The sequence below is a fragment of the Dicentrarchus labrax genome, unplaced genomic scaffold (genome assembly GCF_905237075.1).
Source record: "Dicentrarchus labrax unplaced genomic scaffold, dlabrax2021, whole genome shotgun sequence".
Taxonomy (NCBI): Eukaryota; Metazoa; Chordata; class Actinopteri; family Moronidae; genus Dicentrarchus; species Dicentrarchus labrax.
The window spans coordinates 11,869,979-11,942,067 of record NW_026136721.1 but is presented as its reverse complement, the minus strand read 5'-3'; the positions used below and the strand labels follow the sequence as shown (position 1 = coordinate 11,942,067).

At 41.4% G+C, this 72,089-nt stretch overlaps 1 protein-coding gene across 3 annotated transcripts; it reads left to right on the top strand.

The window, feature by feature from the left end:
- Positions 1 to 28,561: 28,561 nt before the first annotated feature.
- Positions 28,562 to 48,942, top strand: pcdh10a (protocadherin 10a). 3 transcript variants are annotated; one of them, XM_051385437.1, is made up of 5 exons: positions 28,562 to 31,710; positions 32,973 to 33,031; positions 33,591 to 33,697; positions 44,793 to 44,953; positions 47,208 to 48,942. In XM_051385437.1, the coding sequence occupies exons 1-5, from the start codon at positions 29,164 to 29,166 to the stop codon at positions 47,259 to 47,261; spliced, it is 2,928 nt and encodes a 975-aa protein (XP_051241397.1). In that variant the 5' UTR covers positions 28,562 to 29,163; the 3' UTR covers positions 47,262 to 48,942. The 3 variants fall into 3 exon arrangements, with proteins under 3 accessions (XP_051241397.1, XP_051241396.1, XP_051241395.1); XM_051385436.1 differs by having other exon boundaries at positions 44,793 to 45,176; XM_051385435.1 differs by lacking the exon at positions 47,208 to 48,942 and having other exon boundaries at positions 44,793 to 45,551.
- The last annotated feature ends 23,147 nt before the right edge of the window (positions 48,943 to 72,089 follow it).

The window sequence follows — 72,089 nt, the reverse complement described above, 5'->3', positions numbered from 1 at the left end:
CACATGCATATGTATGAATACACACATATGCATAATCTCAGAAAGGAAATGGAAGAAATACACACACATGGCCTGCGCACAAACACTAAGCCATTGCAGAGCATAAGGTGCACACACATCTAAGAGAAGGGATAAAGAATGTCAGCACTGACGTGTGTGCTCCATCAGTCACTATTTCCGCAAAAAATTATGGAGGAAATGTGAGTCTGTGTGAGATTATGTTAGTGTGTGTGATTGTGTGTTTCTTCATAAATGGTGTATGCATTTGTGTGAGTCAGTTTGTGTCTTTTCATTTGTGTGCAGGTGTGCATAGCAATGAGCCATCTCATCAGTTAAAGACAGGAGGCCAAGGGTGGCATTAACAGCCTCTCTGCCCCATATTCTTAGATAACTGTGATTCACAGCAGCTTAGGTTCCAGTCTCATATGACTGGAGAGCTGGTCAGATTAATCTCTCCATTTACAAAGGAGAAGGTATTTACACAGGGGATGAGCCTCAGATTTCAACACAGATGACTCATAAATATGTTAACTCAAATACAGTGTGATTGATTGATCTGCTTTTGAGTGAGTTATGAGGTGATCTCCATGATAGGGGGAGGCAGTAAGAGAGAAGCAAAGAAAGAAATAATAGTTCTTACATGTAATTCCCAAAGACAAGCTGCTTATTCTCCTTAAATATTTAATACAATGCACTTACTTGGCAGTTACACTGACTCACTCAAGTTACTTTGTAGAAAAAAAGTTTTTACATGTAAAGCATGACCAGCTTCTAAAATCTAACTAAAAAGGCCCACCGCTCTTAAAGGGGTCATCCGGCTTAATGATTTCCCTTTTGGATCGGATTTCGGAGTGTTTTTACATTTAAACTGTATTCATATTTTTTTTGGTCACTTAGGGATAGCAACAAGCTGTAAACACAACACTGACGTTATCACCTGACAAATATATTGATAACTTGTTAGCAAACAGTGGCTTAACAGAACAGACATGGAGTAACATTAGCCTTTATTTGGGGTCCTTTTTTTGTCCACCTGAGAAATGTCCAATGTCTACACAAATTCTAACTCCACTCTAGATCGACTGGCTGTTTAGCTAATTAATACTCCACCAGTATGCTGTTTGGCAGGTAGGGTCAAATTAGTTTTTAGAGCTTCTTCATAAAACAACATTGATGAGAATGGTGAAACCCTTATTTTTTTTGCCAACAATGAGCTGAAAAATGCTAATATGTTCTGTAGATGAAGAGATTTAGCTAATTCTCTCTCGATCTGTCACTATGAGTGACCCCATTCATATAAAATGTAGTCAGGCTATTTGATCTATTGTTAATATGCAAATATTGACGCAGGTTAAAGGTCCAGTCTGTGCATTTCACGGCCACCGTAGTTTCTTCGTGCTTGGAAGGGTGAAGTGAGGGAGTTGCAATCTGTAACTACACTGCTAGATGCCACTAAATTCTACACACTGGACTTTCAAGTACGGTATTTCCCACCACTGGTGCTCAGGTAGACAATACACTTCCTCTTCTCTTCCTCATCTGTGGCATTTTTACTTTAAATAAGTTATTTTTGTAGTTCAGGATAACAGCTTCACAAATATAAGTCTGAGGTTTTAAACAGATTTGCCAAAAGTGCTTACGTTTTTTTTCTGTATTTCATTTGTATCTCTTTGGATTTTAGTCATCACATGCTCCACCAAGTTTTGCTTCCCTCACCAGTGGGAATACTTTAAGGCCCAGGCATCCCCATATTACAACATTTGGTACAAATCATTTCATTCTTACTAGGTTTGATAGAGAATGATCTCCAGTGATGAATCCAGCTCAGTGTAGTGTGACAGTATCACAGAAGCTCCTACTACATAGAAAGGGCTGCCAGGGCCTTCGTTGCACCACCAGTGGGAAACACTGAGCTCAAGATGTTTTGACAATATTTGTACATTTTACACTGTTATGTCCTTGTATCCATTTGATTCTCACTACCTAGGGGAATGCCAGTGACATGCGTTACAAATTAATTTTACACTATCATTACATATTTACAGTCAGCAAAAAAAATGGAACTGAGCGTGACAAAAAAGTAAAGTGACAAGTATAGAGAATGTGACACACAATGTTAAGGAGAGCTCCTTTTTCCACTTCTAATGTCACACCAGGGCCAGGAACTGTGCGTGTTATCACAGTCTTGGTGTTATGATATAGTGAGGGTGGTAATTTTCCAGTGAAAAGATAAGGTCTAGGAGCAGGTGTGTATTTCAGTGTAACACCATGTACTTGCAAGAGTTGCAAGTCTTTGTGCCAGCTCCCAGGTCCTGTATGAAACCTGGAATTCAATAACACCCCGATTCCTTGTCCTTACATTTCACTTGTGTTTGATAAGCATGATTGCTTCTTTTTTTTTTAAGCATAGGCCTACTTCAAATCAACATGGTTTCACACATTAACACCGGCAATCAGTCACTCTGGTTAACTGCTGGCTAATGCCCCACGAGTTCCCCACTGCCGCTGACCCTCCCACCTCCAGGAACTTTGACATTAATTACCATTTAAAACAAATGTAAGAAGCACACCTCCTCCTTTTTCCTCCTCAGAACCAGGTTCATTAAAGCACATCGCCCACTGCACTAACGCAGCACAACTGCTGTGACATATGGCTATAGCCCACCCATTCAGGCTGAGAGAAGGAGTGAGAGAGAGACATAAGAGAGACCCAAACCAGATATGTGTTGCATTTCTAGAGACGTGTGTGTGTGTGTGTGTGTGTGTGTGTGTGTGTGTGTGTGTGTGTGTGTGTGTGTGTGTTTGTGAGTGAGACAGACTCAAGCCAACCTCTAATTACCTAGCTACTCATTAGTGCCCAGGTGCCAACTCGCTATTGGCAGAGGCTAACTCCATGCAGGCAGCCAGGGTGACATGTTAATGGTGTAATTGTGCTGACCTATGTACCTTGATGGTTGATAATTACCTTCTCCATGTATTTATAACGTGAGGGATTAAAACAAGAAGGGATGGTAAAAAAAAGGGGGGTAGGAAGGGTCCTGAGACCCCGTGGAGACCCTCTGGGAGGTGCAGATGCTGCAGCTTAATGGCTACAACCAAATAAAAGTACAAAGGAAAAGCCTGATGCGTGCGGCTGGGGTGGTGCGAGAAATGTCAGGGTTTTTTCTCAACAATCAGAGAGCAAGGCCTGGTGGGAGACTATGCTAATGCCGGTTTCACTGCTTATCCTATCTAGAGTAGGAAGAGAAAGTAGTGCAGTGTTTACAAGTATTAGATTTATAGATACACTGAATGTGATCTGGGAGATGTTTAGGCTCTGTAGCATAAACATACAGCTCATACATACAAACATACATAACAGGCAGATAAATTGACTGGGGAAGGCTGAAAAGAAAGGCCAGCAGGATCATCAGAGACCTCAGGCTCCCGCACCACCAGGATCAGGGACAGCGTAATCCGGCAGACTCTTGAGCTCACCACTTTGTCATTTTACTAACAATTTTACACTATTGTTATACTTGTAGTCTACTTACTGGTACTGCACGTACATATTCTACTGCACTGGCTGCACCTGCTTACTTTCTGTTTATAATCTGTTTACGTCTGAGTATATATATTTATATGCATACCTGTCTACGACCTGTTTTCATTCTATTACTACGATTACTGCACACCCTGTTTTCTTTACAGTTGTACTATTCTCGCCAGGCTACCACAGCTTTCACTTGTCTACCAATTTATTATATTTGATATTATATTATATTCCAGTATTTTAGCCAGCATATATTTTATGTCTTGGATTCTATTTCGATTGTGTTCCACTTGCATGATTTATCTTTATACATACTTTTCACATTTTTTTCTTTATACATAAGAGCACTGTTGGAAGGAGCCTGAGATCTAAGCATTTCATCGCCAACGACTGCTCCACTGTAATTGCTGTGCATATGACAATTAAGACCTTGAACTTAACCCAGCCAACAGCTAAAAGTAGTTCATTCCATCCACTGAATTCATTCACTTGCGCTGTTGGTTGTGTGGAAGCACATTGGGATAGTTCATGTCTACCTCCAGCAGGTGAGAGATCCCTAACCCTGACACTGCACTGGTTTGCTACAGTAAGTAACAATGATTAGGTATTATAATTCTACTTGTATGAATATAGGCAAAGCCCTCTAACAGGGCTTTATGGGTTTTAACTCTCAGCCTTGCAGATTCACACATTGGAAATTTGAATAATGCACACTAAGCCAGCCAACCCATGATAAGCCCCTAAATTTGAGCCCCATACAACTAAACATGGCATCCACTGAAGTTCAGAGAGCCTTATGGGATTAGGGATGAAATTTGATACCTGAACACCCTGTTGTGTCACTGACAGGCACAGACATGGGTCATTATAAACTATAATATATAGCAATGGTGGAACATCAAGCCAACCATCTGCAGGTTTTCATTCCAACCAAAGAGGGGAAGAACTCATGTGAGATATGCTGCTGAGGGGCTCAGTTGGAATAAAAGTTGGCTCTTGGTTGGTCACCCCTGCTATATATGGTTCATAGGAACCTATGCAATTGGTCCGTATGCTAGGTATATAGTATAAGGCTTGACTATGGAGCTAATAGACAATAACTGTGCTGTCATAGTGATGAATGTCAGTCACCTTGCAACCTTGATAGGCAAACAACTGAAATTACAGATCTCTGCAGGCCCACTGAGGCACTAGTAAAATCACCACCTTGGTCCAGGCCCATACTTGCCCAAGTCTCTTGAGAATGCTGTGCATGAGCCTGACTATGGGTATTGCAGGTGGTCTCTCATCACTGCAAGTCCTTTTAGAGGTAGCATAACAGAGGAAGAGCTCCTTGCAGTGTAGTACAGCTGTGCATTCAATGTAGCATGAGATGGCATGGTAAGTGATGCAGTTTCTCTTCCTGTTGCTATCTTAAGCAGCACTAATAATTCTCACTGAAGGGTGGCTGCATGTGTCATTGGTTGTAACCACCTGCCTGGGCCGTGCAACTTCTGCACCATTGTCCTGTGATATTGTTCTCCTCAAGGAGGGGTTTGGCCAGGGTGAGAGTGCAAGCCTTTCTATAAAAACATAACCTGCGTCAGTGCTATGTATGTTTGGTCCTCTCAGTTGCCAAAATGTGACATTCAAACAGTGTGACCAATAGGGGGCCAAGACACATGGGGCTGTTTGGACAGGATGACCAATTAATGGTTATCCCTGGTTGCCTATCAGTCTTTATTTTTAGATACACTGCCTGCTTCAAAGAAACAGAACTGAGTGGCTTCATGCAACTGTCCTCAGTTATATTCCTTCTTGGAACGGGTCACTCCATCACATCTTTTATGTGTTACAGGTTGTCAAAACTGCCAGGTGAGAGGCCTTAGTATTCCAACTATCTCTGCTAATGGGTAGCTCTGGCAAAGCAAACAGCCTACAGAAAGGAGTCTTAGCTAAGTGCTTCAGCAGGACAGTTGGGTATGGGATAATAAGACAGAGCGTGTCAGCGCTCATTCACAGATGCCCCTTAAATGATCAGTCAGCACCCTACACCCAAACCATCTGTCTAAAGCAGTAGTAGAGGTGAAGCAGTTCTGCTGTAACACTGATGTCAGGCCTGAGAACACATGCAGTGTTTTCCCTTACAGGGCTTGGTAGAAGGCAGTCCCCCAGCCATGTGGGCCTGGGGAGGGCTGCTAGCTTCACTTGGGTCAGATACTTTCTGAGGCTGACATGGTGGCAGATAGTTATAACACAAAAAGAATAGAATAATACATGTAAATAAAAAAAGATGAGAAAAAGGTGAGAAAGCAAGTAGATGCAAAGAGTCATTTGGAAAGCAGATTCAAAAGAGAAATTAAATATGCTGGATTGCAAAAGTTATATGGGAATAGTTATATGTGAGGAAAAGAATGAGGTCTTGCCCTACATACAGCATGAGTCAGCCTCAGTGCACGATATGTGTGCTTGGGTATGTGTGTGTGAGTGTATGCGCATTATTCCCTGGGGTGTCTTCGACCATGGCTACAGCCACTCCAACAGGCCATAGAATCAGGTTGCACCAGGTACTAGCAGGCTTTTACAGCTATAACCCCACTCCTTCTCTTCCAGTTCGGAGTGTAATAGAGAGTACTGATATGGCTGGCCAGGGGGTAACACCCCTGCCTCAACACTCGTAAAGGAAACAGATGAGTACCATTCAAAACTCAGGCACACTCATTTCGACCTGAGAAATAGTTGTGGGATTCTGTTGCTGCTTTCTTGAGCAGCAGTTGGAGAAACAGCAGGGATACACATATGCACCAACAGGCATGTGTGAACTGTGTCCAAGAATGCTCTCGTTCACACAACACTGCATTCCCGCACAAGTTCCAATTTTCTTGTCATTTGCAATATTTCATAGACATATTGAAAAAAATGATTTATACAAAAAAAAGTTATTTCAAAGTAAATGACATCACACGCTCCTCAACTTTTATGTGCACTGCTTCTAGGACATTTTTCTACATGTACATTGCAGCGTCTGTCACATGTGCGATGTCTCACTTAGCAATAAAACTCCACACTTGGTATTTTGGTATACTATGCACACTGTTTTAGACTCATTTAATAAAGCCTATTGTTCCAACAAATCCCTGCTTTATATTCCTGAATAACCTTGACTGCCTTGGCATTGAATGCACCACTTGGGGATCCAGGGACTCTTTGTCATTAGGAGCTGTTACACAGTAAATCTGGAAACTAGATTGCGGGGCAGTGAGCTGTGGCAGGGTTCAGGAAGGTAGCAGCAAAAGCGGGATTGACAGCATTGGCAGTTAAATCAAACAGACGAGGGGGAAATACAAATATTTGACTGGGATTCAATTGGCTTTTGATCAGACTCAATAAGAGGTGTTATAAACCAAGTAAGTTTGGACGGGCAGCGCCCCTCTGTATCACCACAGTGACAAACAAATTTCAGCTTATTAACAGATAATGCAGTGGGTGGTAGAGGAGAAAGGGGAGAGTGAAGGAGATTATTCAGAGAAAATAAAGAGTGAGGGAGTAAGTAAATGAATATATGCAGATACAGAATACCAGTGGGAATGAGTGCTGGTTTGAGGAGACAGGAAGACAGGGAAGCAAGGTGAAAGCTGATTGGATCAAGGATGGCGTAGGTGACAGTTTTGATGCAGCCTCTAATCAGTTGACTTTGTTTTGATCTGACTTCGATTTTGACCCAACAGAAAGTGATGAGGGAAAATTGCCAACACTTACTTCAGAGATGAGCTTGAAACAGCTGCATGAAAAGGTGAACAAAATTAGGGAGGCAGGGACAAACAGTGTGAAAGAGTTTATTGCTTGCCAGCCTGAGATCACAGGGAAGTGCTGATTGATTTAACATGACAAACTTTCATGATTAACATGTTTTTCATTTCATTTGAGCAGCAACAAAGGCAGTCTGATCACTGCGCACTGGAAGAGAAGTTTCCATTGCCCCGGCCTCTGAACAATGAGCCCAAGCCCTACATCTATCAGGCTGCTGATCATCGACAAAAGCCCTTTACAAAGAGGGAGAGTGATCAGTCCACTTGGGAGTCCCAAGACAATGATTAGTTTCATCTGCTTTGTTTTGTGTAAGTGACAGTGCCCTAAATGATAAATGTAAACTGGTTTAGGGAAGAAAATCCAAATTTGATAAAGAATTATATTTATTTGGTAAAGGAAGCAAACTAACAAACTAAATACATGATTTAATATTTGAATTATATCCCTGGCATTGAGTGAAAGGCTTTGAAGCAGCATTTGGAATTGTTTGGAAATAAACATTTAATAAAAAAAAGACATTTTAATTGAACTCTTATCTGATTCAATAAAACATGAAAAAAATTCTAGGAGTACAGATGGGTGTATTGGGAGCACTTAAACCAAGGAACTCAGTATTTCTAAAATCCTGGCTGTGGCCATGCACAGAATGCAACACAAAGAAGATAATTCTGTAATTGAACTTTGTCACTGATGCAAGATAAGCAGCCCTTTTTTAAAAGATAAAAATGACCATCTTTCACTTCTTTTGTTGAAAAATCCACATCACATCACATTTTTTACTGTCCCCCCCCACTCACCAAAACCAGAAAAACAAACAACAAACAATTATTTCCTTCAGTAAAGCAGGGAAGAAAACACACACAGAGCAAACTGTATTTTACTAGGGAGCAGCCGTGTTTATATGGAATGTGATCTTTATTCTGATAACACTGGCTGTAACAGTACGGCTGAGACACAAGCTACCACTGCCCCTACCATTATCTTTACTTTATAGTTATTTTATGAGGGCATCATAATCACTGATGAGAATGACAAAAAAACCTGCATTTGTAATTGTTTCATGTTCACACTTGTTGTTAAAGCCAGTCTTAAACTGTTGGTAATATCTGTTTGTTTGTTTATGAGATTCAGAATTATCCCCTGCATGTGAATGGGGCTCATATTGCAATATAAATTAGTAAAAACTCCTTCACTGCAGCTCTGATTGGCCGATTAAAACAAGCAAACCTGCTGCTGTGATGTCGCCGTTGTCACTGGTTTATCTAAATAAAACCCTCACACTCAGGGAAAAGCACTCACAACCGGTGCTGGCATTCCAGTGCAATACAATTAGGCTTAGGTCATGTGATTTCACATCATGAGCAACACATGATGAGGATGTAAGCCCCACTAACAATCAGCGTATAATTGAGCTATAGATGATTGAGAAGATTTGCCCTTAAGAGAGCTAAAAACTAAACGAGAATGAGTCTGTGCATGATTTAAATTGCAATCACGTTAATGTTGGCTTGGCTCTAATCATGATTGCTCTTTCTTCCACATCTGTTTATAACATGCATTTTCATTAAACATAAATAGCCTCGTTTCGTTAAAGACACAATGCGTGATCCAAATGTTGACAAAAGGGTCAAGGTACCGCCGGAATTTCAAAACACAACATTTGGAACCTCCCGTCACTTTCAGATTGATTTGAGGTTCAGAACAGATGAGAAGTAAATGGAAGTAGTGTTTTATGTGGTTAAAGGTTTGTTTATGTCAGTGAGGTTTGTAAGCACAGGAGTTTAAGAGCCATATATTTTCAATTATAAACAGCTTGTAAACAGAAATACCTATTTTTTCATCTAGAAGTCATGCTACCTATATACCCAGATTTACACAGGCAAACAAAGCTTTTTTTTTACTATAACAAAAGCTACACAATCTTTTATATCCTATGTTACGAAGCTTTGTTTATGGATGATATGTGGCTTAACTGACACCTGTTATTAACCCATAATGACAGACTATCTCTATTCTATAAGCCACATGTACCATCAGCAGATCCAGTCACTTTGATGCTCGGTCACACAGATCTTCACTTCATCACACATTCACATGGCAGTTTCTCAAATCTGTCTGAGCAATTAACCCCACAATGTGTGTGTGGCAGCCTGCAGCTGCTAGTTTCCAGGAACACAGATCAGAGGGCCAAGGCAATGTGTTTTTGGTATGTGTATGAGCTTGCGATATCAAACTGCAAACAAACCCAGCAAGCAAACAGCAACGTATCTATGAACCAACAGACAATTGTTGTGACTGGATGGCCTCTGGGTCACATTAATGGCCAATTGCATGCACCCACGATGTTCAAACAGGCAAACAAACTGCTGTGGCACTGGTGTACATATATAAGGGGCAAATTTGACAAAACATTTCTTCAGTGCATTGGCAAAAATAAATTGTGTACATTTGATATTGTTTGTGCAAGAAGAGAAAGACGTGGCGAAAACTTGAAAGTCACAATTTCATTATAGTTTACTTTGGGGACAATGATTGGATAGCTACAAATAAAAGGCAACAGTCTTGGATCATCAATTATGGCTCTGTGTCTGAGCCTTCCACACCCCATAAAAATAAATATTTTAACTGAAAGTGACAGCTATAAGAAAATAGAACAGAAAATAGAACAGTTTTCTAATTCAAAAAAGAATAGTTAATATTGGCCCCTTTCCTTACAAAAATTGCTCTTGGAATCAACTAAATGTATCAGATGTGTACACCAATAACGATATAGACAGACATTAAATGCTGCTAATATAACGTAGATTATATCTTAATGTTAAGAAGATATAACTGACTTCGATCAGTGTTGAATCACAGAAAACCTACTACAGTATATTTTGGCAAGGGATCAATGAGCCTGCATCTTCCCGATCGACAGACAGCGTGGTCCCTATCTGTTCTCTATCCCCAGCACACTTTGCATAATTTATACAAGTTCATAGCAGACTTTGACCATTATTTATGAGTGCGGGGCTCACTGATCAATACTAGTAATCCCTCTGTTACCTCAATGAAGGCTGAGATTTCAGGATTTCTAATCGGGCAGGACCAGAGCAGTTCTGTTTCTAATGTGAATACTCTAATCTGAGTATCTCTGAACTAGCTACCATATGCTACTTAATTTGTTTATCCATGATCTGACTGTACAAACAGTAGGCGTTCCACTGAAAAGGTAGAGGAAGCTTTGCAGTTGGCTTTTCATTTATTGGACTTCTAAGTAACTAGTGATAAAGGCCTGCATTGTAAAAATCTTGCCACAATATTATAGGCGCTAATTTAAAAGCATCCAGCAGTATTGTGCCTTGTCTTGCTACCTGTTTATTAGAAATATGTAAATTAAACTCTAGATGTAAGTAGGCCTGGGTTACAATGGCTGGTTCCATTTGCCATCTGGTTCGTGGTTGACCAAATACCCTGGGGGCCGTTTCACAAAAGTGATTTGCGAGCACTGCTTACACACAGATTGCAAATGGTGCCAGGGTCCTGATCCTGCAGTGCTTTGCATGCTCATGCATGGGTCACAAATATGGTTAATGAAATATGTCAAAATTAACACAAGAGGAAATTATGTAATGTTGCGAATCACAGCTTGCATGTTGCAGATTTGATGAAATGGCCCCTCGATTCATAAATTTCAGAACATTAAAAATATCTAGGCAAAATAAGCAGAATTCTCTATTTGAAATGATGCTGAACATTACGTTCAACAGTTAAACAGATTACTGTATATTAGCTGTAGCTAATTAGTGTTAATTCTGTAGACTATAATGGAACTTGGCTGCTGTTTAGTTACTGTGCTCTCTGTTAGATAAAGACTGTGTGTCAGAGTAAGGAGTCTTCCTCAGGTAATTTAGCTGATCATGTCACAACAACTGCAGGAATGAGAATCACAGAAAACTGCTCATCCAGTGGCTAAAGAAGTAATCAGATATTTTACTTAAGTAAACGTACCCACAGTGTTAAAATACACTGTTACAAGTAAAAGTCCTGCAATCAAAAATGTACTTAAAAGTCTAATGTGTAGGATTTAGGGACATATAGGGGTACAGCGATTGGCAGCTACCTTCTTCATTAATTACACATTATTTATATGTTTTGTCAAGTTGGGTGAATACACTGGACATTTTTATGGTATGCAACCTCAGGTTATATCAGTACAGTTTTAGTTCAATTACAGGTGGTACAATTGGAATTTTGATGTAGTAATTGTTAATTTCTGCCTTCCTTTTCAGATAGTAACCCTGAAGCTGATTTTAGGCAATAAAGCAGAGCACACAGCCAACCAATCCAACTGCGTTGTTAACATCTGGCTTAGCCAAAAGTGGCCTGCTCTCTTCAATGACTGAAGGCCTCATTCAACATTCATATCCCCAGATGGATCATGTTGTAATGACTTATTGGCATAATGATGTATGCGAGCAATGTGCATTTTACAAATAAGGACATGCTGTGCTTATTTTCAAACAAATCTCAGTTTTAAAGCCATCAGTTACTGTAAAAAGTTTGTTTCTAATTTCAGTTCAGAATAATGTAACTTTGATTCAAGATCTCGCCACTGCATATTACTACATCAGCTTATCTTCCTTGATTCATTTTCTTTCACACATTCACTCCTAGCTAGCATCACAAGGAGTTGGTGTGTGAATTTATCAAAAATCATATCACATATCAGGAGATATCAGGAGATAACTAGTTCACTTCCTACTCTGAGTTGGTTTCTTAAGTTTCTAGCTAACATGTAAGAACCAACCAAGGCTGTCGTCTTTAATAGGCTCTGCTGAAAAGACAACTGTGTTCTGCCAGTGACAGTCGGGATAAAGCACAATAATGAACATTCACAGTGACAGTGAAGGGGCTGCTTTAGACTCTTCACAGCCTCAATGAGAGATGCTGTTTATCTGTCAAGTGGACCTCAACATCTGCTCCTGATGAAAGGAGAGATGAGATGAGATGGGAAAGAAAGGAAAGAGAAGGGGTGCGAAGTGGCAACAACAGTAATTCATCTCGATGTGCTGGTTAATTCAATGGAGCAACGCGGCAAACATGGTTGCTGTTTGTGAGGTTTTTAGATAAAGAAATTAAAAGGAAGTGGTTCATTTCACACCAGGCATTTGAGGGAATTGTTTCAACCTTGTTTGTTTCTAATTAATGTATGTGTGTAGTCACATAAAATACATATCAAATGGCGGCAATGTGCCGATAGAAAGTGACACAAGTGGGTCTATTACATAGATATACTTGTTGGGCTGGTCTCTTTTGTTTCTCTGAGATAGAGAGTGTTTTTCTTTTTATTTCTAATGGTGTATGTTCAGTTCTTTTGATTGTGTTATCCTAGTCCTCCTGGACTTCAGCGCTGCCTTTTAGCAAGCGTGTCAGGCCATGCTGATTTACAGCGCTGGTGTTGCAGACATTGCCTTGGACTGATGTGCCTCTATTCTCAGCAACAGTAGTCACTCAGCCAACTAACTAACAAACCAATCAAATACAATCAGTCAGAGTGGTCTATTCCACTGTGTCAAAGACGTTGACATGATGTATTTTATCTGTATCACTTTTAATTCATTTGGAAGGCATGAAACTTTTGATACTTTTGATATTTAGCTATGAGCTGAACAGTGCCCCCAGTGCAGAGGATACAAAGCAGTGCAGATTAATTGAGGTTAAAAGGAACAAAGAGCTGGCCATGAAAAAGATAATCATCGCCTCTGTCAGTTAACACTTTCTTCTCAGTTACACTTTAGCCATGGCTCATGCTTTGGCCAATCTGAACTCATCAATTTCAGTCACTGTGATTTCAACACAGCTTCTGTTTTTGCCAGTGGTGTTTTGATTAAAATTAGTTATTTTATTTGGCTGTGATACAAAGAAGAATTATCATTAGAGTGGAAGAAAAGATTGGGAAACCATTTTTTTGTGTGACCAAGCAATCCAACTCAAAGCTGGAGAGTTTTGACAAGCCATAATGACGGTCAGTCCATCCTGCACATAATCTCTATAAACAGTTATCTGTATATGAATGTGGAATCTGAAGGCAAGGGACCAAGATTTTGGCATCCAAAGCGTTGTGGTTTCTGTTTGTAGTCTGAGTAGTATTGACTAATCATGTTTGAGCGGGCTTTGGTTGCATGCAGATAAACAGTCCGGGTGGAGAGCAAAAGAGATGGAAAGCATTGGGCCAAATGCAATCTCAGAATCCATCGGCTATCATCTGATGATGGTTTAGCTTTTTATTAGCTTCAATTTAAAATTTATTTACAAAATATGCAGATATCTGTTTAGAGAGTCAAAATGTGTCTTTCTCATCATTCTCGAGTATCAAGTTGCTGATTGGACTGCAGAGGAAGTCTGTTTTCTGGATATCCGCTGGCTACGACAGCTACGCCATTGCCCCGAGAGGCTAAATCTTCATCGCCCTGCACATACATCTCATTTTTTCAACAAGTTCTTCAAACTTTATGTCAAAATACTGCATTTTCATTGCACTTACATAAATTTGTCTTTTATTTTCTGATCTAATGCTTCTATTGGCAGGGGTATAATGGCCATGCTACACACAGACATATGTATATATCAATGACAAAGCCCTCTGTGACTGTGACTGCCACAACAAAGTTGGCAAAGGAAGGCAAAGGTCAGCATGGATGGGTGAGTCAACAAAACATCAGACTCAAGAGGCCACTGTTTATTTCCTGTTTCCTGCATGTCGGTTTCTGTTAAAGCTGCAGTAGGTAGATTTTATCACAAGAACTTTTTGTCATTTTTCTGATACCTCTCATTCCAAGCTTGTCAAACACTGACGCTCAACTATCTTCAAACCTCCAACTCAAAGCTTTGGTATTTGATTGCCTGGGAACGAGACTCAGCAATCAAATATCTTTCTTAGCTATGATTGGTTGTTTTCATTCAGGCACGGTCAATTCTTGCAAATGCCATTAGGAGCACTAAGACATCATTTCTGTCTCATGAACTACAGTCAGAATATAAGTTTCAGCAAATATGACAAAAAGTTATTTTTGTAATAGTTTCCTGACCTTAACCAAGTGGTTATTATTGTATCCATGTTGTACTGCTGACAGGGCCATGAGATCAGAAAAGGCCTCTATGTGTCATTCTAAAGGGCAGTTACAAACGAGGTATTGTGTCACTTTATTTCAAGGTCATGTTGTAAAAGAGTCATAATTGACACAGCTGCTAGAATTCGTTGTCATGGAAAATTAACATTCCTATTAAGAATGTGAAGAAGTAACAAATATTGATGTGCTTCTTATGAAGACACTCTCTATTCTTGCTCACCCCTTTCCAAGCTCTCTCTCATGCAGTTCGAACTGACATTTAGTCTAGAGCGACGGCTCATTGTCTTCAATACTTCTGAGAACAGGAGAAAGTGAAAAATCCTGTTAACAATCTCACAGTTGGTGAGAGGAAAAAAGACCAGGAGTTATCAAAACCATTGAAGTGTGTCTTTAACCAGTGAGATTACCAGGCTGAAATTACCTTTGTATAATACCTGATAACACCAGGTTCTCTCGTGTACCGCTGACCCACATACATACACATCTAACCTTTTGGGGCAGCAGATGATAGCACCGCAGTGTAACAAACCTCTCATTTTGCCAATTTCAGTCTTTTCACTGAGATTGCAGCCGACTGCTACATTCAGCTGAGACTGGATCATTCTTAAACTGTAAAGAAGAAGCTGGTGTTGTCTTTAATCATGTTCTTGGGATTGATTGCTTATCTGATGGAGCTTGTGTCAGTGTTGTAATAAGCAGCTTGTTTTCGGGTTTCAAAGTCTCTACCTGTATTTCAGCTGTGTCTGAACTGCTTTGTGGCTTTGCACTCACCAAATCTGAGACCTTCACCTTTTCCATTCCACTTCACTCAAATCTTTTGATTTTCAGCTCCATCTATTCAGACTACAAATCACGAGCCCTGTTCTAAGCACCAACTTGATATATCCACAGCCCATCATTCATTCCTCCAGTGTCATTTACTCTCCACCTACAACTTCACCTTTTACGCCACTTTCAGAAGTCATTGCCACCCAGAGAATTACACCCACCTGAGGATGAACCCACAGAAGAATCAAAAGAAGCCCATTGCTTTTTCATCGATTGCCTCAGGCCATGTTGGGTAACCACTGGAAAAAAGTGATATTGGAATCAGAGTTAAGTGTGTTTCGTTGTGGAAGGGTTAAGCCTTGTTTCGTGAAAGCCTTGGGGCTATGTAAAGGAAAGAGGAGTATTTCTCCACCGCAGGCCTTAAGGGGTTAAAAAATTCCCTCCACAAAGGTTGAGATGCAGGTTTGATTCGCCTCAGCAAGCTGGTGTGAGTGTATGACTGGTGATGAGTGTGTGTGCCCGCTTTATGTGTGTGTGTTTTCGCAGGAAAGAGATGAAGTGTATCTGTGTGTGTGTTTCTGTCTGCAATAAATAGACAGACACTTGAGCATCGCCCCCTGGCTCTTCTCGCTTTAGTGCATCTCAGACTAGCTAAGCCCCCCGGAGCCAAACATCTAACTGGATCTGTCAATATTGGCACAGACGAAACACACTTTCTCCATAACCGTCTTTACAGAATATAATCCTTCATGTTCAAAAACTTCATGTTGGAATAAACCGCTTAAACTGACATGCATTTCTATTCCCCACTACAGAGAAATCCTTGACCTAACCAAAACTGTCCGAGGTGTTCTCTCATACAGTAGAAGCATATAGAAGTACAATACTCACTTCTGCCACAACAATGCTTTGAATTATTGGCTTTCTTTCCATCTAAAACAGGAGTTTTCAAACTGAGAGCTCGCACAGGAGAGTTGCAGGGGGGCGTACGGAGGGAGAGACATAATGCAAAGCAAACTGCATGAGGTGAAAGGGACAGTTGCATGTCAGGAAGTTAGTTATTGTAGTTTGGACTGTTGATTTGCTCACAGCTCACCAACATATTCAGCAGTTGTGGAAGTGGGTGTGGCAACTCACTGATGCAATTACAGTAGTTCAAAACCCTTCATTTCACCTGAACACACAGACATGAGACACATTTTCAGATTTAGTGTGACTTATAGTTTTCCAGGATATCAATATCCATAAATCCACTTCTTCTAATGCCAGAACTTGCCTGAGAATCATCACATTTTTAAGTTTTCTTCAATATTAAAGTAATCCAGTGATATTTGTCTGTACGTCCATGGGTACATTGCAAACAGGAACTGTTAAAAGTGAATTACTTTTAATGATGCAAGTTTACACTTCCTGTTTACATCCCCCAAACCATCATTGGAACTGTAATTTGACAATCTACCAAATACCTTATCCCACAAAATATTACAGCTTTCTTCACAGTGCATTATCATTATATTTTTTTGAGACTCCACCTGGATGGGACGGGGATAATGAGCGAGGGGGGCACGGTTGTCTCCATTTTGTCTGAGACTTTGAAAACCCCTGATCTAAAACAAGTTTCATACTTATGTTACTCATTCGCATAGAAATGTCAGATTGAAGGCCCTTCAAGACAGCCCAGGTGGCTTCTTTCACAACTGCACTCATGCAAAACAGACAGACTGGATATTGGTTTAAATCATACCAATTGGAGCTGTCAGTGCACAGTATGTGTGATTTTGTAACACCTACACTTACACAGTGAATAATGGCTGAAATTTAAAGAAATGATTGACTATAGAATAAAGGAAACCTAAGTTCTCATGTGGAAAATCAATAGCTCTGCATATATGTGTGTGTATTTCATATATATCATTATAAAAAGGGATTAAAATGCACATTGTGTGTTATAGAAATATCAGGTATGTGCTGTGTATAATTGTATATTTTATTACTGCAATGCTGTGCATAAAAAGAGGTGAAGTTAAACATGAACCCTCAGGAGTAAGTGCTCATGAAGTAGACTTTACAATAAAAAGGTAGCTATCCTGTTCCAGGCCAGGACCATATACACCAGGATGACATTTACTGTCTCTGCCTGTCGGTCAGAGCATTATCCAATCAGACAGTGACATATGGTGAGAAATAAGGCCTTTGTCTTGAGAGATCTAAAGATAAGAATCGTATTTCCATTAAATCAATGAGCTGTGTGCTTAACTGCAATGAATAATGCATCGCCCCTTCAAACCTGCTTCCCTCACTCCCGTCCTTTCTCACTCTCCCTTCTCGCCCGGTGTTTGCGGTGCTCGACGCCGTACAGTGTCTCAAGTGTTTTCATACCTTTGCTCTTCATAATAAAGTGCGGTTCTTAATCCCTCTCCGCGAGTGCTTCATTTTCACTTAACGATCCTCCCGGGTTGACTGATGAGGACGGCAGGGCCGCGCACCACAGTTGTCAGCCAGACCGTTTGTTGCACAGTTATATGCCCTTTGAAATGATGCACAACCTGGGAACAAATGCTAAACAACTATTTATTCTAAAATGTCTCGTGGATGTGGTATAGAATGAAAAAAACACACTTGCATACTGGCCCCCGAACAAACCCCCTCTCTGCGCGTGCCACACTACATTAGCCCATTTCTGGTCCCTCTCCCTCTCTTGTCTGTCTCCTCTTCAACACTCTTCCCAGATCCATTAGCTCCATTAGGTCCTATTCACTATCTCCCCTACTGTGAACTTAAACCAAGCCGACATCCTTTACGCCCGTTCACTCTGACAAGGCTGGTGGAGACACAATAGGCCCGGCCCCACTTCCTTAATAACTCTCTGTATAGAAGTCTACAGGCGTGTGTAAAGCCCTATTGATCCCCTGTAGAGAGCCAAGGCTAGCAGTCCACTGTGGTGTGCAGCGCTGACCTTGTCTCCCTCCATGTAATTAATTAAAACTTCACAGCAGGACTGACAGCTGATGGATCGGCCTCTTGTTGATTGTTGCTGTTGTGGTAATCACACACACATACGCGCTCAGGCACGCTGAGGTGTGTCCACTCACACCACATTGAGAAAGAGTAAGGAGCACTGAGGGGAACAAAAAGGGATTGTTGCGGTCTGTTAATGGTGACACCAGCAGTGCAGAATGCTGTGGGTTATGTGCAAGTGTGTGAGTGTGTGTGGTATTGTAATTCTAAGTTTTACTGAAGAAAATGCCTACTTGCTGTCCTAATGCCATCCCTACCACTGAGTTGTTATTAACTATAGTCACTGAATATGTGTTTGTTTTTGTGTTCACTTCCTTACCCTTCCCACACATAACAGCCCTCTGTCTACCTGTGTCTTTGTACTCTATCCCTTACCCTCCCTTCATCCCACTCAGCCAACCAAAACTACAGTGTGTCAGCCCCATTTCATCATTTTCTGTTCACTCTTTCAAAGTAAGGTTTTTTTATTCTCGCTTCCCTCTCTGAGCCACACTGAGGCCATTTGCACGAGCACAGATCTGATATCAGCCAACAGAAGATTTGAGCCGTCAGATTAATATTGCAGGCAACACATTTAGCATTAGTCTTCAGCAATCCTATGTAGCTACTTGTGTGAAAATAATCACTTTCAATATCAACTCACAAATCCGTCCCTGTATTTTGTGCTTTTCTTTCTGGCTCTCTTTATCAGATGTACCGAGAGAGAAGACTGGAGCTTCCTTCAATCATAATTTCTCCTGCAGTGTTGTTTTGATAAGCAGAGAGGGTATCAAGATACAAAAGAAGTGGCTGGCAGTAAACAGGATGACTTGGAATCCAGCAGTCGTCTCTTGGCTTTATTCTTAATCAAAGTTTATTCACTGCCACCAATCTATACTAATTGACTGTCTCTAATACAGACATGAACAGAGAGATTATGAGGAAGACTGCTGCCAATCTATACAGATTTATTGACTATTAATGGCACAAACTGAGAGACCATGAGGAAGACTACCAACAATCTACCACTAGACCAGATTTATTGTCATCCAATCTAACTATCCCTTGGGCTAGTTGTAAGTGTTTTACAACCTGGCCTGATTATAAGGTGAAAAGCAGTGTAACATTGCAATCTAATTGTCAAACAAGGTGTTGATTATGTTAAATTACATTTTTATTAGCAATGCTCGTGGCATGGCTGTATGGATGGCGATGTCTGTCTGTTGGTTGATTTGTCAGTTGGTCCACCACTTTGGTCCAGACCGAAACATCTGAACAAGTATTGGATGGTTTGTCACAGAATTTGTGGTCCCCTGAAGTAGAATACTATTGACTTTGTTGATCCCTGGACTTTTCCCTCATGCTGTTGACATTTGTGGCCTCGAGAAAAATGTCTCCACAACTATTGGATGTATTGCCATGAAATTACATGTCCTCCTTCAGGATGAATGTTATAACCCTGCCCTTTTCAGCTATTATCAAGTCAAAATTTTGATTGGTCCAATTCTTTGTTTTATTACCAAACAGCTGCAAAACTAAAGACATTCCCATCAGCCATCAAACCTGTGAATTGTCAGCATATTAGCATTGTCATTGTGACCATTTAGCGCAAAACACTGCTGTGTCTAAGTACAGCCTCACAGAGCTGCTAGTATAGCTGACAGTCATGGCTGACTATTAGTCTTGTTGAATGGCCACTACCAGTGTTTTCCAATTAATTATAGCACTAAAACTACAGTCTACTAAAGATGCTTGGTTAAGGTTGTGGAAAAATGGCCATAATGGTTAGATTTACTAAAAGCCAATACTGACCACAATGAGAAGAGACATAAATCTCAACCTCTGGCTCCAAAGGTGCCAATCCACAACCCCAATCTCCACTCCCTTCCCTGTGGCTGTGCAATATAAACTGTTGGCAGGGCATGGGAGGTAAATCAAGATTTCTTCACTACACCATAATTTATTTTTGAAACCAACATTGGCACATTTCAGATACATTAAAAGGTCAATTAAAATAAGAAACCCATTTAGTGATGTGTGACACTGCAGCTTGGAGAGATTCCTGTTGGTGGGAGTGTTTGGGCTGAGAGTTCAGAGATGACAGGTTTTGTCTCAGTTTTTCCTCATTACGGATTCCTCACTGTTTGCGTACGACTTGGCTGGGGAACATGTCAACATATTTATTTTAGGTTCAGATGACATAAGATTATTTTTGCATGCAAGGAGGACAGACTGCTACAACCAGACAGCAAATCTCTCCTTTCATTCCACAACAGTGGTGTGCCAGCGATACTTTCCCTGTCCTGGCTGCACATTCCCACATTTAAAATCCCGCTCCCGAGAATACTGGTCTAGTGTATACATGAGCAATAAATCAGTTTGGGTTTTTTCCCAGCATAAATGTGTTGAAATGGTTTCTTTTGAGGAAAGTTTCAAATTGACATCACATCTAAGAAATCAGTTTCCTGTATATCAGACAAAAATCAGGATAATTCAACGCACTGAGTTTATGAAGTAGTCTCGGGCAACGGAGAGACCTTTTAATAAACCCATGACAGCTCCAGAAAATTCAGTGCTAAATTCTGCTTTTCTGTATTTAGTGTTTCTTACAAATCCAGGAACAGATAAACTATGCAGGGGGAACTATTGAATTCCAATCATCTTAGCTTGCCTCTTTCTCCAAAAGACATCCAACTCTCAACTGTACAAACGATCTCCACTTTTTCATTTGAAGAAATGTTGAGGAGAGGATTATGCAGGAACGCCACTGAAACCACAACAATACCTCGGTGTCTCCCTCTCCGTCTTGGGGGAGCTGAGTTGAGCTAATTAGCCATAATATCAGCAAGCAAACTCTCCTCGCTTCGTTGACACACAACGGTCCCTAATTGACTGCCAGGAGTTTTGAGGCTTTAATACAGTGAAGAAGCAAGCTGTACCTTGGTGATTATGAGGTTTGGGGATATACTGGCTTACATACTGCACATTCTTGCAGAACCAATCCAATGTCACGAACTTCGAATGCAACACTGCTTGAATAAACAAAGATGTGCTCAAACATTCAAAAAAGCCCAAAGGAAAGTGAAAACATTCATAGCAGTTTGAAGCTAAAGGCATTTGTATTTTGGCTGCTGCTCTGAATACCAAAAACACACACAGAAACCCTCTGCTAACTTAAATGCTCTATCACTGTGGTTTGCACAACCATTAGACCATGAATCCTTCAATTATCACAGCGGCAATAGTATCAGGTTATATTTATTGTTCTATCTCCTTGTCTTTCAGCTAAGATTGAGTGCTTAGCAGATATTATATAGACAGCTTCGAGATGAAGGCCTCCTAGCCATGCAAACACACACACACACACACACACACACACACACACACACACAAGAGATCGATCATAACTTATTATGCCAACCACATAACAAAACAATTTCAGAATTGAATGAGGCTGAGGTGGGGGATGAGTAGAGTTGGAGTGGGGAAAAAAGTAAGGATATTGAACATAAACATCTATTTTCTGATGGGGGGTTTGTGGTGGGGCCATTGGCCTCTTGAGTCATTTAGACGAATCATCCATTTTTAAAAGGGATTTGATAGAAACCAATTCCCCTGTCTGAATCTTTCAAGGATTTTCCCCCTGACTATGACAATGAAGGGGGACCACCCTGTCTTACTGTCAATCATTCCAGAGCAGCGCGCACGTGTCCCTTTAACCCCGCAGGTGCAGCATGCACATGTACAGTATACCCGCACGAATATTGACCGTTATATTTGTTTGAGTGTCTGCGCCGTCTTCACTGGATTAAATCTTTCATTTTCTCAGAGGGTGCGAGAAAGAGAGAGACAGAGAGAAAGAGAGAGTGGGAGGAATATGATGGGGGCCTCACCTAACCTCTGGGGAAAGGCCAGTGCATTAGACAGAGAACAGATCAGTTCCAGCTAAGATGAATATGAGCACATAGATTGGTCTACTGTCTGGGGAGACTCAGAAATGCAGTTTTGTGTACGCCGAAGCTGCGAAGCTCGGAGGCTGTGAGTGAGTAGGGCAGGGAAGGAGGCAATCACTGCATAACCAAACAGACCCCGAGCGGAGCACATCAGAGCCAAGGGCCAAGCAGAGACAGATACAGATTGCTTATTGAGCTGTTTTTAGAGTGACGGTATTAACAGCATATGGCTGAGAAGAAGTGTTTTACTCAGAATAGCTCATGCTTTGTGGCTTTGAGGGTCTATGGAGTTTGTGGATGGTATGTCATGGGGAAATGGTGATTGTATACAAATACATTTTCCTGCAGTTATATAATGGCGATGATAGCATAATCAAATATTTCTCCTTGATTACTTTGGTGATAATCTTTTCTTTCCATCTTCTCTGTTGTCATCATTAGCGCGGCACATGAGGTGTTTGTGTGTTTATCCGTGTCATCAGTCGCTAATTCATCATCATCATCATCATCATCAGGATTACCATCACTTATTCTTGGTGTTTTATTGCTTCATTGTCAGAGATCAGCTGCTCTGTTTTGTGTGGAATTTTTTATTTTTTGCATCACAAATAAATAGCTAAATCTATTCTGAAGCAAACTGTATTAACAATTGATTAAAGGTGGTGCGTAATGTGAAAGAGGTTGCTTGTAGTGATAAACGTACAGATAATTATCACCCAACTCTGCACCTCTTCTTGGCTCTAGGGAGCGTTTTAGCCTCTTTCAGGTCATTGTTTTGGTTTTACGGCCTGCCACTTTAACATTTTGGTTCAGTCTCACTGCTCTCATCAACTTTTTTCTAGTCCCAACAGTCCCACTTTTTTCAGTGGAAAAGCTCTGATAAACCCACTGCAGCAAACAGCAGACAGACTAAGTTAGTGACTTGCCAGTGAATGTAACGGAGCATTTAGCAAATAAAGATTTCCCTCAAGAACGTCTAAAAGAGAGCAAAAATTCATTCACCAGGTGGCTAGAAACACGTCAGGAATGAACACTAATGTAGTTCCATATCTGCTGGGTGTGTAAAAAAAAAGCAAATGTTCGCTAACACATTTACCATATTAACTTTATAAGGCCATAATGTGTCAATGTTGTGTTTACAGCTCATTCTACAAACCACAAGTGGCCAAGAAATAAATCATTGCTGCTTGACCTTCCCCCAGTTACTTCAAAAAGGTTTGCACCACGAAAGGCCGGCATGATTCCCTACATTTGAGAAGATCCATTCTGATATTGCGAAGTCCCAATATATGGGGTTTTCTGGGCTGTATCAAAGAGTGCTGGTTGCTGTGAGACGTAGCCTGAAAAAAAGTGGATAAGCAATTGTTGTTGCATTGCCACGTAGCTGATGCTATGTGTGTTGTGGCTTGCTGTGATCTTATCACAAGTGAAAGAATGAAATAAATTCAGCTGAATTCTGCTTTATGTATATTGTTTCATTTAGTTATGTTTTTTTTATAATATAAGTCTTAATGGTCTGCTTGCACTAGCTGTGTTTTATGCTTGCTTATACATTATAAAGTTTCTGTTCTTCATTGCATCTTCTCATCTTCTTTAAATGATGCCAGTTTTCTTTATGGTTTGTTTTTTTTTAATGTCTTTTAGCATCGTGCCAAAATGCAAGGGTTGAAAATGATCTCACTGACAGTTACTGATATATTTACAGAAATGGTGATGGATTCTCTGTGTGAAAATAAACCAATTACCTAAAGTAGCATCAGCTTCATCTTCTCTTCACCCTCTTCCATTCCTTATCAGCACCATTCACCGCTGTCATGCCCAGATCCCAGATCACCATCTCTCCACTCTCCACCCATTCCTTCACCTCCCCTCATCTCACTTTAACACCTCAACCTCCTGAGGCCCCTGCTCCTCCATCCATACCGCCGTTGCCTCACGCTCTCTCGCTCATCCTGCCCTAATCTACTGTCCGCTGCTTCCTTTGAGCCCCATCTCTCCCTCCTTACTTCTTACCACCCCTTGCTTTTTCTCCCCACCACTCCTTCCGCTATCCCTCCATCCATCAGACTGAGTAATGGCCATCAGGGCAGGGAGTCACCCTGCAGCTGTCTGGGACAGACACTGATCACACACACAGTCACTTTGGGCTGAGGGCACAGCCATCCATTTTGTACACGGCCTCGTCCGGCTCACAGCCCACTGTACTTTGGAGGCTGAAGCAATTACAGGAGCCCAAATGGTAAGAATGAGGCTGATCACACTCATTGGGGTTAAGGGTGAATATATTTTGCTTTTAATACACAACTGTAACCCCGCTGTTTGTATATTTTGCCCTATGAGATGGCTGAGTCAAGTAGGAGTTGGACAGTTATTAACAGCAAATTGTATCTGCAGAGTATTGATCAGTTTTCTTCTGAGCCTTGATTATTGCAACAATGAGAGGGACTGACTCTAGTGTCCACATTTGTATTGTTTGTTTATTGACCTATTCTGTTCTCTTTTACAGTTTCCCTGGCGTTTACGACCCTGGGGCTCCAGTAAGCCAATGAGTTACCATCACAGAAATTAACAAGGTTCTTTTCTTTACTGAACAACAAGAGTGCACTTAAACCAGGCATGGACTAATTTTCCTGAGTAGTGATTGTGTGCTTAAATCCAAACAACACAGACCCCTGTTTACATCTTGAAAGGGACAATACCTTCCATTTACTAGTTTGTCATTGGATCACAACTCAGTTCTATTGCGGTCTCTGAAGTGCAGTTTTTAAGCAGCGGCTGGGTACAGGCCTATCGAAGGGCACTGTAATAGGCTTGAGGTATATCCTTTGGGTACTAACCCCCTTAATGATATCTTAATTGCCTTTTTGTTCATATTATGAAATTTTAATGGCCTGTTGAGCTTTTACCTACAGACCAGGCCTTAGTCTGTTAGCCCCTCACATCATGGCCAGTTATGATATCATTTGTCAAAAATTATGTCCCATTTGTCATTTTGGAGCCACTAAATTATAAATGCGCCAACAGTGAAAGGAGACTGACCACTGATGTTGTTCTTGCTCTTGAGAAAACAGCCAGGAATGAAGTGGAGCCAAATGCAGTTAACCAAAATGTTTATATTTATTGTGCTAACCTGGATTTATAGAGTGCATATTCATCATGGGGTGTATTACACTAATGTAAAAGCCCTTAAATAGTTCAACCTTTTCCTGTTTAATATGAAGCTACAGCTAATAGACTGGAACCAGGGGGGAACACCCAGTCTGGCTCCATCCAAAGATAAAACAATCTGCCTACCAGCACCTGTCAAGTTCACTAACAGACCTTTTTCACGACAGACATTTTGGCTTGTCATAGCAGCAAAAGCTCAGGTGTTATTAATAATATTGGAAACAACTGTATTCCATTTAGCTGAGTTAGTAACAGGGTCTTGGTACTGTGCATGCCGGCTCACTGTCAAGGCTTACTGACAGACTTGATGGAACAGAGCCATCATTATTGAAAGTCAAAATATCTGCAGTAAAAATGGTCTATTAACATGTGCCTGTAGGCAGAATTGTTTTTACCTTAGGACAGAGCCAGGCTCGCTGTTTCCCTCTGCTTCCTTTATGCTAATTAACCAGCTAGGCTAACCAGCTTCTGGCAGTAGCTTCATTTTTAACCGACAGATGTGAGAGTGGTATCAACCTTCTCTGAGCAGGTAAGTGGGTATTTCTCAAAATGTCAGACTATTTCTTTCAGCTTGGTTCAAGTATACATTAATAATATGATATGACTAGTTGGTTATTTGCTTATGTTAGTGTCCGTTTCAGGGATAGTCTGACTATTTTTACACAACTGAAGGTCTTAAAAGCCCTGCACACCCATGGCACACCCACACAGATGTTTGTTTATTTATTTAAGTTGATTCGATGTCCTCTCAGGACTGTTTAAAAACTGTTGTTGATTGACGGGTCCTACACTCTACTTGGGTAATTTTAAACCTTCATTATCCTTACAGGCCTTTTTCCACGGAAGCCATTTTGACAAGTTACAGCAAGAAAAGCACAGGTGTAGCTATAATAGAATTAATGGTTTTCACAGAGCTGGCTCCCTGTCACACTGTCATTGAGCCATTGTTAATGTTATTAGTAACACCTGTGCTTTTCCCACTATTACACCTCAAAATGTCTGCTGTCTGCTGGGCTGTTTGCACAAAGAGTTTGGTGGCTTCGCGTAACTCCCAGTGGAGATCCACCAAAGACGAGCCTGAGCACAGGTCTACTCATTACATTTCCTCACTAAGCCCACTGTTCTTGAGCGCAGTTTGGATGTATTAGCATATTACATTTTCCTGATACATATAGATATTACTTATATGGGACATATATACAAACAATATGATCAGCTTTTAAAATATGAATTGTTAAACTACAGTAAAACTAGCTTCATCTCGACCAACAGTATTACTGAAACTTATCATCTGTCACTAATGGCAGTATATATATAGTAATATGACACTCACTGGGGCTATTTGTCGACATAACAAGCACTTTTACTTGCTGTACTTTATACACATATATCCTATAATACATTTATACTTTTAATTAACATAAGTGAATGCAGGGCTTTTACTTATAATGGAGGATTTTTACATTGTGGTATTGCTATTTTGACATAAAGGATCTAAACACTTCTTCCACCATTTTACCTGTACAAATCAAATCAAATAATAAAGTCTAATAAAATAAAGAGAATATAAGTAGCCATAGATTTTCTATTTTTACACATTTTAATTCAACTTTAATATTTTCGCTTCTGTTATTGTAATATTATGTTTTTCTTTTAACATGTCATGCTGACTTGTCCATGTACAGTGGTGGAAGAAGTGTTCAAAAGCAATACAGTGCACTAGAGCCTACAGCACATAAAATACTAAATAAAGTTCAACAACTTCCATCGCTGGGTTGTTTGAGGTATTTCTACCTATGAAGTAAGTTCCGGTGATCCCTCTTCATCTCCAGGAATATCAAAAAGAGAGCGGGCAGACGCGAGGGGGCGACGTTGGTCTCTGTAACACCCTGACAGAGAGAGAGAGAGGGGAAGAGAGAGAGGGGGCGGGGGGGGGGGAGCTGCTCTGAGATCCGACTCCAGTGTCAGCTCGATTCAGTCACACAGCTCCGGCTCAGACATGGGTGGAAATTCATCTAACGTCTCCTCTTTGTTTCTCCTGACTTGTATGGCGAGATGCAGAATCGCGTATCACTCGCTGTTTAATCCGCTGCACAATGGGCACGTCGCTTTGCATTACGGCCGATATTGTTGCGCTCCGTCTATTACATTTGGAATTAGAGACTTATGCTAATTAACTTCAATTACGCTCTTTTTCATCTTTTTGTCATCATCCTCCAAATGGTGTGCAAGTAGTTAGACCCCCACTATTTGTGTCTCCCTCACAACTATTCCATTTGCATATTTAATTTATGCTTTATGAATTAAATTAGCACATGATGCAACTGCATTCCAGTTAAGGCCAGCATGTGAGAGGGTTAATGATAAGAATGGGAAGATAGGGGAACTAATAGGCTCCAGGCTATTAGCAACACGGTAGGACTAAAGTATGACGCTTCATTAAGCTGAATTAAAGTAACTCATGTGTGATCCTGCATCTGATGGAACCTTGTATCACACTGATGCTCACTAGCAAACAACACTGGAGATATCACTTTATTTAAAAAAACGTTTGTTCCCCCCTTAAGTTGTGCTTAGATGTGTGCACATCTCACAGAGAGAGAGAGAGAGAGAGAGAGAGAGAGGGGAGAGAGAGAGTATGGCCATGGCACTGTGGGGTATTGCGTCACTAGCTGTCTTTACTTGCGCAGGCTCTTTACATGGTGGTCTTTGGCTGTGGGCATCCTTGCTCTATTCTGACTCATGCATTGGTATCAGAGCGGCGCTTTAATCAGAAACTGTTGAAATAATTGCGTCAAGGGCAACCTCATGAGGGTCAGGGTTCTTTATGTAGCAAACTGAGAGCCATTTGTCACACTGGAAGAAGACAAAAACCCCACAACAACTGTGATCATAATAAATAAAGGCAGTTTTTTGCTATACAATATTTCAGAAATGCCAGCGTCCCCCTGGCAGCTGCAATATTATCTGCACTGATGCCAACTGTCACCCACTATTATTGGACTTTCTTAATTCACTGGATGTGTAAAACATTTAATTTCCCTGCTACAACTGAGGCCGGGCCTGGAGGAGGGAGAGGAGAGAAGAGGAGAGGAGAGGAGCGCAGCGGCACTTAACTGGTTTTGTTATGAGGGGCCCGATGTGTGCTCTGGCTGGCGTTGCAGAGCCCCAATCAGGTGCCATTACACCCGGTGTTTGAGAATACCATTGGCTGGTGGGGAAAGGAGCTGTGCGCAAAACCAACCCCGCTGCTCACACTCGCCTTACAGAAGCCGAGCTGAGAACATCATCCGCTTTGAGCGCTTAGGCGCAGTGATTACATCCTCACAGAGAGAGGGAGAGAGAGAGAGGGAGGGAGACAGAGAGAAAGTCCTGTTATTCGCCAGTCTTTATTTAGAAGTTGCGTTTTGTTTTAGGTTTCGGCGGTGCGTAAATAGGAGTTTTTGCTCTTCTTTTCCGGCTCGTGTGGAATTTCCTATGTTGTTGTGTGACTTTGAGTGAAGAAGGGGCAGTCTGTTCTGTGCACAGGGAGTGTTGGCTATGCGTCCTGGCTCCAGCCTGCAATGTTTGCTCTGACGCCAAAACTCACAGACCGGTGCAGAATTGATTAAAACAGAGAAGCTCGGATCAAATGGCTGTGCTTCTCACAGCTGAAACGACACAATGTTCCACTGACCCGAGGCAGAGGAGAGGAATTTCAGAGTCGGACTGCCTTGTTGCTGTTTATTTCACTGCCTTTTTACGGACAGAGGAGATGGGAAATGCTCATTTCTTGTGAGAAAAAGGAATAACACTTTTTTTTTGTTTCGTCTCGAAGTGCACTTTGTGAGAGGGAGAGGAGATGATTTGCTTCATATTCCTGCTCTCCATCCTGGATGGAGCTGTCTCACAGCTACACTACTCCGTGCCAGAGGAGCAGGAGCCTGGCTCCGTGGTTGGGAATATCGCAGAGGATTTGGGGCTGGACATTACCAAACTTTCCGCTCGCCGCTTTCAGACGGTGCCTAGTTCACGAACACCTTATCTGGAGGTGAACTTGGAGAACGGTGCGCTCGTGGTGAAGGAGAAAATTGACCGGGAAGAAATCTGTAAGCAGACCATCCCGTGCCTATTGCACCTGGAGGTGTTTCTGGAGAACCCATTGGAGCTCTTTCGCGTGGAGATCGAGGTGATGGATATCAACGACAATCCACCCAGCTTCCCCGAGACGGACATTTCCGTGGAGATATCGGAGAGCGCCATCCCCGGGACCCGGTTCCCGGTGGAGAATGCCTTCGACCCCGATGTGGGCTCGAACGCGCTCAGCACATATGCCATAACGAATAATAACTATTTTTACCTTGACGTGCAGACGCAGAGCGACGGGAACAAGTTCGCAGAGCTGGTGCTGGAGAAGTCGCTGGACAGGGAGCAGCAGGCGGTGCACCGCTATGTGCTGACGGCGGTGGATGGGGGCATCCCGCAGCGGACCGGGACGGCTCTGCTGGTCGTTAAAGTTCTGGACTCCAATGATAACGCGCCCACCTTTGACCAGACTGTGTACTCGGTTAACCTGCGGGAAAACTCTCCCGTGGGCACTCTGGTTATTCAGCTGAACGCCACGGATGTTGACGAGGGACAAAACGGGGAAATAGTTTATTCTTTCAGCAATCACAACGCCCCGCGGATAAAGGACTTATTCAACATTGATGCCAGAACAGGTAGGATAGAGGTGGCGGGCGAGGTGGACTATGAAGAGAGCAACACGCACCAGATTTACGTCCAGGCTAAAGATCTGGGGGCGAATGCGGTCCCCGCGCACTGCAAAGTGCTGGTCAAACTCGTGGACGTGAACGACAACACACCGGAGATCGGTTTCAGCACTGTGACTGAATCCGTAAGCGAGCAGGACGCCCCGGGCACCGTGATCGCACTTTTCAGCGTCTCAGACCGGGACTCCGGCGAGAACGGACACATGAGCTGCGAGATACTTGGAGACGTTCCTTTCAAGCTCAAGTCGTCTTTTAAAAACTACTACACCATCGTGACGGACGGACCGCTGGACAGAGAGAACACAGATTCCTACACTATCACTGTGGTGGCCAAAGATAAAGGTCAGCCTTCGCTCGCCACCAGCAAGTCCATCAAAGTGCACGTCTCCGATGAGAATGACAATGCGCCCCGTTTTACGCAGGCTGTTTATGATGTGTATGTGACTGAGAATAATGTGCCCGGTGCTTTCATTCACGCTGTGAGCGCTTTGGACCCTGATATAGGACAGAACGCTCTTATTACTTACTCCATATTGGAGTGTGACATACAGGGCATGTCTGTGGACACTTATGTGTCCATAAACCAGGACACCGGCTACCTTTACGCGCTGCGCTCTTTTGATTACGAGCAGCTGAAGGAGTTTAGCTTCATGGTGCAGGCTAAAGACTCTGGTGCTGCTGAGCTCTTCTCCAATGCCACCGTAAATGTGATCATAGTGGACCAGAATGACAACGCGCCCACTGTAATAGCCCCCATCGGTAAGAACGGCACAGCCAAAGAGCACCTGCCGCGCTCTGCGGAGCCCGGCTACCTGGTGACGCGCATCGTGGCCATGGATGCGGATGACGGCGAGAACGCACGGCTGTCCTACAGCATCCTGCGGGGCAACGAGATGGGGATGTTCCGTATGGACTGGAGGACAGGGGAGCTGAGGACAGCCCGCAGGATCTCTCCAAAGCGGGACCCGCAGGGCTACTACGACCTGCTGATCGAAGTGAGGGACCACGGGCAGCCCCCTCTGTCCTCCTCAGCCAGTGTGAGTGTAATATTGGTGGACAGCGTGGTCGAAGGCCGCAGCGGGGATCGCGGCTCGGCCTCCAAGGCAAAGGAGACCTCCCTTGACCTCACCCTCATTCTCATCATCGCCCTGGGCTCCGTGTCCTTCATCTTCCTCCTGGCTATGATCGTGCTGGCCGTGCGCTGCCAAAAGGACAAGAAGCTCAACCTGTACACGTGCCTGCTGGCTGGAGAGTGCTGTCTCTGCTGCGGCCCGTGCTGCAGCAGGCAGGCCCGCGGCCGGAAACAGAAGAAGCTGAGTAAATCCGACATCATGTTAGTTCAGAGCACCAACGTGACGTCAGGGGTCGGGCCAGTGGGGCAGGTGCCCGTGGAGGAGTCTGGTGTGGGCGGCGTGGGAGGGGGCTTCGGCTCCCACCACCACCAGAACCAGAACTCCTACTGCTACCAGGTGTGTCTGACACCTGAGTCCGCCAAAACGGATCTGATGTTCCTCAAACCGTGCAGCCCGTCCCGCAGCAATGACACGGATCACACCAACCCCTGCGGCGCCATAGTCACGGGTTACAGTGACCAACAACCGGACATCATATCCAATGGCAGTATTCTCTCTAATGAGGTAAGAGAAGCCTGCATCAGCTCTAGTCGCCCAGGGCTCCGCTCCGTGCTCACACTCCCTGGGAGATGTGTTAAAAGTGCACAAACGCGTGATTTAAAGGGTTAACCCAATTTTAAAGATCCTCCACACATCAACAGCTGGGTCTGCTTCATGTCAAAAGTATGTTATCCATTCAGGTCACGCGCAGCAAAAGTCTCAGAGAGGATGAAAGAGGTATCTGCTATTGACCGGGCTGTTCTGCTCTGTGGCCTTTAATCATTGACATGCGTAATGGTGATTGGACATGTCAATTGTTACATCTCATGTGGCCTTTTAGTTGTATTCGCTATAGACTGCTGTCAGATCAGCCTTTGTGTCGTGCGCAATCGGGTGTGGCAGAGATTCTGACTTTGGGCATACAGTGCTTACCATTTCCCAATCAGATCCCGAAGTTTGGAAGACAGGTTTCTTTTTATGTTATGTTTTAATTCTATGTTTGGTGATATTGTTTAATCTGAGCCATTTATTCATGTGTACGCACGAGCGCGCACGCATGGATGGATGGACGGTTTTTGTTTAACAAAAAAAAAAAAGAGTCCAAATATTATAGTAAAGTGGGGAGATAATAACTGCATACACTGATCAGAAACTTCTCCCGCCAAGAGAACATTTCTGTGCATGCCAGGCAGCTTGGTCACATCAGCAGGCGCCATTAAGTGGCTCTCCTTAAGCCCAGAAAATTTTTAGTTGATAAATCTTTATTAGGTTATAAAATATGTCAAAAAGAAGGGAGGAGACGAGTGGCTTGACGGCCCTGTTTTGTGTTCAGCCTGTGCGTTCTGCTCGGGGGAGCTGTGGAGTTGGGGAGGGGGGGGGGGGGGGCTTTTTGTTGATTGCGCTGTGGCTGGAGTGGAGCCAGACAGCCAGTCACAGCCTTGCCTTAGCTGTGCGTTAAGTATTCCGTGCACGACCCGGCACGGCAGCACCGTGAACAAAGGTTGTTCAGTTTCAGCATCGGGCGGCTCAATCATTTACGCATTCAATCGCCTCCCTAACCCACTCTCCCCTGCTCCCGTCTCCTATCGCCCACTCACTCACCAAGTGGATGCGCGGCACCGTCGGCACACAGCTTCTGCTAACACAATCACACATTGACAACCATTGTATGCACACGTGGTCAGTTATGTCCCTCTTATCTAGTAAACACCTCCTTCCCATGCATTTATTATTGTGTCTATTTGGCATTGAAAGTGATCAAATGTGTGTTTCTGTGGGTTTTCTAGACAAAACACCAACGAGCAGAACTCAGCTATCTGGTGGACAGACCCAGACGTGTCAACAGGTAGTGAAAAGCACACACACACACACACACACACACACACACACACCCTATTATTACCAATGTGCAAAACCTAGTGAGCCACATACCATCCAGCATCAGAGGACCTATAACACCCAATAGGCCTCATGGAACCACAACCTATTCACATATCAATAAAATTGAATATTACACCCATCAGTGTGAATCCTGTATATTCCGCATCGTTAATTGTGGCTTTGAGAGGCTACATGGTTCCCAATGTATCCATAACGTTCATCTTCAATTTGGCATCAGTCCCATAACTGACAGAGCAGCGCCTATTAAAGCTCTAATGCTGGATTTCATTACATGCCATGTGTAACATCCAATTTAGACTCTTGACGGCCACCGTGACTGTATTAATGTGGTGTTGATTTCTGGTTCTCCCTCCCTTTCTCCTCCTCTCTGCCCCTCATTTAATCCTCCTCCTCTCCCTTCATCTTCTTCCCCCTGTTTTCCCAACATCGCAATCTCGACCTCTGTCTCCCTCTTCTCTGTCTGACACCACGCTCCCTCCCTCACTTCCCTCACCCTCTCCCAGCTCGGCATTCCAAGAGGCAGACATCGTCAGCTCCAAAGACAGTGGTCACGGCGACAGCGAGCAGGGCGACAGCGACCACGATGCCACCAACCGGGGTCATTCGGCCGGTGAGTCCCCCCCACCATTACACACATCACATAATTACACTGTCATTTCAGTACTCACATACACCCACTCTCTCCCCTAATCTGTTTCTATAGTGTGTGTTTGCGACTGTGAATGGGATAATGCTGAATTGTTGGTGCGGATCGGTGACTTTTAATTTCCTTAATTTGAGTGTGCGAAGGCTCGGGCTCCGGTGTTGCTGGCTGGCTGGCTGGCATGAACAGGCCCCAGAGGTGTTGATTGTATTTCACACCCGGGTGAAAGGGAGGAAATTTTTTTTTTCTTTTGGGGAGATTTTCTTTTTCTTTATCTGCCCTGTTGCTGTTCCCTCCCTTCTCTCTTTCCAACCCCCGCCGCTGTTCCTCCGAGCAGCGAGGCAGTGTGAGGCCTGCAGTGCTTTAGTAGCACAAATCAATAGGTTCACCCAGTCAAAGGAAAAGGCATGGAAGCTAAATTGGTATAATGACATGCATTGCAATCAGCCTTGCAGTCGGTGTAATGTACTGCCTCTGTTTGTTATAGATTCAGCTGATCAAGCACATGAGCAGCTTTTGGACCCTTTCTGTTTGTTAGCCACGTCTGTTTTAGTTTTGCCATAAGTTAAAGCGACGGTAAAATGCTGGAATTAGGGAACATTTCCCCATCCGCACTCTCACTTCAGGTTTACTTACTGACCCTCATTTCTCTTCCCTACTTTACAGTGCAGTAGATTTTTTTTTAGACCAGGTTTTTGGTCTTATCATAAGCCTCCCCTTGTTCGCTCTAAAATTCTATTAGGTTAGTACCTGTTTATTGATCAAAGTGGAGTCAGACAAAAAGTGGAGCAATACAAAATCTCATTTCATATTGAATTGCCCTTTCCTTCTGAGGGATTGTTCTACACAGCTCGCGTAAGACCCCTGTCTAGACCGGAGCCTGCCAAATATCATATCAGTGCTGGGAATACAAATAGAGCAGATTAGATAGGTGTTGTAGGATGGTGAATGGCCCTCATCAGGCTCCACGGTGTTTGACATTTTTAATGAACCAAGCCCAAATAGAGAGCCAGTATTCAGCAGTGGTAGTGTCACTCCCTGCCCTCGCTGATGAAACAGGCAGGGGGAAGGTCAAACTGTGAGAGATTGAAATGCAGAATTAGAAGAAACACGAAGGCAGATCTCTTTATTTATTAAGAATAAAGAGTTTTGCAAAAAAAATATTAACGTGGAGCTAGACATCTTCCATCAGAGTGTTATCTAGGAATATCTGGAACAGCACAGTCAAGCAGAATTTGGCTGTTTTTTCTTTGCAACTGTGCTGAGTAGACCAGAGATGGACACACAGGGAAGATAAGAGATAACAAGGTATGTAGGTTGTATGAACATGTGATATACATCTCAGTCTATTCTTCTAGCAGGTAACCTCAGTCCTCAGTGAGGAATCAGCCCTGACATGATGCTTCGGCCTGCACCAGCGTTTTAAAACGTATTTAACGTGAAGTGCTGCCTTGAGTTTCTTCTTGCTGGTAACAGGACTGCATTTATGAACCAATAACATCTTTCCTCGGCTTAATTTGGCTCTGAGTGTGCATGCTGGTTTGGCACTGGCCTGGGAGCGTACCCAGTTGGTGCTGTACTCTGTATTTCATACGAGGAAACCAACATTTGTTCCTCATGTTGGATTTAGAAGGGAACAGCTTAGCACTCCATGGGAGGTAATATCACACGACTGGTACTTTGGAAACAGGGACACTTGAGTTTCACAGACCTATGTGAACAAATAACCAGATGGAGTGTGTGTGCGTGGGTGTAAAGGTATACCATTGTGTGATTTAATATGTAGGCGTATACATGATACCTGTATGTAATCCGCTTGTGTTGTGTGTGTGTGAGAAAATGAGGCCAGGTGATGATGTCTGTATTGAAAAGGAGTTTTCCTTTGAGACGGCACTCTGGGAAGCTTAAATGAGATTCAGTTTGAGAGGAGAGAGTGGTAGCTAGGTCTTGGCACTCTTCCAGGTGTATATTGCCTCTATAAAGGCATACCTATTGCTCATTTGCCTCTCTGTATGTATATGTGTGACTTATTTTACTGTGTAAATACATATGGAGGGAGGAGAGTATTGTTGGTTGTCTCATGTGGGCTGTTTGCTATGTATGTCTATGGTATAGTGTGCGCTCGCCTATAAGAGTTTTATGCCGGGTGCATGTTCTTCAGTTTTGCAGGAAGGCGGTGGAGAGCCAAACTGAATACGCCTGAGCCAAGGCTATGTATAGACCACATGTATTTATAAATGTATATATCGTGTGCATAAGCAAATCCATGTGTGCACACGCATACAGACGCATATGTTTTGCAGGCATTGACAGTATATATATTTGCATTCTGTGTGTGTGTCTGACACACATATTCTCCACCAGGGTTTGTGGCAGGGTCTCATCCTTCATTCTGTCTCCCCCACACGTTGGCTCTCCGCAACACTCGGCTGATCAGTAATTCATTTCGAGAACCTTTGCATAGCAATTATCAAAGGAGGGTTAGAGGCAAGGTTTCCTCACGGGACCGCGCGGCACACTCTCCCTTTCGGTGCACCTCGGAATATTTCAAATCAAGGGAAAACCATTTCCAGTTGGCATATCATCAACTACACCTGCCGTAGCTTCCCGCTCGGCCGCTCGTCTGACACTTTAGAAAATAAGTCTCCTGACGTGGTTTTAAATCAAAGGGACACTGCCTGTGAGGCTGGGATTTCAGCGGATACCTTTAAAAAGTGGGCAAATGGCTTTTCTGAGAGCAGCGTGTCTGGAGTGAGGCACTGCTGCGTCAGGAGCCAAAGCACTATTGATTGACTACCACACCTTTTACCTCCCCACACCCACTCTATTTTTTTTAGGTTGCTTGATTCAAATTAGACGCTGTTTTCCTCATTATTCCCCTCATCATCCTAATAGGACATGGCGGCAAGAGTGAGCAAGCAAAACAGAAAAGGTGACAGCGAAGAGGGGATAAAATATGCATCAGTGAAAAAAAATGTGGCATCTCAGAAACCTTCGATCAGCTGTGGAAGGCTGCGTGACGGCTGGGAGACTGGAAATGATCATTATCATGACGTTTGTTTTGGTGAGAACAACAGCCGTGACAAATGGGACAATTAAATCACTGTGGCAACGGTGTATTAGATGGCTGATTATGAATTAGTGGCGGGCACCGTGTTGCAGTTTCCCATGTCAGTGAGCTGTCAGAGGAATTTAGCATACAGTGCTTTGAAACAGCCTCCTCTCAGGCCCTAGATACTGACAAAACTGGGGGTACAGTCTATGATCCATGAGACCAAAAAAGAAGGTCTCAGGTTGATTTCAAAAGCTCACAAATGAAAGAGTGAAAGAAATGAAGAGGCCCTGCTCAATGTGATGGAAAAAAGGTAAAAAAAAGGCACAATAACGTTGCTTACATATGGATAAAACCTTCAGTCAAGAAGAGATCTTCAGTTCTGTTGTCAAAAGAGTAATGTCAGACTGCAACTAAGGATTATCTTCATCATTGATGTGTTTGAAAAAAAAAAAGCGCTTCCCAGAATCGAACGCAAAATTGCAGTCCAAAACCAAAGAAGGTATTCTGTTCATTCAAAATCATCAAATCCTTGTATTCGTGAAGCAAATGTTCGGCCTGGAAAACAACCCAACTTGAAGAATAATCATCATCATTGATCAATCATTCAATCAGGAGAAATGAGAGCAGAACGCTTCCTACAATGTACAATCTCTAAGGGGGTTGACATTGTTCACACTCAAGCTTTCAAAGCCCACTATCAGAGAATAACCTAAGAAAGAGTGAAGAATCTCAATGTGACAATCCATTTGTATTTTGCCTGTAACAAGTGGACATGTCATCACTTCTTCTGAGCTGACTGGCTTGTTAAATATCAATAAAAGTCACAGTAAAGAAAAGGGACAGATCAATCAATTTGATTAACTAATTCACTAGACTACTTTGATTCATACAACATGTCTTTCTTGTCCCACACAAACCAGGTAAAAAAAAAATTACCTTTTTATAACTTGTTTAAGGTAGCTGGAGGATGGAGTGTATTCACTATATCATAGTTCTGTGTGGAAACGAATCAAAACTACACAAAGAACAGGCGATGGACTGATTACCAATACACATCTTGTCAAGTGTCTTGATGAATGTGTTATTCGTATGAATAGGTAGTGCTTTTTGAATGAACTGAATAGCAAAGTGTTTCCAACCCTGAAATAGATGAAAAGGAGGACACAAGCCTCAGTACCAATACATATGAATACACCTCAAATCGGCTGAAGAAAAATGAAAAAGATGATTTCTCTTTGCCTCAGAGAGGGGCCTTGGATATTTATTACTGAAGTTGAACAGGAGGAAGTAAGACTAATGGAAAACTCAGAAAAGTCCTGGGAGTCATAAACATACTTTGGCCACACATATCATCCTTACTGCCCAGAGGTTTAACATCTGCTCTAGCCAGGCTAAACTTCCTACAAAAAACACAGAACACGATGTCAAGATAGTTGGGTAGGCTCAAAGTGAGCTCAGGTGTTCAGAATTCCACAATATATGTATAGTTTTGGCCATCATTCCTGTCAATAACTAATCACCAAGTTCATTGCTGGGATGTGGGGATGCAGTCATGTAGCTAAAAAGAATTACAATGATCTTACAGGGTTTAACCATGTTAGCCAAGTTTATTTGGAAGAAAAAACAACAGATTATCATTGCACATTGCCTACATTTTAGTTGCACTCACTATCAGTTGTACTTCCAAATGAAGCTGTTCACTGGTTCACAACCTCATCCACAGAGAAATTAGCTACTTGGGAACGCAATCTGCGTGCATTGTTCTTATTGCAACTAGCTTAAATGCGTAAAAAAAACAAAGTGAAGAGTTTATTTGGAGGAGGGCAAGGACATAAAAGGCCTAATTATGTGCTCCAATATTTAAAAAAATGTACTAGCCTAACCTCTAGTCCTATTTGCCAGTCTGCAAGGGAGTTGTAATAAACTAGAATTACCCTTAGATAGTGCAGCCAATAGTAGGCCTGTACGTGATTGTATCTAAGACAAGTCTGGTCAAGGCTTTATGTTATAGCTCACTGCATTCAAAGAGGAGACTAAGTGATGAAAAGTGTACAAAATAGAGATCGATAATCGGTGGTCATCCAGAACCTTCAGTATCTAAGGGCCGTTATTAATCAAACAGACACTGTTAGGGCAAGCGGCCATCTTGGCTCTCTTTCCAAGCCCAGTTGCTGTGCAACAAACATCAAAAATGGTAGCTGCCTCTCAGAGACTCAGAACAATTTCTCTGTCTGTCATTACTGGATATGGCGGGAACCATCTTGCTCTGTTTTGGCCCTGGGAGGTCTCTGGTTTACTCATCACAGCCTCGCTGGCCAACTTGTGTAAGGAAGCTATGCTACTCCCCTGCCGTCCTGAGCTGCTGTCCAAATATTGACGTTTTGTGTCTGCATTCTCTCCGGAACAGTGGAGGACAAGATGAAAAACAGAGGTATGGATATAAGACACCCTCCACCTGGGGGACGACGTTTTTTTTCTGTTTTTTTGTTTGAGAGCGAAAAAGAGATAAAGAGAGAGGAAGAAACGGGCAGAGAGGATTAAACGTTTGAGAAAATAACAAGAGACACAGAAGGAGGGAAAGAGACACAGAGGGACTAATAGAGACAGAGGGCGGGAGACAGACAGACAAATGAGTGCAGGGAGGGAACGGCTGCAAACTGGAGAGTAGCAGATATATACCCACAAAGTGAATTCAAAGATGGGGCTTGTGTTTTCCCAGGATTTGTTTTCCTTCATTTCCCCGCTCCCAGTTGCTGGATGCATGTCAGGCAGCGCAATTAGTCAAATCACACCGACGTGGGATTTCGGAAACACTCAGAGATGTAATGGGAAAAAAAAGCTGTGAAAAAAAACCGAACAGAAGTGCTGATTGCTTATTAGCAAGTAGATTGTGTTTGCATTGTGTAGCGTAGTTTACGTCTGTGTGTGTGTGTGTGTGTGTGTGTGTGTGTGTGTGCGAGCGTGCGTGCGTGTGTTCTTCCTGCCTGATGAGGTCACGATGAGAGATAGCGCTGCTGGCAGGGCCTGTCATTGCCAGTCACTGTTTTGGTTGTTGTTTTGCTTCCTGCCCGAGGAAGAAAAGGTGCTTCACGGGAATCAACAGCCACTGGGTGTCATGTGGTGTCATGGCCTGTCTGTCTGTTTACTTGTGTACATTTACATATCTCTGCGTTAAGAGAGTATTTTTAAGTGTGTGTGTGTGTGTGTGTGTGTGTGTGTGTGTGTGTGTGTGTGTGTGTGCTTGCAAACATATATGTGTTGATGTTGCTGTTTTTTAAGAGTGAGCCGGCAGGAGGAAAAATCACTGAGGAGTTTGGGAGCTCGTGACAAGAGTGTCTCCGAGCCTGATGTACGGTAAACAGTGACTGCTGCAGACTATGTTTACCAATCATATCCTGAGCATAAAACACAAAAAAGAGTCCTTATGCCTGCTTGATAATACACTGAGATATGAGAAAGATGGAACAAAAGGAGCTTTCTCTTAATCCCTCGACATTAACTCTCCATCTTTGTCTGTGTGCTTTTCTGCACACTTGCATGTGTGTTTGGTTTTGCACCTGTGCTTCAGTCGTTCTGCTGATTTCTTTTTTGGTACAATTAGGAGCATGTGCATTGTGGCTACCAACTGTTTTATCAGCGCAAACAGCACAGAGATGATTGGAGGGCCCGAGGTCAAAAGCCTTACGTGTCCACAGAGGAAATTAATTTGTGAGAAGTCCATTAAAAAGCTAAAGACCAACTGTAAGATGGGAATGAGCAGAAATACAATGATTTCAATGCCAACAACCTAGACTGACATAAATATACATTAGTTCCAGAGGTGAATCGGAGGTGAATACAAGTAAACGCCACTCAAATCTGAATTAGCATTTACACAGATCTTGGAGCGTAGCTCTCCGGGACTGCTCTTGTTGGAAATTTTGAGATCTCTTGTTTTGTTCACCGGATCACGGTATCTATTCTAGAGTACAAAGCTGCCATTGACCCACAACCCAAATGTGCAAGGTGGTGATAAAAACAAACGAACCATTTGGCTGCAAAAGCACTGACTGGTGCTGAATCTGTGGGCCATGCAGGCAGATGAGACAGAGGTAAACAGACATATTTAAAACTTGCTGAATCAAACACAGTATGTTAAATGAAATACAAAGAAGAAGCTGTCAGCTCTCACATGCAGCCATTTGCCCTCAGTGCCGGTTTTGCTGCAGTTTTACTCAAGTAAATAACCCAGAGCAGTTTAAAAGCAGGTACAGGCTCCATAAATCCCAAATGAAAAGAAGAGTGTGCTGTTAATCCTCAGCTGATATAATTAACAGTCAAAGTTTAAAGCCCCCCTCCTCTAAAAAATATATATTTCTCGTCTTGTTCCTACAGTTGGATGTTTGAGCTTCACTGTGCAGAATGCTGTATGTGCAGAGTTTGACACTAGAAGAATATTTTCAACTTTCATCTGCTGAACGTGTAATGTTTCTCTGTGCTCACAAAAAATAATCCGATTTTAAGAGGCGGGGCCTATGAGCATGATTTGTGACATCACAAATAGTTCAACCCTTGTCCATCTATCATACAATAGTGATGTAGAAACTCGAAGCCACCACAGTAAAGTAGAAGACATCTTGTGTCCAAGCAGGAAAACTTTAGAAATTAACAAAATCTGCATATTCATAGATTGTAGAATTTTTAATGAGGTAGAAGCAGTTGATTTTGCTCTTTTAAGGATTTTAATGTAGAAATTAAATATATATATGTTGGGGTTTTTTTGCAGAAAATACATAAGGCAGACATTATTGTCCCAAGCAGGCTATTTCTATATATGTCTTAGTACATGTCTGGAGGACATGTCTGGATTTTTTTTACATTCTCTACATTTATTCTTATTCATTGTTACTGGGAAGGGCTCCAGTCCCACATGGCTCTGAATGAAAGCGCTGCCTGGATGCTAAAAACATTTCCATATGACAGGGTTAAAGTACACATAAAGCTAATTAAGATTTTTTTTTCATATCTGGTACTTAAATCAAATTCCTCTCCCTCTCTGTGTAACCCCTCTCCCGTATCCATCTGCGAGGCCCGGGTCTCCCCCTGTCTTTTCTGGCCATTGCTCTTTCCATCTGCGATTGCCCAGGTCTCCCCTCTCCTTCCTTATGGTTCCTGCAGTCTTGCTGCTTCTCCTGCCTGCTGTCTGCAAAATCTGTGACTCCCCCGTCTGTTTGGCCCTCGCTGTCCCTTGTCTGTGAGCCTCGCGTCTCCTCTGGCTCTCTGGCCACTGCACAGTCTTTGTTGCCTGTCTCGCTCCCCGTGAGGCCTGAATTAGCAACACGATTAGAGCCACACAATGCACACAAATGCAAAAAATAGAATCGGCCACATTGGTAGTTCTCTGACAATGTGTCGACAGTGATGTTGTTAATAATGTGCTGTGTGGTGTTTATGTGTGTCCTGGATGACATTTGCGGTTAGAATAAGTCGTAATATTATAGCAAATTAAGTCACAGCTAAAAATGTGTTTTGGTTTTATGTTCTGGTACTGAATTATATTTAGAAGGCTTTTCAGATTTTGTGGTCTTTGATTGGACGTGTTAAACAATCTCTCCTTGTTATTTTTCTGCCTATTTTCTTTCCAATCGGTCTTCGATGCCTAGTTTCAATGGTTCTTTCTTGGTTTCAAACGCTGGGGGACACAATGAAATAAAAGTCCAAACAATCAAATCTATTTCCACACGTAAATCAATCTACTTTTCTGCTGTTTTTCAGGAAAAAAGATTGCTTTAATCTCTTTAGTTACAGTTACATTTAAGAAATGATGATGAATTTGCTTATCACACTTGCCGTAATAAAGGTAGCATAACAAACTGCAATGCAATTCCCTGCTGTACTGATAATGCACTGATCTTAAAATCATGTTTAGTTTCCTTGATAAGGATGATAGGTAACATCATATTTGCATCTTTACCACAAGGAGCCCTTTGCTTTAAAGCCTTATTTTTGAACATAGAATATTAGCTGAAACTAAAAATACAGATTAAATGATCAAAAAGGTAGGTGAGTGCAGGTTTGCATACAGCCTGAGAGGCAAAACCCAGGGGTAAAAAATATGACACTCGATGCACCACTCACTGTTGCTGGTTGAGTTTATTGCTTTGAATCCTGCACAGTAACAACTGAAGGCGACTCATACTGTATGCACATATAAACAATTTAATCACCTTCTCTCCTGTCTCATCTGGATGATGGAGGCCGGACAGAAAGAGGACACTGTTTAAAGAGATTCTAGTAAGAAAATAGGATTTTAAAAAGAGAGGGGAGTGTAGATTACGCCCTTGCCGAGTTGTCATAAGAAGACCAGTTGATATGATTTTACCACAATAATGCAGTGTTTTACGCAGGTTTTTTGTTTTAGTCTTGTTAAATTGGCGTCATATTGTAGGAACATTTTTGAAATGCACAGACCAGTAGAGCAGCAGCAACCAATCTGACAGAACAAACAAAACAAAAGTGAAAATACTGACAATGTACACCACCGCTTTTATGACGAGTCATGTTTTCTCTGTGCTTGCCTCTGACACTGTAGGTAGAGATAATCCATAATCTGTGACAGGCTGATGTTTTGAGATTTAGTCTAAATATGCAGGGGGAGAAATTGGACAGGACAAAAAACATTTTACCATCTTATATTATGTCGGAAAATATGAAGTGAATATTTCATGTTGAATTGATCTTTTATGATTATTAAAAGTGATAAACAGTATTCTCCCTTGGGAATGATTCCCTTGCCTCTGTGTGTACACACTCTGCATAAGCTTATCTTTCTCTGTAGCCTTATATCTATTGATAGGTATGTGCTTACATGGCATTGTTTGTGTGTGTGCACTCCTGCTTTTAGTAATAGAGGACAGTGGCGTTATCAGTCAGGTGGATCAGTAGAATAGATTTAAGTAAGTGGACCCTTTGATCTGAAGCCTCAGGGAATTACTGATTACAGGCTGTCTGCTTTTCTTTGTTTCTCCATCTCCCATTTTCTGCCTCTCTTCCCTGATTTATCCTCTCTTTTCCCCCTCTCACCCTAAACTGCTCTTCTCCTGCTTTGATCCGACGCTTCCCCACATTGCCCTGGCTTCCCTGGAAAACCGGGAAAACTATAAATCCAATCTGCACACGAGCAGAGAATAGCTGCAGAGTCTCATTATTATGATGACTCTGTTCATGTCTCTTGTTCCTTTTATAATCTCTCTCTCGTACTCTTCATTCCCCTCGTCCTACACTCTTTATTCTCTCTAAGAGAGTGTAATTAACATAACTGGTACCTCTTTCATGCTGGCCGTGCGAGTGTGTGTGTGTTATTCTATTATATCATTTCAGATGTTAATTTAATCTTTTTTTTTATGTTGACGTTTTGTTTTTGGCAGTAGCTCTGTGTCAATTACACACTTTGTCGGTTTGTATAGGGATGATTGACATTAGAGTGTGATTACGCAGACAGTGAATATTTTGTTGGTTTTTGTGGCGCATTTCTTAAGATAATTGTCGTCGTTTTTTGTGCAAGGATGATGGAATATGGATTCACAGTTTGTCTCTTGGTGTTTGGGAATCAATTGTGAGTCTGAGGATGTTGATGTGGAGAGGGGGTGAAATGTTTTCGCAACACCACATCACTTTGATTGCACATTTCATTCGGAATGAATGAGGTGAGGAGGAAAACAAACAATTCGCTTCATCAATGTTGGCCTTGTCTCTTTGATGAATAGCTTTTGCTGCACTTTTTCTGCTCGCGACATTGGCAAATGATTGCTAACTTATGTTCTCTCTTCTGGTCTCTTTCTCTCATCTCCCCCTCCATCTTGCCTTTCCCCTCAAAACACTTCTCCTCTCATGCTCCCCCCATTTTGTTTCTCCTTTTACTTATCATCCCTTATATCTCTGTAATCTCTCATCCACATTTTCACCTTTTCATCTCCCTGCCTTATCCCGCTTCCACTTCCCACTCCTCTATCTCTATCCTCTGTGCAGGCGCTGACCTGTTCTCCAACTGCACGGAGGAGTGCAAAGCCCTGGGCCACTCCGACCGCTGCTGGATGCCGTCCTTCGTGCCATCTGATGGGCGCCAGGGGCCGGACTACCGCAGCAACCTGCACGTCCCCGGCATGGACGCCACGCTGCCCGACACTGAGGTACCCTCCTCCGTCAACCTCTCCGACCAACTCACCATGACCTCGTCCGCCGCTTCGTCCAACGATAGGTCATTCTCCACCTTTGGCAAGGACGGTCAAAGGTCACAGTCACACCACAGCCTTCACCATCACCTCCATCAGCAACAGCCGCAGTACAGCTCCAGCACGCTAGAGAGGAAAGAGTATGATAGGGGGACCCTACCGTACAAACCCACCTTTCTCTGTGAGTATCAGTATGAAAGTTCCCTGGGACCCTATGACTTTGGTCTGGTCCAGTACAGATACTAAAGGAGGGGACGATGAATCCGCCTCTTGATTCTGATCTGGACTTTTTATGTTGTTCATCAACTTTTATTTCTTCTATTTTTGAGGAGTTTTTAAAAATACAGCTTTATGATTTGTTGTTTTGCTTTGTTTTTGTTTTTTAAATAAATTATAATTTCTTTTGTAGAATGTAAAATGTAATCTATCATTGCTAATCCCCCTCCAAAAACCCATTCTGAAAAATTCAATATAACCCCATCCTAACCCTAAACACTGTCTGTAAACATGTGATTTTATTATAAAATAAACCAAATTTGAATTGGACTCATGTTAACCTGCTGTTGCCCCTTTTTCTTTCTTTTTCATTTTCTCTAAATTTCCCCTCAAAATTCTTTCCAATCAGCCTTTTTATCTGATGCTCATATTAGTAAAGGTCACGAACACAAGCACACGTCACGTTTCTATTCTTGCCATCTACAACACACCTACATTAAAACGCTGTTTGTAGTTTGAAACATGATTTAAGCGCATAGAGAGGGACTATAAGATAGATCATCTCATTTTGTAAAGGACATCTTTTTCCATTTGCTCAACAACTGAGTTTTGCTCGAGCACCATGACTTCCCTACTGAATAGCTTGAAAGGTGAAACACACAACCCACGCTCCTTCTTTTTCACAAGGATTGAGGTCCATTTTGTTCTAAAAAGGACGTCTCGCGTATCTAAACTCGCTTGCTTGCGGATCAATACCTGACATAGAGAAGGGTGGGTGAGGTGCGCTGTCAACCCTGAGGTTGAGATTCTTCAGTTGGAAAAGTGGCATACACACAAGTTTATGTGCAAGAAAGGAGGGGAACTATTACAACACGAGGAGGGTTTAATCTGGCAAATGAAAAATATTGATATCCATTGGAATAAAATTGAGTATCCAGCTTGCATTTCTTAAGAAGCAGAATGGGACTCTTTAGAAAAGGATGGCAGGACACTTCTTGCTGCATTCAATTGCTTTCCAAGCTTCACATTACATGAATATTCTATTAGCTCTAAGAGTAGAGAATGGATTCGATATACACATTCAGTAGAGAAGTCATTTCCAGTCAAGTCACCACCATGTTAACCACCATCCTCCATGATACTGCATGCTGACTGTGGGCCGTCTCTCAGGTAAACGATGAGCACCATAACCTGCTTCTTTTTTCTTTTCTTTTCTTTTTTTGCCCTTCCTTGTTTGTGACTTAGCAAACAGAGCCAAGCAATCTTCCTCTTGCACATCAGGGCTGTGTGAAAAATAATTTGTATTTAGCCTTTAGGTGCTAGAGCCTGCTTTGCTCCAAATATAGATGCCTGCGCGTCTGCTCATCTCGTTTGCCTTGCAGGGCTAGGATAAATGCACTCTATATTCGCTCAGTCCAGAACCCACAACTTTATTATATTTTATTTTACTTTCTTGATTTACGATTTCACCCGTTTTTTCCTGGTCTGTTGAAATAAATTGACCCCGTGCTGCCACGGCAAAGGTTTTGTTGTTCATCAGTCTGTAAAAAGATGAGAATAGTCCCAGAGGCTGAGGCTCTATTAACCAATAGGCATCATGTTCTACTTTTAAAAATAGCACCCTATGCTACTAGTGGCTACGGTAATGCTCTGATCACCAGGGTTGCCTTGATAAAGGTTTTATAAATGTTTAATGATCCATTTATAGATAATTAATGAAGCAATTAGTGCTCTGTGTATTTTCTATGCATGCATTATGTAGCCACCAAATTTTTTACATTTATCTTCACTGATGGACATGTTTTTTACCCAATTCCCAAATTAGTTTTACCATTACACTGCAGGACCAGCCTTTAGGGTATATAAATAACTTCACAGAGAGTCCTTTGTGGCATGTATCCTTCAAGAGATGGTATTTCGAGCCGGTTGTGTCACTAAAAAGTCTCGAGGGACTGGGTGCCATTTGTCTTAACAAGTGTGTTCTCTGTCTTTTCAGCCCGCAAAAGGATTTGCTAGCTCGTTCCACGTGGACCTGTCGGAGACAGCGTGAATTTCTGTACTAGACCACCAACACTGATGCTAGAGACAGCGAAATAAAACTAAACAAACAGCAACCTGGACAACAGCAACCTTGGTTAAGCTTCATTATCTTGGGTGGCGAACTGTAACAAAGCCTTGGCAGTAGTCGCTGAGGGAGGAGGGGAGAAATAAATACTGAGTAGCTGTAAACCTCTAGATATCTAAGGAGCAATCCAAGGCCTTATTCCTCTCAGCAGGACTGAGACCAGGGCCGCAACACTCAACATGTGAAAATTATAAAGTCATCAGCAGACAGAAGAGAGGAACTGAAATGAACGGAGGAATACAAAACAAGGAGAGGAGGGACCGATAAAGTCACAGAGGTGTTTTTGTTTTGTTTTTGACTGAGGAGTTAGCCTCTAGAGATCTGTGTGTGCCTGTTTACATGAAGAAAAAAAACTAATGTTTCTGTACAAATTTCAACCAATGTCACACGGAACCCTTTAGCTATTTCTATGGTCACCACTAAGCCAACTGTACAGAGACTGTGTGTGTGGGGGGGGGAGGGGAAGGAGGCCGACAGCCAGAGAGAAAGCGAGAGACTGAGAGAGAGAAAGACAATTAGACAGAGAGAGAGAGAGCGTGCGGTTGTTGTACAGGTATAAAATGAGAGAAAAAAAAGAAGGAAAAGAGGACAACCAGAGATGATGTGCAGTACTATAAATTCTGTATCTCCGTTTTTTTGACTTGACTGTCTTTATATAACTTCTCTTTTTTGTTTCTGTTGTTCTTTCTGTGTGGTTAAAGTGTGCAGACTCTAACGTATTCCAACTTACCGTTATAGAAAAGGAACATGCGGTCCGGAGATGGGTTCAGTCCTCTTTCAAGTTTAGCCACTTCAGGAAGGAGATTTAAACAAATACACTGCGTAGAAAAAGGAGCAGAAACGAGCCTCATGTTCAGTTTGTCAATAAAATATCACAAATGAATGTTCTCATTTCTAAACTAGCGACTAACTGTTCTCCAAGTTCCTTCCTGAGCTGACTGCAGAGAAAGTGAAATGACCCTTTACCAGGATGTGGTTCCCTTGATGCCATTGGCCTATACATAAACAATCAGACACACTCAGTGGTTTTTATCATGTGTGCAAAGTGTTTACTGTGCTATTTTAAAAAGCTTATAAATGAATATAAATCTATATATAACTATATATATACAATATACTTTTTTCTGAAAACTGTGTAACCATTGGTTAGTTTCTACACCTCATAATGTCATTCAATCTAATAATACCAAGTGCTACAAAATCAAGACTTGTATCGATTCATACGAGGAGGAGTGCTTCAGCCTGAAAAGCAAACCCCTTCTCGCCAACCAAGGATTAAGTTGATGTTCTTATTTGATTGTTACTTTTCACCGTTTACAGACGCTGGGCCTTGTCGTGTGTAGCGAAGACACCAGTTGAGTTGTTTTGGCCTGTTGTGTATTTTTACTAGCAGAATATGTGTTCATGTACAGGAAGGGGGACTATCACAATCGAGCTAGATATCAAAGGTTTTACAATCATACAAGAGAGGCATACACATAAATATGGACATAAACAGACAATACATGGTGAGGCGCAGCAAACACACACACACACACACACACACACACACACAAACACACAGGTCAAGTGGTGATAAATAAACAGTGTCATTGAAATTCTCAAATGTGTGTTTTGTCACTTTGACTTGGGAGTAATATGGTGTGACTGAGCAGTGTTAAAGCTAAGCAGGTATAACGTTTACCATTTTCCCAGTCTTAGTTTAATAGTCTTAGCTAATATAGACTATAGACTTCAACTAGTATACAAAATAGTGCAGCTGAGGCTGATGGGAATGTCATTAGTTTTGCAGTTATTTGGTCATAAACCAAAGTACTGGAAGAATCAGTGTTTTGACCTGATGCTTGTTGCAATTGTTTCTACCAAATGGTAGGAGATATTTCTGTTTGGACCAACGTGACAGACCCTCTAACTGACCGACAGACTGACATTGCCATCCCTGAAGCCACGCTGCTAGCAGGGCTAAAAATAATGCTGTAAACCTGGATTAAAGCAAGTCCTTTGTTACAGTCAGAGGAAACAAGATGTACAAATGTTCATGACAAAAAGCTGTGGACCATTTTGTCCAATCAGACCTGGTTCTCTGCTCCTCATAGAGAACGTCCACTGCTTCCAGTGGTGTTTTTAGCACATGAATTTTATTGAAAAGATATTCAGCTATCCCAAAAGAATCTCATGGACTTTCAAGATGTAATCACCATGGTTTTGCTCTACTTTCCTCATTCGCTGACCTCAATAGCTCACCAAAAAAACTTTTCTGGTGCCTGTCACTCTAGTCTTGCGTCTGTTTCCTTAAAAAAATCACCGATGCCATCCCCATACATCCCAATCCCACCCCTTCACTCCAGTGTGATACATGGCCTGGCACAAGATCACAGACACCAGAAGAAGAACGCTGGAGTCTGGATCTACAGTGGCCAATGAAGTCTGGGGTCATGAGGGGAGACGCAGCAGTCCATCACTTGACAGCCTAAAAACAGAGACGATCTGTTTGTGTCGATCACAAGATTATTTTCTGTGAGTTTTTTTTAACTAGCAGGGATACATGTGACCAGCGCATGTTCTGATCTGGTGGTTGCCTTCAGGAATGAACAGCCTTTGGGGTTCTGATTAAAATCTCACCCAGAAACAATCCAGCGTATATTTATGTCTGAGAGTGGAAAATGGGGAAAGAAAAAATTTAAAAAAGCAAGAAGTCACAGCTTGGTTTAGTTTGGTAACAACGGGGTAAAGCTGTGGTATTCCTCAGACATCATTATTACTCTATTAAGATTTTACAGTGATATTTGCCGATTATTACTGACAGAATTACCCTGACAAAACCTAATTACAGTGAGCAAATTATCTTATTGTTACCCTGCTATTCCCGTGTTATTACTGTAATGGTTTACCTTTCCCCAGTGTGACACTGTTTTGATTGATGATTGCCCTATTAGAATAGTTAATTACCTTTACTAAGAACTGGGAATGTCATGTAACAGGCAACCAAGGGCTTGTTATCGCTTGACATTTCTTGGTGCTAATGATATGTGACTTTCGGTATTAATAGCAAACTAATTTTCTTTTACACTTAACAAAACCTTTCAAACCAGATAGTGCATCAACGTAAAAGAACTTAGCCTGAATAAAATACAATTTAAGGTTAGAAAAGAGTCCTGAATTCAAGAAAACGAGTCTAAAGGCTGTGGTGTGCTCAAAATGAACTGGATTGTACGATTTGTCTTCCAGTGACGTCGGTTAAGTTGACAGCCTTTCTGAACCGCCACGCTTGAAGGCAAAAGCCTAATAATAATTAATTTGAAAAGGCATTCATAGTGAACACACAAAAATTGACAGTAGTAGTACTTTTTTTCTGTACTACAAAATAATCTTTCTGTAAACCCTAATATTACCAAGATTTCACCACAGTATTACCCTAGTATTATCATATTGTTACCAATATGTTACACCCTCAATACTGCCTGCTTTATATGCTGTAATGTAATGACAAAGGTTGAGCAAGTAGTCGACTGAAATAATTTAAAATGTGTAAAATGTGTCAGTATATGTTTTTATATTGGTGCCAGTAAATATTCTTCTGATACATTATTACATAGAATACTGTATAAACATATTTAAAAAAATATATATATTTAACAAAATATGTCAAACTGCATCACTAATAAAGTACTTTATTTACTGACAAACTACCACTTTGCCAAAAGAAAATATAGTTTAAAATTTGAAATGTTTCCTGATTTAGCTGAGGAAATATTCGGTCAAATAATAAACAAACAAGTCTAAGATTCTTCCCAAGCATTCAATGTCAACGTCAGATACACAGTTTACAATGCTACAGACACATTTAAGTTAGTAATTGATGATTAGATGATAAAAAAAACAACAACAACATTCTTAAGTCAAGGTCCAGTTACTAACTTTATTCTGAGTAAAACTGCAGTTGTTGACCATGAATGATCAAGAATGAATCATGCTTTGTTTGATATCCAGCTCTAGTGCTATTATAAATGGAAAGAAAGTACAGACAAACATCTTGTCTTCACCAGGCAAGCCAGATGACCTGTGAGTAGAGACTGACATTCTATCAATGGCTGTGAGTTCACCTGATCTGGTTGTCCTTTAAGGCGCCTCCATGGCAGACAGAGAGAATAAGAGTCATTACAACTGAATCATCTTGTCCATCTCTCCTCTTCTCTCCATACAAGGTTGAGTGAGGTGACCTGGCTGTCTGTCTGAGCCTCAGAGCCTGTCCTTCATATTCTTCCCCTGGCAGACGCACTTCATTACTCTGGCTAAATAGACTTTCAAGAGACCCCATCAGCCATCATTTACACAGCCCGGCCCTATCACCTTTCACCACAGCCACCTCATCAGACATACACACCCTGCTATTCACACATGCACTACATGGCACGCTCATGCAGACACACATGTACGAACTGGATGCACATACTGCTTTCCTTCCACCTTTGCTTTCTTATCCATCACCACCCCATCAGTCAACACACACGCAATTTCACACACACACACACACTCGGGCATCCTTGGGCTCTATTCCCCAGCCACCTCATCAGGCAAGACCAGACAGCTATTACAGTGTGTGCTCCGATGCCCATTTCTCCTCCCATCTCTTTCCTTATCAGCTGGCTGGCTAGGTCTGCAACAACCTACTGACCTGAGACGTAGCCTCGCTGCCCCGTTGACCTGGATGTACTTTGTGAGCATTTAACGGAATGCCTGCTATCTTTCCACCTGCCAAACTCCATCCAGCAACTGTTCATTTTATTCATTTCACCTCAGGTAAGTCAGGTTTAACATTGTGTTTGCCACTCGGGCCAAATAGTTGTCTGGTTTATGTCACGATGTCAGGATGTTTCAGGAAAGCAATGGCTTACCAGCATGATTCAGTTTCAGTTCAGTTTACTGAAATCTTTCCACTCCACACAGCATTGGAAATATATTGGTATCACACCTCTCAACAGATATACAAAAAGACAATAAAATAAAAATAAGTGTTGGTTGCTAAACAGTCATTTGAATGCATAATGTCGCATCGTTAGCGCAAATATAATTTTTTTTGATTAGATCACTTCCAGAAATAAATTCTCTGAATGTGAATGTATTTAAAGTCGGAATAAAATATTTTAAATTACATTGTTGATAAAAAAAAAAATCTAATTAATCTGTGGTCTGAAATGCACTCTTATGCAGGTTGTCTACAGTTTTTTCTCAGGTCTTATTGAAGATGCTGTTGACAGCAGTTTTTTTTTTTTTACAGTCTGATAACTCCACAACACCATGGACAGATTGCACCAGAAAGCCATCCAGGCCAAAATTACCTTCATCTCTGTTTTTCTTATCTGCTCCCAGGAATGAATCAGAGTCAGGTACTTCTTGGTTTGTTTGTTTCCTAAGATGACCAAACCACTGAAGCCACAGTCTGTCTTCACATATTTGGTCCAAACTTGTCTGAGCAGTAACAACACTGTGCATAAAACTAATAACTACAGTAAGTTTTGAATTTCGCCTTGATGTCAATTTTAAAGCTGCACTAATCAATGTTTTTCTATTACCAATTAAATTAAAGATGACTGTGTAATAAGAAAGGTGTCTTTCTTAATGATGAATTATCACTCTACTCTGCAGTTCTCTTCAGTTCTATGTTTTAGCATCTTTTAGCTAACTGTTTTGGTTTACTTTCTTGGCGCTCATCAGCCTCATTTCCAGCTGTTTGCAGCAGCAAAAGCTCTGACAAATTAATTGTATGCTACCTGCCCAAAACCAAACAGACTAGCTTGTGAACAGGGTGGTGCATTGAACAGCTAAGGACCTTTTCATGCTTACATAACTTGTGTTGATGTGATAATGTGCGTCTGCCCCTCAAGTCTCCAAATATTCATATATCAAAACATATAAAATATGAATGCTTTAAGATTGATTTCTGTTTTGTCCAAGGCCTACATTTTTTTTTTTTAGTAACTGAAGATAATGTGCTGCCACAACAGAATGTAAGTTGTTTTGATATGAAGATAAATGTCAGTAGACAGTAGAATCGCATACTGTATGTAAAATGACATTCTGCATACAAAGACGAGATATGTCGCCCTTCTGGGCTCTGTCAAAACCCGGGCAAAAAACTATAGATTTTTGGCTTGGATCACAATTACTCTGCTTTTTCAATAACACCACGCACACACTCACAGGGCCTGAAACGTCCTGCCTACAGCCACCATCCCCTCTCATTCAATATTCTGGACAGGAAGTAGTGAGTTGGTAACCTGGGGTGACGGAATCAGGCCTCTGACTCACGCCCTGACCTCAAGGGGGGAACAACCCAGTGGAGGACAGACCTCAGCCTCCAGCGCTATAGGCTAATGCAACATGCCTGACAGAGACAAACAGGCTAACCGCAGAGCTAGGATGACTACTATAAAAGAACAAACACCACTGAGAGCTATGCCTGCACGAAAAGCAAAAAAAAAAAAAAAAAAAAAAAAAAAGAAAGAGGGCTGGGTTAATGCTGGTATGATAGTGGAACAAGAAAACAGCCTTCATGGATGCCGGGGAAAACAAATTCAATTTCAAAGGTTGTTAAAAAAAAAGTGAGGTTTGCGACTTGACTGCCGATCACAACGCTGCATAATAAGACAAAACCAGTAGAAAGTATGCAATCGTAGGTAAATACGAGAGAACGCCTGCCTCGTTCCCAGCTGTCACAAAAACAGCTAAGAACAGTAACAGTAAAAGCTGAACAGAAAATACCTGACCAGCTGGAAAAAGAAACAGAGAAAGAGTTTGGTTGGAGGAAAGAGAAACGCTTCAGTTGCTGACTTAAAGCCTGGCACTCATTTCAAGGAGATGTGTCAGGCAGAGGGAGAGGGTGTTGGTGGGGGCATAGAGGTCTGCTGTAGGGTGGTGTAACAACAAAGCTAGTAGCCTCTAGAGACCAACCTTATCTGACGCCTTGTCTCTGCCCCCTCCCAACCTCCCAACCCTGCAGATGCAGGTGCAGAGATGCCAAGTGAAACATGAGGGCAGGTTTTTTTTCTTTCCAGTCATGCCCCCTCAGAAGGAGAACACCTGGTCCCCAAAGAGGGGGAGATGGGGAGGGCACGATCTAGCAATAGCCACTCCCTCTGTATGAATACCTTTTTTTTCCCTCTCTCGTGTTTTTCCCTGCCCTGCCTCTCCTCTTCCTCCCTCCCTCCCTCCTTCCTTCCTTCCTTCCTCTCCCGTTCCGCTGTCTAGCTCTCAGCTGTCAGGCTGAGAAATGGCAGGCGAGACAGGGGTCTTCTGCCTGGGGAGACGGGCAAGAGAGGACAGAAGCCTCCAGACACACATGCTCATACACACACACAGATGCTGTGTATGTGTACCAGTTCACACCTGCCAACCTGTGCACATGTTGTGCAACACTTCCATATTTTGACATTACACACAATGTTAAGGTTTCACCTTAACAGGCCCAAAGGACTTAGACTGAACTAATAATTGTAGCTGAGATGAGTGACATTTGTCTATTTTACAGCAAATCAGTGCACGGATTTCTGGTGTGCCTGCCCCCCCTTCTGACAACGGGCCTGCATTTACATGAGTATGAAAAACACTAGAAAAACAAGTTTCCCTCAAAAATATTTTATGTTGATTGCAATAAATGGAAAAACATCAGAGGAAACTTTCAACCCAAGTTTCTATTGTCGCAGGAGAGCTCCAGGGACAAAAAAAAAACACATCATTGAGTTAAAAATAGGCAGTAAACACGTTTATGATATAAAAATATTATGATATATTTAAAAACTGCACCTGTAATGTTTCGATCTATTTTCCCAAGGGTCATAACCTCACTCTCATTTCAGGTTAAAAAGAATAGTTCAAAATTTAAGGAAATCCACTTATGGTGAAAGGTAGATGAGGAGATCAAAACCACTCTCATTTAGCTTAGCTTAGTATAAAGACTGGAAGCAGAGTGATGGCTTGGCTCTGTCCAAAGGTGAATAATCTGTCTACCAGCACCTCTAAATATTAAGAATTAGCAAGTTATATCTTCCCGGGTGTAACATTTAGGCAGATCTATTGTCAGAAATGGAATATGGTATGCATAACGTTTTCATTAGTGTATGATCAGACAGAGACACCGTCCCGAACAAAGTGTCACAGTCCTTTGTTCACAAACCAAAATGTACAGGCAGCAACTGTGGTTTTAGAGGGAGTTACACGCTAGAACTATCTCTTATCTCAGTCACTGCATCCAGCAGCTGGTCGCCAAGAAGTTCCAACATGTAACTCGTATCTTTTTTAAAATGTTTTTTTTTTTACTTCTGACAGGCTGTTTCCCCCTTCTTCGAGTCTTTATGCTAAGCTAAGCAAATCACCTGCTGACTAACTTCACATTTAATCTACAGACATGGGAGCAGTATCATCTTGTCCAACCATTCCTTTAATTTTTTTACAAAAACTGCACATATTTGCAATTTTGTATAAGCACTGTTTATAAACCATACATGAACTACCCATGATACTGCTGTTTTTCTGATAACTGAGACTGGGATTCATTACTATCTAACCAGCGGGCTCACAACCCCTTCATCATCAGCGTGATATGCTGACAAGATCAAAGAAAACGTACGCTCTGACTCTGAACTTTGTTCTGCAACTTCATCAAAAACAGACCTGTGCTATTGATGATATGGCCCTGTCAAAACTGATGTAACCCAAAACCAAAATATATGTCTAAAGCTGATCAAAGTCTTTATGTGAACACCATATAACACATAATAATAAGAAGACAATATACTGCAGCACTGAAGCTGCTTAACTGAGAACATTACAATAAAAGAAAGTTATTTTATGCTCACTTTTAACTGTTCATTTAAATGTCATGTTGTTGCACATTTTGCCGATCATGTCATATTGAGGGCATGGTCACATGAGCCACTACAATGAAAGCATGGATGTAGAAAACATCTGATGCCGCCTACTGACTTACATTTATTTAAAAAGAATGCAGAGTTCTCTACAATGCAGCTCGTTGCGGCTTATTGGAGACCCTTGTTTGGCCTGGAAGTGACGTTTTTCTGTCTCAGTGTTGAACGTTTGGCGTCTGTCTATGTTACCCAGACTACTACTTATAAAGATAGATGAGTACAGCTGAAGCCAGGAAGCGATTAGCATAACTTAGCATAAAGACTTGAAGCTGAGGGAACACATAGCCTGACTGTTCTATATTAAAAAGAAAACTAACCTCTAAAGCTCATATGAACACATTTTATCTTAATTTGTACATAAAAAACAACAATCAGCAATTCTGCAACAACTTTTTTTGATAACAACAGCAATGACTTCCTGGAGTATTGAAGCATGTCTCCGCAGATGGCATGTTGAAAGCACCGCATCAATAGCGCAGCAACTTCAGCCCTCGGTCTCCATTATGGTTTTGTTGGTTATTTCCTGTTTTATTTTGTAGTTTTACTCCTCTTGTGCATTGTTCTACGTCACTTCCTGCCATTGTGCGTTCTGATAGTTTGCCCCATGTTGATTGTGTTCACCAGTGTCTAATTAGTCCCCTTCACTAGAATATATATTACTGTTTTTCCTTATCTTCAGTCCCCAAGTTCCTCCCAACTCCTGTGCAGTTTGGATCAGTGTGATCACCTCTCCAAACCTGTGCTTACTGCAGCGTTTTTTGTTCTATGGTTTTCAGTGGCCCACAGTGTGTTTTCGTGCCAGACACTGAAAAGATCTCTGCTCTGTCTGAACAGCCTAATTGATTGACATGGGAAGCAGGCGACGCTCCTGGGTGCTTCTGGGTACTCTGTGTGTTCCTGCCAATTGGCTACAAAAATGCAGATGAAAGGTTTGGATCGAAATCAGTGAAGCAAAATATGATTTTAAAAGTAGCGAAGTAGCTTAAGTAAAAGTAAAATTACATGCTTGAAAAAATACTTAACTACAGTAACGTCAGGGGTTGTAATCACTTACTTCCACCCCTGATCGTCAAAGGGCCTATGATGGAATAGAGCTTGCAGGGGGGTAATAGAGAGGGAGCAAACGCGCATATAGTTTTTATTTTCTGATGAGCACTGAAATGTTAACAAATGCCAATGGGAGATCAAAGCTGGGTTTTTGTTCAGTGAAACATTCGTTCAGGTGTTGTTTACTCAGCAATTATGTTGGGGAGGGAATAAATTTGTCTTTGACAACTCTCTGAAAGAAAAGGAGGATATTAGTTTACAAAGGCAAGGTGCATCTACTGAAAAATGTATACATGAAAGAAGAGCGAGGCGGTAGCAGTGGAGGGAGGAACATGCTGTCAGTCACAATGGGAAACCCCTTGTGTGACACCTGTGTGGCAGATTCATCCCGCATTGCATGTGGAGACAAGAGCAAACAAGCCACATCTGCCCTAGAGAGAGAAAAGACAGGGCACGTCCTCGGTCGGCAAGTGATGCTGCACATGTGATCGGAAAATGACACTGGAAACAAACAAAAAGTAAACATGCTTGCAGAAAATGTAAAGAGCACACACACAAATCTGTTGCATGCCATTACATCATTGTGTATGCATCTGCAAAGCAAAAAAGTAGAATGCCGCTGCTAGTAGCAGTGGTGGGCAGGTTCTGGCAGTTAAAATACTTTCTATCTCAAATACACACTTGCACACAAACCCTGGTGCTATGTGATTAATCGGTTGATGTCCACCATGACTTGCATCGAAGTGATTAAAAACAAAACTCACCGGTTGTTTTTATTATACACACACAAATACTAAAGTACATGCAAGATGAATAAATCACATCTCTAAGAGGTCTCAAATGGAGTATTTATTCAGTAAGACACTGTGTGTGCACGTGTGTGTGTGTACGTGTGTGTGTGTGTGTGTGTGTGTGTGTGTGTGTGTGTGTGTGTGTGTGTGTGTGTGTGTGTGTGTGCACACGCATACTCAACTGCTTGGTTTAGTTCAGAGAAAGCATCGTGCAGTTTTTCATCTACAGTACAGAACCAGTAATTTCATACTGAAGGCTATGGCCATCTAGCGCTATATTATATTGCAGGCACATTCTTTTACTCCCTCTATCTCTCACACACACACAAGCACACACACACACAAAATCACACAATACACAGGTTTCATATTCACAACCGTTCAGTGTGACTTGCAGTAACAGTAAACGCTGTGAAAAATGATAACTTTCTCCCACTTATTAACACTGACTAGCATCAGAGATGATGGAGTGAATGGAAGCAGCTCCACATTAAAGATAATGCTTTCAAACAAGGCTCCCCAGACCCCAGTCAAATGGAGTCATTATATCAAAAGACTCCCCATTGCAGTAACTATACATCTCCCGCTGTGTCCTCTCACTGTATTGCCACTTAAAATATATAGCAACCAGGAATAGGGTGAAAAGGCTACAGTCTTGGCAGTGTCTGGATCTCGAAGAAGCTCTTTGAAGATAGGTTGTTTTTATTAGAATCATGGGTTGGTACAAAAATAAAGGCCAGAAAGGAGGAATTGATTCTCTTGGTATGCCTGTGAAAGTGAGAGAAAATGGGCTCTAGGAGCAATTTTTTTTTTTGTGTGACTTTGTCTGTTTTATTTTTTTTCTGAGCACAGAATCTGTTTTGGTACTGAGTTGAAAAGAAACCGACAACCTTTTCCCTTTTACCTCTCTCTGTTTAATTTCACTCCGCCTTTGAGGTCCTGATGAGTGACTAAGGGGGAGAGAGAATAAAAGAACAAGGCACGTCAAATGTGTCCTTACCTGTGCGGCAGAATTGGCGCTGCACGGTTCAGCCTTTTAAGCATAATCAAGCATTCGAGGTTTTATCGACAAAACACGAGAACACAAACAACCCCACAGGAGCACCGAGAGCGAAAATGTTTCAGCCAACCAGAGGCGGGTCTCCAAGGTTACATGTTGTATTTAATCCCCTGAACCCCCCATAGGCCTGATGCTGGAAGAATTTTGTTGATGTCTTGGGTTGTCTGCATGCTGTGTGTGTGTGTGTGTGTGTGCGTGCATGTGCGTGTGCGTGTGCATGTGTGCATCTTCCCTCGAGCCACAGTTAAACCTCAGTGACATCAGCAGCCATGTCTTATTTCCCCATTACAAAGGTCCCACTGTAACGCAGTGTGTCAGAGCGGGGACTACTGTCTCATACACAAACACACACATGCTCATTAGCACACATGCCGTGTCTCGCTCACGCACAAGCGCGCACACACACACAACAGAGGGAGAGAGGGAGAGAGCAAGAGAGCAGAAAAAAGGCACAAAAACAAATTAAACCAAGTGCAAGATAGGCCTTTCATTATAATTACCATATTCAATAAAACACAGATTAGATAAAGGAAGAGAAGCTCTGGGAAAGAGGAAAGGGGCTTGTGCGTGTGTGTGTGTGTCTGTAGTTGAGCATATTTCTCCATGAACTTGAAAGATGAGTAGAGGATTGTGCATAATTTACACTGTAGTTTTCAAAGAGGCCGCTATTCCGCAGATGGTACAAATTATGGTAGCCGTACTCCTCCACTCACTTTTACTCAAGCATCTAAAGTCTCTCTAAAGTCCTGAACCTGAAGTAATTATAACATCCAATCAATTTTAAACTAATTTTAGGTTTGGCAGTTAGCTGCCTGTTTCGTGTCAGTACATTATTTGTGAGATAGTTAATTTTGCAAGCAGGTTTTCCTGCGCAGTGTTGTCAACTTCAACGGCATCCTTCCAGCTGAATGTTGCAACATATTCAAAGAGTTTAAATGATTCAACGCTGAAAGGACTTTAACACTGTCATTTACAATTGCCAGAATTGTTTCTTTATTTGATTACCATGCACTTAATATGTTTTTCAGTATACTTGATCTCAAACACGTCTAGTGTATGAACATCATGTTCATGTTTGTCTAGTTACAATATATTATAGGTCTGATAATTTGGTGTAAATTATGTCTTCCTTCATTCTATTATGCTTGTGTGGGTAAGGACATAGTGTGCTGTCTTGCCGGGCTGAAATTACTGTATTGTACTGGCACTCAGAAGACTATTATAAGTAAGGATTCTCAGTTTTTGATGGACAGTGTCTCCTCCCAGCTACCGACAGCTGAAAAAAAGTTAACAAAAGTGTGCATGGAAGTGTGATGGCTCTGGCAATAGCTGAGAAAAACAAACAAATAAAGCAATACAGCCATACAGACTTTACTCACTTTTTATACAAGCATTACGACTAATGATTACATTTGTTATCAATTAACCTGTCCATCTTTTGTTTGATTAATCACTTGGTAAGAAAAAGTTCATTAGCTTTTTTTTGTTTTTCACACAGTTTCACATTTGAGAAGGTGGAACCAGCGTGTGTTTTCTTGATAAACAATTTAAACAATTCATTCAGTATCAAAACTATCATTGGCTAATTTTCAATTTACTCATCCATCAATCTGGAATTGTATTTGTCCTGTAAAGTGTAATTATTTGGAAAAGCTCACCATAAATATTATACATTCCTGTATTATGGGTTAATGAAACTGGTGGTGTTCCAAAGCTGCACTTTTCATTCAGGCTACTAATATTGCACATTAGTACATAATTAATACATTAAAGTGTAACTGTATATGAACACAGCGCTAATTTTACTTTTCCTATGTAAACATGCACAGTTTGGCTAACAGGCTAATGCTGACAGACAGCTAATGCACCGGAGTGTAGCTGGTTAGCAGAGTGGATTTCTTTTTCAGTATCTGGTTACAGATTCATGCTGCACACTAAGTTGGGCACTGTGGGACTGAAGCATCTGGACTGTCTGTGTATTTCAAATGCTACGGGTAAAATGAGACAGCTCTTTAAGTTTTGGCTAAAATTAAATCAGTCCTGCTCACCTCTCTCAAAATTATCCCCATGTGGACAAACACATCGAAAACATCTAAAATGAGTTTTTTAGAGTAATGACTTCATTCTTGTTTGACAGCCATTACTGTGCTTTCAAAATTTATTTCAGAATGATGAATTCATGTTCTCCTAGAGAAAGTTAAGGCATTTGTTGAGAAAATGTTCTGGGTGTTAAAGTCAAGGTTAAGTTAAAACTATGTTTGAGGGTGAAATGGAATTACATTTTTGACTGGCAAGTATAGTTATTATTTTACAGTTAAAGCTAGAAATACCCTGAAAGAGGACAGTTGGAATTTCAAGGGGTACAGTGGCACACAAAGACCAAATCAAAGACGGACACTGTGTTAGAGGCCTCATACAGTATGACTATTTAGGAGCTTTATATATTTATACCTGGCTGTGTTGGATAAATAGAAATAGTTGTGAAAATATGGTATTTTGTTAGTAGTTAGGAGATAGATAGAGTTTGATTTTATCCAATCAGGGTACAGTACGTTATTGAAACTAAATCAGGACACAAATCCAATTAGTTCTGGTATGGTAACTGTAAAAAAAAAAAAAAAAAAAAAAGGTTGCAGGGACATGCCACTGATTTTATATATCAAGAACATATCCGGTAAGAAGAATATAACATCTTCTGTGACTCTGCATTTGGAAGCTTTGGAGCTTTTGGAAAGGTTTTAGAACATTTTTTGGAAAAATAACCTTGATGATGTAATCAGGGTTATTTCGGCATGGGCTGCAAGGCTTCGAGTTTGTTTGTTAATTTTAACAGAAAGACTGTCAAAAACTGGGGGTGAGGGGAATGAAAGATGTTGCCATTTACCAGATGGCAAACAAGATGACCAATAGTAGGGATCAAAGGTCAGAATACCTTGTGCTCTGCTGCTTTGAGATTGACCACCGTTTTTTTAAATCTGTTTCTTGCCAGTCGTCCAGTCCTGGAAGTGCAATGCTGAAGGTTTAAATTCTGAGAGATCCCAACTGTTTTCTACTGATTATAGGGACACAATCACATGATCTCTTTCCTTACTTAAGGAAACTCATCACTGTGTTGGTCTCGTTGAACTGCACAAAACAGTCTGCTTGTGACTGTGGATTGGTGTTTTTCTAATGAACAGTCTTTGGCAAAGTACAGACCCGTCTGAGAGAACATTAACTGGATAACCGCCAACAGATTCATTTTGGCCTTTCATAAAGTTACTTATGAAATTATTTCAACGCAACCTAGCTGTCTGAAACTAACCCTAGACACATTATCCACAAATTCTAGCGCTCTGAATTCTGTATTTACTTGTGCATTTGTGTGTCTGTGTGTGTGCTTACGCATTACTCCCCTGTGGTGATGCAATCCAAGCCGATTTATTTATTTGCGCCTTAATTTGTCAAACAAGGTCAAACGACCTGGTGACATTTTATTGAGACTCCCTTAGCCATTGTTTACACCCCAGCCAGACACACAGATTTCTTCACACAGCCAGACACACAAGCACACAGACACACTGCCTTTTATCTCCCAAACATTTACAAAGCTGTCGGTGCCCCCCTGCCAGCCAAAACCCAGCATGCCCTTCTTATAAAGTCAATGAATTTCATGCAACAGCCGCTGCGACATCTGACTATCAGGTAGAAAGGCTGTACAGCCTCATACTAATAAACCTTAATCATCTCCCTGAAAAACATTCACAGCGAGACACTCAAATCCACGCATACGTATGCCAACGCTTTCCCACAAATCCATTCTAGAAATACCCCCATTTCAACTGTCCCCACATCTCAGCCGCTTCCCAAGAGTACACCTGCACAGACACACACAGAGACACTGGCAAGGCTGTTGTAAAAGCAAACATATGTATACACATATTCAGAATAACCATGACTCCACAGATTCGTCTCCCAACAAACTTTGTTAAGAAGTAAACACCGCTGATTGCTTGCTCTCTCCTGGGTGGCTCAATGTGGCTAAGTCTCTTCCTCTGTGGGGTCTCCAACTGTCACTGAGGCACAACTAATGCAGTTAGCCACGGAAGTCTGGCAGACAGAGCCCTGAACGTTGTGCCGTTCCGTACCTGTGTACGCACCCCCTCCCCTCCCCCATGTGCATCCCATCAATTTCCCTGGCACTAATGGCTATGCATGTCTGGAAATGGCAACAGGACACTGCATAGAAAAAGACATGATAAGCGATTTTTCCTGAGATATGTGTGGTAAATTTTAGTTTAGTCACGACTGCAAGAATTCAGCTGGGATGATTTTTCAATTTTATATGGGAATGCATGAATACAGGTCATAGACTGGGACCCAATGGTGTGCGCAGACTCTCCAAGGGCCGAAAAAAAAAAAAAAAAGGGCACCTCTCATCTGTGAAGGATTATGTCAAGGGTTGGACTTTTTTTGACCACACCAGAACAGCACTTGAACTAACAAGAGGTGCACTTGGGCCAACGAAAAGAGCACTTTCAGGGTACTTAGTCGGACCACGCCAGGTGCCCCTCAGCCACCTGGTGTGATATTAAGGCAAAAAATTAAGCATGGAAATGTCACATGAGGACACACACACACACATATGCCTAATAAATAAAGGTTTTAAAAAAGGCAATTTGGCACTTCGAGCAAAAGGGTGGCAATCCTCCATCCCCGGTGCACACCACTGCTGAAAACACAGAAAACATTAGAACTGTAAGTTGACCTTTGCATGTAAAGTCAGCAGGGTGTGCCTTTAAATTGTGGAGTATGGATGAATGATGAAAAATCTCTGAGAAAAACAAAACAAAAAAAACCAAAAACAAGCTGCTTAGTTGTTAATTTGGTCCAAAGAGACTTCCGTCAAATGAAAACACAAGAGGAGAAAGTTTCTACAAATATTTCAATGCTCAAGAGGAAATAAAAACAATAATAGAACTGGGAACTTAGAACTGGGAAGGAGGGGGGTGTCAAAACAAACCCATGAGTGAACCTAGATAATAAGACTGGTTCAGCATAAGGAAAAAAGGAAATCAGAGGAGGAAACAAAAGCACCAAGCACCATTTATGCTATACTAATTTATATATTTTTCATATTTATATATTTTTCATTCAGTGATTTTACATTTTTCCAGGGAGAATAAGTTTTTATTCTTGGTAAAATTTTTAACTGCATGTCCTTCAAATGAAAATTAATCCTTGCTTGCAGTGTTTTTTATTCTCAATATAAAAATCATGTGATGTAAGGATAACTGACTTCAACCTCTCTTCAAGATTTAAGCCATTCTACAACAATGCCAGAAATGAAAAAATACCATTCTGATCTATGATGATGTACTCCATGATAACAACTGTTTTCAGAAAACACGTTTGCACTTTTCCTAACTACAAACTACATTTAGGACACCATCAATTCTAAACCATCTTTCCATATTTGTATAAATTCCTCAGCTTGTGATGGGTTTGAAAAAAAAGTTTAAAAATGGAATGAAAAATGTGATGTGAAGTCATTGTTTTGAAGTACTTGTGAGAGGCAGAGTACAGTGTAAAAGAAACTCTAATACATTGCTGGTTTGAAGGACAAATATCTGAGAAACACACACACACACACACACACACACACACACACAAAAACATTCAAATTTGGAAAAACTCCACATAACTGGATTTCAAGCACATGAACACTGCTTTTGCAATCCCTCCATCTCTGAGGAAAAACACAGCAGAACCTCACTATATGGAAATCCATCAAATACTTGTTGCAATATAAGTCAGAACAACAGATGTAAACCTTGTGGTGGCCCTAGGGGAGAAGGCAGGGGATCATGAAAGTCAGTATGATACGTCCATAGGGGACCAGAGATGTCTGTACCAACTTTTATGGAAATCAATTTTGGAGATGTGGAGATATTTCACAGGAGAAGTGAAAACTTTGACCTGCTGACGGTGTTAAATGAAAAGTCAGGGGATCACCAAAGTCAGTGGGATTCATCCTAGGGAACATAAATGTCTATACACAATTTAACAGCAGTCCTTCCAAAAGTTGTTAAAATGTTTCAGTGGTGGATCCTAATCCTAATCCTAATCCTAATCCTAACCAAACAGACCAACAAACCTCAGTTAGCTTTACTTTGAAAGTGTAACCAGACGCACTGCCGTGCCTAGGTGAGTTCAAATGTGACTTGCCACGACTGGCGTGTATATTTCACGCTTCAGTTTGGTAATGGCTGTGCCGCCAGAATGGTTATAAATTATATATTTTTCACCTATCATCACTGTCGTTGGAAACCTTGTATCTTCATATTTTGTCATTTTCAATATATCAACAATACCGGCTTCTTTTTTAGTAGTAACACTTTTGGACATTCAAGGTTTCTGCCCAACAGTAACGCTATGAAACCTCAACAACTAAATCTGGTGTCACAAAAAAATTAAAAACAACTAAAAAATCACCCAAGCTCTCACTCTCATACACCTTTAATATGAATTTATATTTGCAGCCTGACAATCTGTTCTCTCTGGGACATAAGTATTTATTACTGGTGCGCTTCCGTAGAGCATGCTAACAAATCACTTTGGGAGTCAGTGTAATTAATGACCCGTACTACGTGAGACAAAATGAGTGTTTCCACACTCTATTAGCATGTATGATAAATATACTTGTCGGTGTACTGCTGAAGACATTACACATTAAATATCATCTAATGGTGTCACTGCGGTGGAAGATGTGTATCCAGAGTGGGATCCTACCTAATGTAACTGCAGAAAGAGGCATATTGGTGTACTCACTGGCATGAAATGTTCATAAATCAGAATTGCAGTTCATTTAGGTAACACTAACAAATTCAATTAAATTCAAATGAGACAGACAGACAGACAGACAGACAGATATTAAAATACCTAAAATGTCTTTATCAAAATGTACTTTATCACTGCACTAGGTGCCTGTTTCAAACAAATAAGCTGGCAAAATAACCATATATTTTCTGGGCTGGAGTTTTAAAGGCACAATCAATATGTGAATTCAAAATGCACTCTATGCAAGAGTTTGCCTCATCATAAAGAAAACAATGTGCCAATAACAATATCTGCCTTCTGTTGTTTGCACTTGCATGTCTCTTCAACTAAAAAAAAAAGCTTTCAGCCAAATGCAGAGAACAAAGACACGCAAATTATAGTATATCAATGTGCTGCCTAGAGGGGTCCATAACACAAGAGCAATAAGGAGAAAACCAATAGCCTGATTTTGAAAAGCTAGATTGCCTCTATCCAGATAGTTTACAGTGCTAACAATCTAAGAAGGGTATTTCAGTGAAGTGTCCATCATTACGTTGGCACACAGAAGAATGGCCACCATTGGCTATCCTCACTGGCATCAGCCATGACAGCAGTTATCAAGATGGATCACTGTCATTGTCTTTTAATGGACAGGTGACCCATGTAACACGTGTGTGTGTGCGCGCGCGTGTGTGTTTCTGTACAGTCCCAACGCAGCAAGGTCCATTGCTGTTACCCTGATTAGCAGAAGTTTCATAGCAATTCACAGAGCTCCATATAACACAAGCATTCTTTCTCTCAAATTAATTAGCTTAAATTAGATGTCAAAATGGTTAATTATTATGATGAATGTTTTATTGCAATAATAGTGAGAGGAATTAGAACAATGTTAAATCGGGGCGCGCACACTCAATGCAGAGTTGTCAGAGAGAGTAATGGGTATAATTCATTTAATGGGAACAAAAATACCCACAGATTTTAATAGCAAGGACAGAGAGTGTGTGAGAGAGAGAGAGGGAGAAAGAGAGACAGAGGAGGAATAATGAATGCATCCTGAAAATGCAACTCATCTCCCTTTGTCGTATAGAGCTAAATGAGGAGAGGCTGGAGAGAGTCTCTCAGCTTGGCTGTATTTGCCTTGCTGAACACAGAAGCACACTTTGAATAGAAATGAAGACAAAGCCCTCTCACAGCAGAGCTATAAATTGATAATACATTACGTGAATGCTTTGACAACAGACTCAATAGTAAGAAGTAGTAATGACTGAGCCTAACTCAAATCAAGCACAGTAAGTTTGATATTCATTACAGTCACTTCCAAGTATCCGGGCCTTTATATCCAACTTTATTTTAATGAAAATATCTAATCAGGCTAAGTAGTAGGCCGTAATGTTAGACATATACACCTGAACATTTTAGCTGCCAGTCCCTCAACACATCACTTCTTTGATTTAAAGGACCACACCGATAAGCTCTTTTAGTTCCTCAGCTATTAATCATATATATTTCAACATTTCCAAATCCATGTTGAACAGTTTTAGTTTTTTATCTTTGTGAATGCATTTCTATCACAGTTTCATGCATCCATTGGTTCCATATCCATCTGCGTATGGTGAGATCATGTAGCACACTCATGAAATCTATCGCACGTTCTACTTTCTATTGATTTTTGAGAAAGTTACATTGTTGTGAGGCAGCAAAGTGCAGGGGCTTCAAATATGTGCTTCAGATTAGTTCAGTTCAACTCATCTTTATTGATCACTGTAAGGGAAATTGTACAGCAGCAGTTCACCGCCTAGATTAACAGATGCACACACAGTGAGATGGGAAAAGAAAGAAAAACACAGTTTAATGACATCCTTAAAAACAATCAAAGGCAATACGTTGTGTAATTGGTAACTAATGCTTTGATATGTAACTAAAAATATCAAGACAGCAAACTGAAAAAATTAGTCAAAAAAGCTTCATACTTCTTTTTTCTCATGTGTCGCAGTGCTCTCCAAGACCTGTCAGCAGACTTCAATGAAGAAAGTCGATGGAGTTTCATTTTGACACGTCAGTCTCAAGGTCACCCAAAATTCTTCAGCCAGCCAAACCAAACAGACTGGCCAATTGTGCAACTAACTATTGAGTGTCCAAACTTTCACCAGCACCAGGATAATATAATCAGATGTCTGTCAGACTTTGGTCACTACTGCGATTCATCAAATGTTTGATAGGGTTTAACGAAACAAGATTCGGGCCAGCCCCAACCTTCACCTCATGACTCATCAAATAATCTGCCATGATGCCGCCATCCGCTTCCCCTGATCGCTCTCAACTCAGAAGATTGCAACATGGCCTCACTTCCGCTCACAAAGTCCTTAAAGTCTTGGCTTGTCAGACACAGCCTTGAGATGACTGACAACTCTGTGAAGTCAGCATGGCATTAGTTCAATTTAGCTTGGTTGTTAACGGCTCATTTTCTGTTTGTGGTGCACGGACAGTGTTCATATTGCTGCTGTAAGTGGCATACAGTCCATTGACTGGGTTCAGAGATCATCTCTGTTTGTTCTAATCCAATTACTGAACAAATATAGAAAATTCTGTGGCAATGAGCTCCTGTGATTAAAACTGTTCTGCACTGTCTGTACTGGAGAGCATTTACGTTTTGTTTTCTGAATGTGGGAATACATTGCAAACAATGGATAATGTGGCAATTTTGCAGCATGATACATGATGTATTCCTTAATATTAAATCATGCAAATTATAGGCTATGTATAGTGAGCCTCAGGTTGCATTGCTGGTTAGCTTCATTTATAATACAGAAAGAGCTAATTAAAATAATTAAATTAATCCAATTGCAACCTAATCTTTAATTACAATTGCAGTAGATTGCAATTAACTAATGCAATTACTTAATTCAATTACCTTTTTAAAAGGGCACAACACATGTCAACAGGGTTCCATCCAAAACCAGTATTAAGACAACTTTAAACCAATTCTGGCCTCATCCGATTTGTCTGATCCCAGTCATCTGTGGAAACAAGAGTTCATGTCAGGCCGTAAAATCCTGCATATGACAACACCTGTGTTCAGTGTTAACTTAAAATGCACTGTGCTGAATATAACAGCTCATCTTATGCAGTCTGTCTGTGTGTGTGTGTGTGTGTGTGTGTGGCGGGGGAGGGGGTAATGCTGAGGTGCAAGGGGTGCACGCAAGTCAGGATCATCTGTTCGCGAGGTCATGTCAGCACAATCTTTGTGCTTGGGCTGCCTGACCTGACTTGTACTCCTTTACTGGTCCAAATAGGGTCTAAGCTGTCTGGCCTCACCATATGCTGGCTAACAACACCTCTGCCATCAAGGACCCACTCACCCCTGCCTCAGAATCCAGGCCTGCATTCAACATAGTTATGACTTTGTATGTGTCTTAGATGAGGACAGTTAGGACAGCTTTTGACAGGCAGTTTTGCATCAGAAATTTGCTCTTTCCTGGATGCAGTGTGTGGCCCTTAAGTGACATAAAGGTTTCACCACTACAGCACATCACAAGGCCGTCTTCTACATTCTTCCTCTTTGACAAATCAAAAGGAGAACTAACACAATATATGTCAGTAAGGTGCCACCGCAACTTGCCAGAACACCTTAAGTGCTCCTTGTCATAGTCTCCAGCATTCAACTGGGAGGATAAGCACCATTCTTCCAAAAACTAGTCACTCCTGGTAGTGGACGCAGTTTAAAATCCCCCATAGCTGTGGGACTGGATATTGTGTGATATTTTTTGATACAATACCAATACCCATGTTTTGGAACTGATAAAAAAACAATACCTTTTTCAATGCAAAACCATTTGTATCACAGTTTTACTTAATTGCTTAACCCCTTTTTCTGAAATATCTTTGCAGTAATGGTTTTGCGGAAAACATTTTACTTGTCTGTCAAAAGTAAATAACTCCCATCAACAAATGCATCACTCTCACCAAACTGACGTGTCCCTTTACCATTGTTTGAATCCTTCCAGCCAAATGTTTAAGGTGTCACAGAAGACATAAACACAGCTGACTGAAAAAAGTATTATTATTTGAACCACAGTAGTAACTGCAGCAGCAATGACACAATGTTGTGCAGCAAAAGCAGAAATGAAGGAATATCTCAATATATTAAGCAGACTGAACATTTACATGGCATTGAACTCACTTCATTCAAGTCAATTTATTAAGCATATAAATTACCTAAAATCGACTCAAAACTAATCAAAATTGAGCCACCGGGAGTTGAAATATGGCCACTTCCAGTTTAAACTGCCATTTTTTAATTATCAGAAATGGAATCAGCATCCTCAACAACCCCCAAAATCACTCCAATATTTTCCAAATCAGACAAGCAGTTGCTGAAATATTGTCCATGCAGGTGATTTTGCTAATTAATGCAAATTATTCTAACTGTGATAATTGCCCAACGTATGCAAGTTAGCATCTGGCAGTTTCTATATGCTGTGGACCGATACTTTGCATAACATAAAACTTTGGGGTACTCAACATTTCCGGCTTCAAAATGGGGCTCTATTGACTGGCAAACAGACTATTATATGTAAGAGCAATTTGAAACAAAAACAACAAAAATGTCTTAAATAATAAATTATTGATAGAACAAATTAATGTAAATTAGGAACCATTTAGTAATTAACCACCTCACTGGCTACAAACTTCTATCTTCTCAGAGCGTTTTTTATGTGATATTTACCCTGTAGTAAAGCCCTCAAAAAAATATTTTCATGGTGCAAACATACATATCTGTGCTGTGACGTCCTCACCGGCTGCACGAGGACAGCTGCATTGGGATTGGGATCCTGCAGGTCTCACTGGACCCAATGCAAGTGGGTGGTTTTGACTTTGCTGCAGGCGGGAGCGGGCGGTCAAAAAAGAAAAAAAAAAACTACAGGTATTTATCTTGCGCTTGGAAGGATGAAGACAGAGTCAACAAACGAAGTTGAGAGGAAGATTAAAGGTTTTTTTTTATAAAACAACAGCAAAGCAAGGTGAGTCTGGCATTTGGAGACATTTCTCAGTAACACAGTAAAAATAACATCTTTTCACTTGTGGCACAACAGTAGACACAAAATCTCTACTGTGCGGGAGGGAATGGTCAGAATGCTTGCGGGAGTGAGCGGCAGTGGAACACACACACAGCAGTAGCGGACGGTAATGGTCAGAAGTCCACCGGCAGCGCGCAGGAGTGAGATTAGGAAAACAGGGCTGTACATTAGGGGGCTAAGTTTCTTCGTCTGTCTCTACCTCTCAGTCTAAACCAACACAAATATCCTTCTATTCTGTATTAGACGCCCTATTATGAATTAAATCAGAAACCATATTTGATATAAAATATTGAGAATAAATAAGGTCAATTACAAATCTGACTTAATATTTGATGATGATTTGATGAACTTGTATTGCTTCAGATACTGTGTTTAAAAGAGTTAAAGCCCAACATGGGTGTTATGTGAGTTTAGGTCTGGTGACTGAAGGAAGGCTTTGTCATATGATTCTCATAATTTGGAAACCATTCTGTGACCCCTGTGGCCTATATGGACGGTTCTGTTCTTATATTCTCTAGTTATTAATACGGTTTTTCCTTTCATTTGTCGCCCATCTGAACACTTATTATTTTTTATTTATTCATTTATTGCTGAACATCATTGAATAATGTCTGATTGGATCTGATTTTAAAGGGTTAATCTAAAATGTATTAGTATCGACTGGATCAGGAGATTCTGACGAAGGCAACGGCTGAGCATTCAGATGCCGCGACCAGTAGCTCCTTTAAACTTTTCTGTTTTTGTTTGAATCTGTTTTTGGCTTTATTGTTGTTACTTATGACAGAAATAGCCTACAGTCATCAGAAAAGGAAGTGGGGTTTGGATTAAATAGCAGCAGACCTTGAGACAATCCACACAGCCGGATCGGCCAGACCAACCCACCACTGTGGATGCTGTGGTGACCCCAGGAGGAGAGGAAGAGAGCTATGTTGTTGCTTACATTCCCTAAGATTCTAATTTAAAAAAATATTAAATGTTGTTTTATTTTATTTCATTCATATATTATTCTAATATAAATTAAATTATCTTTGCACGAGGGAACTGCCAACCTTCAT

Bases quoted from the DNA above. Each gene is read 5' to 3' on its own strand.
- pcdh10a (XM_051385435.1), top strand. From the start codon at position 29,164: ATGATTTGCTTCATATTCCTGCTCTCCATCCTGGATGGAGCTGTCTCA. The intron at 33,032-33,590 runs GTAGTGAAAAGC...ACCCTCTCCCAG, and splicing joins AGACCCAGACGTGTCAACAG to CTCGGCATTCCAAGAGGCAG. The intron at 33,698-44,792 runs GTGAGTCCCCCC...TCCTCTGTGCAG, and splicing joins CAACCGGGGTCATTCGGCCG to GCGCTGACCTGTTCTCCAAC.